The sequence below is a fragment of the Asterias rubens genome, chromosome 21 (genome assembly GCF_902459465.1).
Source record: "Asterias rubens chromosome 21, eAstRub1.3, whole genome shotgun sequence".
NCBI classification, from domain to species: Eukaryota; Metazoa; Echinodermata; class Asteroidea; order Forcipulatida; family Asteriidae; genus Asterias; species Asterias rubens.
In genome coordinates this window covers 3,839,564-3,911,652 of record NC_047082.1, presented here as the reverse complement: position 1 = coordinate 3,911,652, position 72,089 = coordinate 3,839,564, and the positions used below count along the sequence as shown (strand labels likewise).

General features: G+C 38.8%; 3 protein-coding genes across 3 annotated transcripts; all 3 read right to left on the bottom strand.

The window, feature by feature from the left end:
• Window positions 1-13,996: 13,996 nt before the first annotated feature.
• LOC117304318 (steroid 17-alpha-hydroxylase/17,20 lyase-like) lies at window positions 13,997-23,127 on the bottom strand. Its single transcript, XM_033788697.1, has 5 exons — window positions 22,045-23,127; window positions 17,797-18,084; window positions 16,250-16,416; window positions 15,249-15,352; window positions 13,997-14,320 (listed from the first exon to the last, which is right to left on the bottom strand). The coding sequence occupies exons 1-5, from the start codon at window positions 22,723-22,725 to the stop codon at window positions 14,079-14,081; spliced, it is 1,482 nt and encodes a 493-aa protein (XP_033644588.1). The 5' UTR covers window positions 22,726-23,127; the 3' UTR covers window positions 13,997-14,078.
• A 21,108-nt stretch (window positions 23,128-44,235) lies between these two features.
• Window positions 44,236-52,339, bottom strand: LOC117304594 (MAM and LDL-receptor class A domain-containing protein 1-like). The gene is made up of 8 exons (XM_033789130.1): window positions 52,196-52,339; window positions 52,023-52,125; window positions 48,866-49,012; window positions 47,849-48,105; window positions 47,430-47,526; window positions 46,067-46,150; window positions 45,300-45,390; window positions 44,236-44,720 (listed from the first exon to the last, which is right to left on the bottom strand). The coding sequence occupies exons 2-8, from the start codon at window positions 52,096-52,098 to the stop codon at window positions 44,432-44,434; spliced, it is 1,041 nt and encodes a 346-aa protein (XP_033645021.1). The 5' UTR covers window positions 52,099-52,125; window positions 52,196-52,339; the 3' UTR covers window positions 44,236-44,431.
• Window positions 52,340-56,402: 4,063 nt separating this feature from the next.
• On the bottom strand, window positions 56,403-66,081 carry LOC117304557 (N-acetyltransferase ESCO2-like). Its single transcript, XM_033789083.1, has 10 exons — window positions 65,924-66,081; window positions 64,604-64,737; window positions 62,748-63,634; window positions 61,868-62,055; window positions 60,895-61,026; window positions 59,964-60,053; window positions 59,297-59,377; window positions 58,537-58,602; window positions 57,833-58,026; window positions 56,403-56,683 (listed from the first exon to the last, which is right to left on the bottom strand). The coding sequence occupies exons 2-10, from the start codon at window positions 64,735-64,737 to the stop codon at window positions 56,554-56,556; spliced, it is 1,902 nt and encodes a 633-aa protein (XP_033644974.1). The 5' UTR covers window positions 65,924-66,081; the 3' UTR covers window positions 56,403-56,553.
• Between the last annotated feature and the right edge of the window lie 6,008 nt (window positions 66,082-72,089).

The window sequence follows — 72,089 nt, the reverse complement described above, 5'->3', positions numbered from 1 at the left end:
CACCCCCTCAACTCCGCGAGGCGTCGTTTCCCTGCTGTCAATCGTGGCCGCAAATCCCTCTTCAGTTACCGGTGTGTTGTCAGCCTGTACAAAAAGACTGAATGAACACGTTCACGATCGCCAACTTAGTTGTAGTCACACTGTGAACTAGCTCTGACAATGTAGCGGTGTAGCCCACAAAGTTTGACGGCTCAAAAGTAGTTGGCGACAGGTAAAAGGAAAACTGCCCGTAACCGCCCTGGGGCATTCGGCTGGTATTCACCGGCAGCCAATCATGCGAGCAACGCCGTCAAAACCTTCCAAACATGAGCATTGTTCTCTGAAATATATGGTAGAATTGATCTATTATTCCCCGGCTGGATTCTGAAAATTTTACTTCAAAAGTGTTTGCTTTCTTTGTTAAACGATGAAACAGTTTTGCTGGTTTGAAACAAAGCCATCACGCTAGCGATTGTAAGTTGGTTTTTTTGATAGATGCACTTGCACTTTTTCTTTCATGGTTGGGCTTAGAGCGAGGTTTGCCTTGAAATATTGCGCGTGTATAGGGTCATGCTTTATCAGAGTTGAACTCTTTGTACCACATAAAGCTTGCACTATTGCTAGGCTGTATGGCCCAGGGTCTCAGCGCTACAAGTTGATACATCGAAATCAAATATCTTTATATCAAATATCTAAAGAAATATCTTTGAAAATATTCTTACCTTTTTTCTTCTTGAATGATTTATTTATTATGTTTGCAAGGACAAAAAGAACTCAAAGTAAAACTTTTTAGACTAAAATAACCCAAACGTGTTCGTCTTTTGTTTAAACAAATTGTTCTACTCTAAAAACTAGCGAGTTGAGGTATCGCGTAGGCCCAAACTCAATGAATATCAATTTTATGTAGAATTTATGATGTTTTAACAAATGAAATCTTTTCTAATTACGAAATGAAAATATAGTTTTAATTTACAATTAATTGTAAATAAAAAAATATTAATAGGGAAACTTCTAGACGAACCAGGGACAAATGTGAGGATTGCAGAAGGTGGCGCTTTTGGGAACAGCGAGGATCCTGATAAAAAAAACTTCTCGAGATCTAAAGCTACGGGGCGTAGCCCGACACTGGAGTTACCGGGGCAATGGTATCTTTCTTTTGCATGTTGTGATAAGATGATATCAGTAATAAGTAAACTTAAACTTAAAAAAAAAAACAAAAAAAAAAAAATCAATATTTTGGAAGAACATTCACAACTCATGAAACCATTTTACTTTTACGATGAAAAATACCTGAAAATACCAAAAGCGCCCTCATCGTATACAGACAACAGCTTATGAATATGCAACAGTTAAACGCAGTCTGGTCGGTATATTTATTTAGAGTAATTTAGGATAACTATAGTTTTTAATGTCAGACTTATACTTCAAATCCCTGTGATTGTTTTTTAATCATTGGCTAATAAACTATTCTACGTATAATTGTATGCATTTGATAGGGACACATTTCAAAGTTTAGCCATAATTTGGAATTGGTGACGTCACCTCACGTACCTGGGAATCCAGCCTTAATATCGGGCATTGGTCTTTACTAAGAACTATTACTAAAAAAATTGTGTTGGGAATGTATACCCTGTGTTGTCCATCCACACCTTTCAATCAATCATTCTTACCAAAAAAGTCTTATCTCGCTGTTCCAGATTCAACCCCATAAAATGGAGTGCCACAATAGTTCCTTAACAATCAGCCACAAGTTACCTGATCAAATAAATCACAGCAAAAGGGCAAGTCACAATACCCAGGGTTTAGCCTTGCAACGGCCAACAAAAGTGAGACAATAGGATGCAACCCTGAAGCAACAAGCTCACTTTTCTATGTCAGCCACAAAGGGCTGTAATATCTGAATGATTAGTGGTGAGCTGGCAGTGGTACCCGGTCGTCGGTGTGCTTGAGTGTGTAGGGACCAGCCCCTGCGGCACGTGCAATCCTAGATTGCTAGACTACCCTTTACCATAGAATGACGACGACGTATGGGGGTGATTTGAACTCTCAGAAAGTACATTGGTCGATGACCTAAGTGCGAAACCGACTGCCAAAACCCTCCCTGCGTTTTGAGATTTTAAATTGATGATGTAAACCAGTGCTGCTCTGTGTTCAACCTCTCTTGTTTATACAAACAGTTAGTCATTTTTTTTCTTCCATTTCAATATTTGTAGATGGGCCTGGAACTCATAGTAAGAACTTGTGAAGTTGAGCGAAAAGAATTTCCATGGGAAATAGTTGCGAACTGATTTCACTTTTTAAAGACACTGGACACTATTGGTAATAGTCAAAGACCAGTCTTCTCACTTGGTGTATCTCAACATATGCATACAATAACAAACCTGTGAAAATGTGAGCTCGATTGGTCGTCGGAGTTGCGAGTTAAGTAACTATGAAAGAAAAAGATACCCTTGGCACACGAAGTTGTGTGCTTGCAGATGCTTGATTTCGAGACCTCAAATTCTAAAACTGAGGTCTCAAAATCAAATTCGTGGAAAATTACTTCTTTCTCGAAAACTACGTCACTTCAGAGGGAGCCGTTTCTCACAATGTTTTATGCTATCAATCTCTCCCCATTACTCGTTACCAAGTGAGGTTTTATGCTAATAATTGTTTTGAGTAATTACCAATAGTGTCCACTGCCTTTAAATAACTATCTTAGCGTCACCTATAGACTTACAGCCAATGCAACCCAACCCTTGACGACACAGTATGTGAGTTTCAAGCTATTTACAACAACCACGAATCCTTTGTGAAAAAGTTGCGATTTCATTTAATAATTTAAATATGAATTTAGTATTAACACAAACGGTCCTTAACGTACGAGCAATGCGACCCAATACTTACCGACACATATATAGTTTCAAGCTCTTTTCAACAACCATGGAGGTAGAAGTAGACCCTTATTTTGATTTAAACCCAAAAGGTATAAAGTGCCGTGCTCATTGTTTATGACGAGCCTTTGTTACAGTTCTGACAATTTAAGTAAAAAGACTAATGTGCAGCCAGAGGGGCCTGTCCAGTTAGGCGGTGGGTTACTGTACTTCCAAAGTGTCCCTCATCAAACCAATTCCAGGTTTATAACAAGAGGACACAACTTCGGCATTGGGGAGAGTTCTTTCTCTTGCAGCTTATCATGTTGGCATTGATAAACGATTAGAAATGCCAGCAATAGACACAGTGTTGGTTCAACTGAACACCCTGGGGAGGGGACGAGGGACACAACGGGGGAACGACCGACCCATACAGGACATTTAGATATCTGTATACACCCAAAAGGTGACTGTACTTTCTCTACAGGCGCCACTTCAAAACAACAACCTGGCCTATTTGTATGGTTTGTTCGCAATGCCTTTCCCTTGTGAAGTGTATCTTTGAAAGACATGCAGGGCCGGATCCAGTAACAGATCTTGTCCTCTTAAAGGCAGTGGACACTATTGGTAATTACTCAAATTAATTATAAGCATAAAACCTTTCTTGGTGACGAGTAATGGGGAGAGGTTGATGGTATAAAACATTGTTAGAAACGGCTCCCTCTGAAGTAACATAGTTTTCGAGAAAGAAGTAATTTTCCACGAATTTGATTTCGAGACCTCAGATTTAGAATTTGAGGTCCTGAAATCAAGCATCTGAAAGTACACAACTTCGTGTGACAAGGGTTTTTTTTTCTTTCATAGTCATCTCACAACTTCAACAACCAATTGAGCTAAACTTTTCACAGACTTGTTAATTTTATGCATATGTTGAGATACACCTATAGTGAGAAGACTGGTCTTGGACAATTACCAATAGTGTCCAGTGTCTTTAACTTTGATTAATCATAATATGACAGTTGATCTGTACTAAAAAGAGCTACCATACCATGCAAAACCCATGGGCTTTCCTGACTTTTACGACCGCATTATTTGCCAGAAAATATTTGAGATAACTGCGATTAATAACATATCTGTCATTTCTGAGACCTCTGGCCCACTCTTTTAACGAAGCCACAAGGGTCCATTGCTACATATAGACAACATGGTGGCTATTTGATGTCAAGAAGAACTGAGGGCAAACCGTTTTATTTGTAGTCTACCTCCGTCATGCAGGGCCCAATTTCATAGAGCTGCTAAGCACCAAAATTTGCTTAGCATGAAATTTCTTCCTTCATAAAACAGGATTATCGACTAAATTTCCATTTGTTGCATATTGCTTGTTACTAGTATTCAGCTGTTGTTTGCTTATCCTGAAAATCACGTGGAAATTTCGCTGGTTATCCTGTTTTTATCAAGGAAGAAATTTTATGCTTAGCAATTTTGTGTGCTTAGCAGCTCTATGAAATTGGGCACAGGTCTCAATTTTATGGCTCTGCTTACCGCCGAGTTCTGCGCTAGTCTTGTAAGCGTAGAATGACTATAGTAACGACGCGCAGAAGCCGAAGTTCGCCTCTAACCCGTGAAATACGCTTGCCGTAATATAAGTACAGAATTCCCTGCTTCCGTAAGCGCCGATTATGTGCTTACGGTTAGCAGAGCCATGCAAGTGGGCACTGATGTCTATGTTTGATTCTTCACTAATAATATGACGAAAATGTAAATAAAGAAATAAAATGTACATGCCTAGCATGTCTTTTTTGTACAAATAATCATTCAAGGGAGTGCAAATACAGTTAAAGACAGTGGACACTATTGGTAATAATCAAAGACTAGCCTTCACAGTTGGTGTATCTCAACACACGCATAAAATAACCTACCTGTGAAAATTTGAGCTCAATTGGTCATCGAACTTGCGAGATAATAATGAAAGAGAAAAAAAAAACTTGTCACACAAAGTTGTGTGCGTTTAGATGGTTGATTTCGAGACCTCAAGTTCTAAATCTGAGGTCTCGAAATCAAATTCATGGAAAATTACTTCTTTCTCGAAAACTATGGCACTTCAGAGGGAGCCGTTTCTCACAATGTTTAACACCATCAACCTCTCCCCATCACTCGTCACCAAGAACGATTTTATGCTAATAATTATTTTGAGTAATTACCAACAGTGTCCACTGCCTTTAAACAATCCAGACAATGCACATACAACCATTAATTAAAAAATAAATATTGGCCTGACGTTTCGAACCTAGCAGAAGAAAGACTATCCATTGGTCGAAACGTCAGGCTGTTAACTATATTTTGCACTTTTATACCATAGGTTATTTTGGTTGATAAGTAGTTTACAACAGCTAATTCTATTTTCCCACAAACATTTAGCCCAGTAATAAAATAATGAGCGCTAACCCATAAGCAGGAATTGCTTTTTACCTGTCATGTTTAAATTATTTATCAAGCAGATATTTCCTGTAATGTAAAGATAACGCACTCTTTTGAAGCTCGTTATTTTGTTTTGGTCATTTCGTTTCTTTACAAAATGACCCTGTAATTAGCCTATTATTGCTGTTCGAGTTCCAAGAATAATATGCACGTCAAACAGCCGTAGAGTGGCACACACCAAAAAATATGAAACCTTAAAAATCAGATTAAGATTTCATCGAGATCAGCCGCATGTTTATGAAAATTCTAATGAGGGGTCAAAGGTAGCGATAAACAAAAAAAAAAAGCCGTTGGTTTTGTAAGATATGGACAATTGAACTAAGGCCCGTGTAGATAATCTGGGGCTAGTCTGTACCCGACAAAAAGTACAGTCACCCGTATAGACGGCTTGGGATTGGGGCGCAGCAGTTTACTGAACTCGGAGCTATTTGGGCTAATGGACTATTATTCTATCAGTATCGCAGCAGTGCTGGTCTGCCACAGGCTGTGTAGGGGCCAATGGATGCAGTTATCGAGCGGTTGCTGGCCCCAGTTTCACTCAGGCTTTGAGATCTTTTGTATAGATCAAGTTTTGTTGACCATGACATGAATCCATACTCACTTATGAATGAAGATTGTCATTTCACCTGTAGAAATTTTAGCTTTATATTACAAGTTTTTGAAAAATCACAGAGCAATAATTTTCAGGAGAGTCATGTACATCCGTTATACGTGTTAAAATATCTTTCGTCTCACCGTATATAGAGCAAGGAACTCACTACGAGAGGAACATTATTTTTCGAGAAGTTGTTTTACCCATTTCTTAAAAACTACATCACCTCAGCAAGTTATGTTGCATTGTTAGCTTTCTACCTCCTATTAAACCGAGTATAAGTTTATTGTAAACCTGTGGACGTTTGTGTTTTGTGTCGTACAAAAAGTACACAAACGTCCCACCTATACGTATCATGTTTTCTCGTACCAGATTTTGTTTGTGTTAAACTCGCTCATTTTGGTAAGCTCCATCGAACCTCAAACTCAAATGCTTTCTCAAGAATCGCAAAATTTAAAAACTACATCACCAAAAACTGAGAAACACAAATCTGACGGATCTCACGTACTACCATGGTAGACCATGGTGACTGTACAGATACACGATGACGTCATCAGTGTGTACGTGATTCATGTTACGTGTTTACCCTGTTTCCTTTAGTTAAAGGCCAACTTTATACAGCTATTGATGATAAACTGTTCCCCAACACCCAATCGGCTTATTCTTAATCCTCAATTAAAATCATATTAAACCCTGTGGACACAATCGGCCCTCTGTTGGCGAGGTATGTGCAACTTACGAATACCTGCCCAAACTTAGACTGGTCCCCTGTGGACAGGTATTGGCTTTACATGTAGACACATGTACGTCGAATTTAACTGCGAATCTCCAGAACCATGAAAGCCATGTGAAATGATGGAGGTCAAAGGTGATTATGTACGTGGGCTCACAGCAGGGCCAAATTTCATGGCTCTGCTTATCGTAAGCACATAATCGGCGCTTACGGAACCAGGGAATTCTGTGCTTACGGCAAGCGTATTTCACGGGTTAGCGGCGAATTTGGGCTTCTGCGCGTGCGTACTTCACGTTACTAGGCATACTACGCTTATAAGGCTAGCGCAAAAATTCAGCGCTTGCACGTAAGCGGAGAATCGCGATCGTAAGCGCAGAATTCGGCGGTAAGCAGAGCCATGAAATTGGGCCCTGATCTCTGGCGTAATTCACGAGCCTCAAAGTGTGACGTCAGATGTTCAAGCTAGCCCAAACTCTGTTTTTGTCAGCAAACTTACTAAACATCCACACAAATCAAGCCTGTTGTCCGTTAACCCCAAAACATTCTTAGAAATAGTGCACCTCTTTATTTATACTAAAAAGCTCGTAAACTAGGCATGTTAGAATCGTCCAGATAATATGGCGCACGTAAATGAGATTCCAAGGTAAAACTCTCCAAATGCCATAGATTGTTTTGAAGGATGCCAGTGGTAGGCCTTGGAGTATCGTTTGTGACAAAATGAAGGGAAATAATTTGAAGTGATTGATGTATACCAGGTTTTGTCATCAAGAGAATAGACGAGTATGAATGGTATGCACAGCTTTCTACCATTAATTGAGACTACATCAAAACGCAATACAACAACTCTAATGGCAGTGAAGTTGAACTGTTCCCTATTTCATATTTTTATTTTTAAATCTTCTTGTTTTTAATTTACATGACGACGGGTTTTTATACACATGAGGCAGTTGCGAAATGGTAAAAACTAAAAAGATAAATAATTTAATAATGGTGTGTGTGTTTTTGAAATGGTTGAAATATGTCTACAAGACTTCAAATCACAGAAACCTCTTGTTCTGCTTATTGCACAATAAAGTAGCGCCTGGTCAATGACGCCCTACTAGCAATGATATCAATCATACGAACACTGTGTTCCTATAGCACGTTCACCCCAATATAGTATTTGAGATTGATCTACATAGTACAGCATGATTATATGGGGTCACTCACCGCTTACAGCCGCCCTAGGGTCCAAGGGCCGCTACCACACGAGTCCCTTCAATAACTTCAAGAAATATAAACCAAAAAAGCTTAACCAGAGCACAAAATACTCCTCCGATAGTACCGTGCGCAACCATGAAAACAAAATCTGAATAAGGAATTGGGGCATAAGATAAAAGAGAGAGTAAACCCGAAGGTAGATTGGTAGTCAAGCGAACCAGTTACCTACGGGAGCCTGCTTGAATATCTATACCGATAGGTCAACGGCAATTCTGAATAGGTCGGCTACCGTCTTAGGCGAAGTAGCGAAGGGTTACGTGCGGGCATCTGGATGCGACAGCTTTTCCTGAACTCAGGTCTGCATTTGTGTTGTTTGCGTCTAACTTTTTTCTTGTTGACAAATCTAAAGCATACACCAATATCTGATGCGATAGTTTTTCCCGGACTCGGTTTGCATTTTTCGTTTGCCTCTCAATTTTTGCACATTTTAAAACAAAAACTCAAGCTTATATCCACATCTTTAAATTAAGTTACTAGAATCTGATGCGATAGGTTTTTTTTCTGAACTAAGTTTGCATTTGTCGTTTGTGTCTAACCTAATTCTTGCACCTTTTAAAACAAGATCTCGGGCGCATATCTACATCTTAAAATTACTATCCAATATCTGATGCAAATTTTTTCGTGGAATTGGTTTGCGTTTGTCGTCTGCTTCTCAATTCTTAGCCACATCTTAAAGGTAGTGGACACTATTGGTAATAATACTCAAAATAATTATTAGCATAAAACCTTACTTGGTAACGTAATGGGGAGAGGTTGATAGTATAAAACATTGTGAGAAACGGCTCCCTCTGAAGTGACATAGTTTTCGAGAAAGAAGTATTTTTCCACGAATTTGATTTCGAGACCTCAAGTTTAGAAATTGAGGTCTCGAAATCAACCATCTAAAAGCACACAACTTCGTGTAACAAGGGTGCTTTTTCTTTCATTATTATCTCGCAACTTCGACGACCAATGAGCTCAAATTGTTACAGGTTTGTTACTTTATGCATGAGATACACCAACTGTGAAGGCTAGTCTTTGACAATTACCAATAGTGTCCACTGCCTTTAACAAAATCTCAAGCGTATATGCACATCTTAAAGTTACCAATATCTGATGCGATAGTTTTTCCCGGACTCGGTTTGCATTTGTCGTTTGCGTCTCAATTCTCGCACCTTTTTAAACAAAATCCCAAGGGTACATATATCCACATCTGAAAGTTACTTTCTATACCACCTCCCTATGCATCAAAGTTCGAATATCAAAATTAGATGCATGGTTGGATTTGCTTTGAACAGGTCCTTTCGAATGTCAGTGAAAAGACAGGTTGTAGTTGCTGATCTTTGTTTTTCAAATTCAAATGCATGTCATTAGGGACCATTGCCTACAAGATCTGCTTCTAAAATGGATCCATCTGCAGTGTCATATTTATTTTCATCTTGATATATCTTTCCTGTAAGGCTGTATTATTTCAACTGATCGATATTGAGTGATGTCTTTTACTTTTTCATGCTGTGAAAATAAACGAGCTTTGAAACTTGAACAGTGATATCGTTAAAGGCAGTGGACACTCAAAATAATTATCAGCATAAAACCTCACTTGGTGACGAGTAATGGGGAGAGGTTGATGGTATAAAACATTGTGAGAAACAGCTCCCTCTGAAGTGACGTAGTTTTCGAGAAAGAAGTAATTTTCCACGAATTAGATTTTGAGACCTCAGATTTAGAATCTGAGGTCTCGAAATCAAGCATCTGAAAGCACACAACGTCGTGTAACAAGGGTGTCTCGCAACTTCGACGACCGATTGAGCTCAAATTTCCACAGGTTTGTTATGCTGAGATACAACTGTGAAGACTAGTCTTTGACAATTACCAACAGTGTCCATCGTCTTTAACTTCATTTAAAAAATATATATGTTTTATACTGCTATTCATACGAATTTTGTATGCCTAATTTTAACATGGTTATAAAATGTAGCAAAGTTTGATAATATTTTGCAAGAGAATATGAACATTATAGGAAAATATGGTGACAAGTCCTTTCACACGAGTATATATTTTGTGAAATTTTACAACTACTACAATTTGGCGTTGAAATTATTGCATTTAGTGCAGGCCAGGAATTTAATCTTTGAAAGGGTAAGGCCATTATTCTTTCATTTCGCGAAGGGCACTGCCATTGTAAAAAATGTTAAAGTCACCTGGAAGTGGTATTTTTTCAAAATAAAGCTTTTGTCACTAATATATGTGTTTTGATGAGTGGAATGTGAATAAACAGTTAACTAAGGTTTTAAAAAATCAGTTCTTATGTTATTTACAAATTTAAGAGTAGACCCCGACCCGAGAGGGCGCTGTTCGTGACGTCAATCGAGTCAGACTTTGCCTGTAATGCGTAGAGTAAACACAATTGCAAAGTCAAGTACGGACCAAGTCGTGAGTTTGTACGTTTAAAAAAAAAAAAATGCCGACCAGGTGTATTGCTGCTGAATGCAGAAAAACACTCTTTGAAATGTACCAACTCACGACTTGGACGTACATGTACTTTGCACGTGTGTTTACTATACGCATTGCAGGCAAAGTCTGCCTCGATTGACGTCACAAAAGGGGAAGGCGGAGTCAGCCCCCCAAACAACTTTATATATTCTTTAAACATATAAATCGTGACAAACAATTACTAAACAAATTGTTTTATTGTTCGTAAGCATATACTCTTATGTTTGAAAGAAAAAAAAATCTATTTCCAGGTGACTTTAAAGTCTATGGGAATATGTTGAAAGGGCACCAAGGCATAGACCAGTGGCAACGGTTGGCCATGACCGCCATGGCATCGGTGTAATTACAATCAGATGACAACAATCATATCAGAGATATTCATTCATAAAATACAAATCTTTATTGACACTTTTTTTTATATTTACATGATTAATTTGGGTTGAAAATTAAGGCTGAATACCATCTGCCAATATTGAAATTAATTCTTTTTTAACAATTCCTTTTGACAAATCTTATAAATTTGTAAATATACAACAGCAGCAAAGAAAGCCTGTTGGCTTGAATGCAGTCGCTGGTGTGTCGAATGAATATAATTGAGAAAAAAACAATGGACATTATCCATTCCAACTACATTATTTTCACGAATTAAAATCGTCCTTTTGTTTTTACAATAAAAACATTTCGCTGAATACGTTTTGTTTCAAAATATGAACATACAGTTTAACATTTTTGTTATCAAATCATTGGAAAAAGTAGGTTGAAATCTTACTGATTGTAAAAATATAATAGATTGAGACTAGATGGGGTCGAAGATATTAAAATATCTGATGCTTTGGTCATAATTTACTGGTATAGCCTTTAAGGCACTGGACACTTTTCGGTAATTACTCAAAATATAAGCATAAAACTTTACTTGGCAACGAGCAATTGAGAGCTGTTGGTAGTATAACACATTGTGAGAAACGACTCCCTCTGAAGTAACGCAGTTTATGAGAAAGAGCTACAATACAAGTGTTTGAAAACTGATAAAAGACTTCAGGCCTGAAGCCTTTTATTAGGCATCTGAAAGCACACACATTGTGCAACAATTGTGTTTTTTCTTTCATTATTTTGTGGCAACTTAGATGACGACTTAAAATGTTGTTATGGTATGAATATGTTGGGATACCAAGTGAGAATACTGGTCTTTGACAGTTACCGAAGGTGTCCAGTGCCTTTAAAGCACCACTTCGCTATCAAATTCTTATAACTTGAAGGATCATTTTAAAATACTCCTATTATGGTTAAGTGACTTACAAATTCTAAAGCTTACAATCTCACTTCACTGTGGCCATATTAGGGAAGACTGGAAAGCCTATCTGTCGTCATGTACAATTGGATCTTGTTTATGCGCAAAAATATCTACAAATCAGAAGACATTGATTACGTTTAACAGTAATCTTGCATATGCGGTTTATGTAAAAGTTAAAGAAACTATTTATATGAACATTTGAATACTGCAGATATGTTTTACTTTTGTGAGTATTGCTATGGCATGAGCGCCCTCCAGGTAAAATGACGAGTTTGCCCAAATTTGTTGCAAAGCTTGAAACAAACAAATTTGCTAAGCATATAGAAAAACTTAGCTTAGCATTCTGAGTAAAAGACCAATTGTGGTTTACACCTGCCCGCAATTTTTGTCCGATACACCAACAAGTCCACTGTCGTAGTGCTTTTTAGTGGGAAACTGTTCTCAAAACCCTTAATCGATTCCAAAACTGGAATCCTTAAAAAATAAAAACCAGGACATTTGTTGGAGGATGTGAATTCTACACCACAGGAAACCCTGCTTGTGTCTGGACTCCAGACTCCAAGTAAATGTAATGTGGTTTATACCGGTGCTGTTTTTGTATGGTCTCCTGACTACTAGTGAATGTTTGCTTTTTAACTCACAACTTCCAACCTCGCGAAGAGACTTTCCGCTTAGCGCAGACCTGTTTATTCTCAGCAAATATGTATGTTTCGCTGCTCTGCAATTTTGGGGCGAGGTATACTAACCACATTGGTCTAACAAATAATTGAAAAATTAAAAAGCCATAGACGAGTGTAAAACCAATCAAGGATTGACTACATTACTGCTCACCCCTTCTTCACTCTCCCTATCTAGTCTTTAGTCAAGGCCTTCGTAGCTTTGGACAGCTTCGTATAGAGCCGTCATCCCAAGCGATTGGAAAGGGAGACTACGCACGCGAGTCGAGTGGCAAAGCTGCCCCACTCGGTGGTCTCCCGTTCCATCAGTTTCTAATTTGGGATAGCAGCTCTGTAAGGTGAAAGCTACCAAAGCCACAAACGCCTCGGCGAAAGGCTCCCACTATCAATCAAATACACATTATTGGGGTCATGTTTTCAGGAAAGACGTGGGTTGTTCCTTCAGCAAATACGAAATTTAAAAATATCCATACATGCATACGGCACGAATAGCCCAGCCTCGCATAAATGAACAAAGTCGAGTTGCATCAGCCCTGCTAATGAACCCTTGAAACATTTTATACTGTATAGAATATTTATTCTAGTTAAGTATTGTTTAAAGGCAGTGGACACTATCGGTAATTACTCAAAATAATTATTAGCATAAAACCTTAGTTGGTAACGAGTAATGGGGAGAGGTTGTTAGTATAAAACATTGTGAGAAACGGCTCCCTCTGAAGTGATTTAGTTTTCGAGAAAGAAGTAATTTTCAACGAATTTGATTTCGAGACCTCAGAATTAGATTTTGAGATCTCGAAATCAAGCATCTGAAAGCACACAACTACTTCGTGTGACAATGGTGTTTTTTCTTTCATAGTTATCTCGCAAGTTCGACGACCAATAATTGACCAATCAAGCTCAAATTTCCACAGGTTTGTTATTTTATGCATATGTTGAGATACACCAAGTGAGAAGACTGATGTTTGGCAATAACCAATAGTGTCTAGTGTCTTTAATGTCCAATCTCCAAATATTATTATCATTTTCAATATTTTATACAAAGTTATTCATAAAGATTTATTTTTAAATTAAATTTATTAACATCTCTAAAATAAAGCAGTATTCTTGTACATGGTTACTCGTCTCATCCATTTGTACACAGATATTCTTTTTACATTCAGTACACAGTATTCCCAAACTAATTAAATTGTTATCGGCAATCAAATCATTTCCCTTGAGTTATAAAGAGTGCCATATAGTTTGCAGCATTCTTGCCTTGTATTAAAGGGACATGTTGCCATGGACCTGGCGAGTTGGTCCATTAAAAGTGTTTTCCGAACTAACACGGCACTCCAACTTGAGAAGTAAATTGTTTAATTCTACAAAAAATGGCCGACCGTGTTAGTTCGCAAAGTCAAATAAAAACCACGCAATTTCGAGGCATAATTGAGTGTATCATTAAATTCTACTAAAACATCTTTCTTACCTGGGCCCAATTTCATACAACTGCTCAATTGCTTAACAAGTCTCTGCTAAGCAGAAATGAGCAGGATACCAATTACAAATGGTACATATCACATGGTAGTTCTGGCTGGTAACCTTAATCTGATAAGCATAAATTTGTTGTGCTTAGCATGTTTTGTGTGTGCTTAAGCAGCTCTATGAAATTGTGCCCATATGCATTTCATAACAAACGGTTTCAAACGCTTTTCATAGACCAACTCGCCCGGTCCATGGTAGCGTGTCCCTTTAAGACCAATATATCTCATCGCTTAACAACCTGGAGGCGAAAGAATCGTGGAGATCGCATCATGTCCGGCAAAGGTTCGAAATCGGGCGGGCTCTCCCCAGAGGGGGTCTTTAGATGAAATCGCTGCACTATGCCCCCAAGGAACATGAACAGCTCCATTTTTGCTAGATTCTCACCCAGGCAAACCCGACGCCCAACTGAGAATGGCATGAAACTCTTGGGTGTGAAGACCTTGCCGTCATTGTCCAAGAAGCGATCTATAAAAAATAGAAACAGAAGATGTCATTTAATCAATGTGTTTGTAAACAGTAAGTCAATTTATTTATAGCGTGTTAACCATGGTGGATGGTGGACACTATTTGTAATTATTCAAAATAATTATCATCATAAAACCTTTCTTGATTACGAGTAATGAGGAGAGGTTGATAGTATAAAACAATGTCAGAAACGCCTCTCTCGGAAGTAATGTTTTCGAGAAAGAAGTAATTTTTCACGAATTTTATTTCGAGACCTCAGATTTGGAATTTGAGGTCTACGTGTGACAGGGGTGTTTTTTTTCTTTCATTAATATCTCGCAACTTCGACGACCGATTGAGATCAAATTTTCACAGGTTTGTTATGTTATGCATATGTTGAGATACACCAAGTGAGAAGACTGGTCTTTGACAATACACCAATAGTGTCCAGTGTCTTTAAGTATTGCTTTTCTCAAGTCAGGCCGCCTGGTTCGTGACAGAGAAAACTTGAGTTTGTTGACGTATTATCATTTAATAATAAGAAGAAGAAGAAATGCTTATATATAGCGCAATTCAGTACTGCAAGTACTCTCAATGCGCTTTACAAAACAAATAAACAAATTTATACAAGAGAAAGCAACAATTTAACTAAACAATACAATGTTACAAACAAGATTTAGTGAATAAGTGAGTTTTGAGATGGGATTTGAAGAGGTCCGGGTTTATCTGGGAACGGAGAGTAGCAGGAAGAGAGTTCCAAAGTGTGGGTGCGCTGAAAGCAAAGGTTCTTTTACCGTACGTTTTTGTTCTGTATGGGGGGGAACTTGTAGGAGAAGCTGTGAAGAGGATCTAAGTGACCTTGTCGGGGTGTATGGAGTTATCAGTTCAGAAATATTGTAATGAGGGGAGAGACCATGGACAGCTTTGAACATTTGATTAGAATACCAACCTGGTTGGAAACTGTAGGGGTTTTTCCAGTGCTTTGGATCATGGTGAACCCACCACAGATTACAGAAGACTGTTGTGTCCTTAGGGATATCAAGGCCTTGCACTCTGAAAGAAAATTTAAAAACATAGTCGGTTAAAATTTGGTACTTTTTGTACGACACAAAACAAAAACGTCCACTTACATTACACGATTTAAACACAATGATAGTAGAAAGCTTCCCTTGAAATATTACTTGCTGAGGTGCTGTAGTTTTTGAGATACGAGTAAAACAATTTCACAAAAATGATTTTCGACGAAAATTACTTTACCATGAACAACGGATGAACGACTATTTTGAAAATATTGCAAAGTGATTTTCACTCTTGTCCTCTTAAAACTTGACGACTGATATAGCTGAAACTTCGACAGGTAGATAATATTATTACATACATCGTCATTCACAGTGAGTATGGATTCATGTCATGGTCAAAGACATCGTCTACAAAGGGTATCAAAACCCGTTAATATAGGTTTTCTCGGTCAAATTCGGCAAATGAGCAGTCAATTTCATTTTCATGCGTTCGAATTAAAACTGTTTTGCCTCTCCAGTTGTTACTGCGTTTCAAATGCAGAATTCGGCAGTTCAATTTCGTTTTGAGTCGAGTCCAAACTCTGTTCAATTTAGCGTATCGTCATTCTTTTTCGTGACACACACGCCTCAAGAAGCGTCTGTGAATTTGAATGCTGCTTTGATGAATTGTTAAATTGAATTATTATTTTGTTAAATCGAATACGTAAAAGTACATTTTTGACTAGTCTTAAAACGAAATCGAATGACCCTTTTTATAGTAGCATTCAATTTCGTACCAAATAGAATAAGCTGGTGGTTAAATTGGCTGCTCATTTTCCGAAATTGACTGAGAAAACCTATATATATCTCTTCGGGAAATTAAACTTCCTTCAAATGTTGCAATTGTAAAAACTATTTCGTAAACAAATTGATTTTTTTTTATATAACTTACTTGGTGTCGCATATAGCCCTTCTTGGCCCATTGAGTGATGAGAATGAGCTACGTCTTAATGTTTCCATAACTGTAGCTTCAAGATAAGGGAGGCTTTGCCGATCGCTCCATAGTGGTAGTCGATTGCCAATCGCTGCACTTAATTCTTCTTGAATTTTCGTTTGCACCTGCAATTTAAAAGTGTTAAACATGTTATTACAGATCTTTCTAAGGTTTGTGTTAGGGATTACACTCTACTAATGTAAAAGAGTGAAAAAGCACTCTTTGAAGAGCCATATGACGGACAACTCTTTTTCGAGTGGTCTTCCACTCTTTTAGATTGAAGTTTGCGTCTTTTTGAGTGATTTTTCACTCTGTCCTGGAGTGAAACCGCTCTAAAAGAGTGAACAAAACCACCACTCTTTTTGAAGATCCATATGAGGGACAGCTCGAAATGTAAAGAGTGGTGTTTTTCACTCTTTTACGTTTAGAGAGCAGTGATCAGTATGTTTTGTTTGTAAGGCCAGTTCCAAGAGAAGATAGTGAAAATGATAAACACCTTTGTTGCGCAAATTTGTGCGCTTTTAGTTGCCTAAAAAGGGGCTTCGGGTCTGAAGTATCTTTCTCAACTACGCTTGATTTCGAAACCTCAAAATCTAATTCTGAGGTCTCGAAATCAAATTCGTGAAAACTTCCTTCTTTCTCGAAAACTACGTTACTTCAGAGGGAGCCGTTTCACACAATGTATTATACTATCAACCTCTCCCCATTACTCGTTACCAAGTAAGGTTTTGTGCTGATAATTATTTTGAGTAATCACCAATAGTGTCCACTGCCTTTAATGATTTGAGGTCTCGAAATCAAGCATCTGAAAGCACACAATTTCGTGTGACAAGGGTGTTTTGTTCTTCCATTTTAATCTCGCAACTTCGACGACCGATTGAGCTCAAATTTTCACAAGTTTGTTATTTTATGCATATGTTGAGAAACACCAACTGTGAAGGCTAGTCTTTGACAATTACCAATAGTGTCCAGTGTCTTTTAAATATTGAGGAAACATTGAATAGATTCCGGGTGGTCTCCTGCTTGTCTCCTTTTCACCAAATGAATTTTACTCGGTATTGTAGTTTAAAGCAAGGTCTCGCGATTTGTGCTAGGGATTACCCGCAAGGATGATCTCTTTACATCCAAATAGTAAGTCACAAATTAATACTAGTTGTTCACCTTGACGTGTCAATTTAGTATTTGCAGAGGCTGGAAGCTTTTCAAGTAGTTTGTCTGTCAATTGAAATCATTTTGGAATGTAGGTCTGGGAGCGAGGGCCAGCAGGGACCATTAGTGTAGTCGTTTAGGAGAGAAATGGTGTGGTAATGGCCAATGGAATACCACAGGATAGTTTTAAGTATGGTTTCAATTTATCATCGCTTACATCGTATAAATACCTTAATGGCATTCAGTGACCGAAAAGGAAGCAAAAATTCCCCCCAGGTATTTTGACAGCACTGTTTTTATAATCAAATATTTTGATTTATGAGTTTGGGTTATTGATTTATTTTGTGTTTTTTTACCTGTGGGTTATTCAGGAGGAAGATCAGCGCCCACTTTAGCGTCTTATACGTGGACTCATAACCACCAGTGAAAAGCTCCCACATTGCCATGACAACGTGGTCATCTGTCAAGATGATGTCACTACCCGCATTCTTGCTTTCCAACATGGCCGCCACAAATGCGTCAGTAAGGTCCCGGATGTTGTCGGGGTCGAAGGTGCTGAGGTGATCTTCGTATTTCTTCTGAAGGATGGAATCTCGCATGTCAACGATTTCCTGCACCATACGAAGCTTCTTGCTTGGGAATATCTGAAGAAGAGGAAACAAAATTCAAATTTATTGGTAATTACCCCCAAATAATCAATTGTTAGCATAAAAACTGACTTGGTAAATAACAACGGAGAGCTGTTGGTAGTAAAACACATTGTGAGAAACGGTTCCCTTGAAGTAACGTAGTTTTTTAAAAAGAGGTAATTTCTCACTAAAATATTTGATTTTGAAAAAGAGTTGGCAAAACAATTAGGCGGCCATCTTAGGCGTTGTAATTTTCGGGCACCGGAATGCAAGCATGCATTTTCGTGTGCTTAAATACGGTTACCAGCGCTATACAAAATGAAAAATGCACAGTAAGCACAAAATCAGCCTTAAAGCAGCTCTATGAAATAGTGCCCTGTGTCCAATTTCATAAAGCCAGTAAGCACAAACACTTGCTTAGCAAAAAAATATTGCTTAATAGAAACAGGTTACCAGCCAAATTTACACTAAGTTTACATAGTTGTGGCTGGTGCCCACTCAATTTTAGCTAAGCAAAACAAAATTGCAAAACAGTATTTTCAGCTTTATGAAATTGGGTCCTGGCTGGAATAATTCAACACGCCCGTAACTATCACTCACCACTCACACCCTCCCCCTAACCCACAGCCATGTTTAAAGCTTAGCCCCACTTGCACTTTGAAGCCCCCCCCCTCCCCAATCACCTACAAACTACAGCCTGTGTTTTCGCTTCTTACTTGCCAGCATGTATCAAATCTCCGAGACGTAAATAGGACGGGGTTAATCCTAAATAGCCCTTGTTCATTTCTTTACTGTTGCAAATCACAATGTCGGCTGAATGGACAGTGTGTCAGTGAACTTGATCAAGAAAAATTATAAATAAACGCATTCATTTAAATAAATATGCTTTCCCCTCAAGCAATTTTGTACGCACAATTTCAACAATATTAAAGTCATTGTTGCGATGTGACCAGGGGCTATCTTCGTGCTGCTAACTGTCTCAAACAACCTTCCAAAGTTCTTTGTAATTAACTTATTTTATCCGAATAAGTTCGAAAAGGCTTTGAACAGGTCATGCTCAATCATATTTTTCCATTTTTTGTTAGATTAAAATTGTCATTATTATAGTCCGAAACAGTAGGATTTTAAACATACAACATTTTCTTTCGCCATTTTCTCTTCCAAATTGGAAAAACAAGCTCTAAATTTTTCGAATCCATTCTAGTTTGTCTAGGCTAATATTTTACAATTGATAAATTCCACTTATTTGTTAGCAATAGTCTATTGCCCCTGTCAGGTTGTCTATTGTTTTTAGAAATATGAAATATTATCGGCGCGTTCGCAGACAAAATAATTTCCAATCGGTTTTCATTTCGAATCAATTGAACCAAAACTAGGCTGGACGGGAAATCCGTGCAACATTGAAATCAGTATTCCGTTGTTAAGTGTTATGTTGGTACAGTATAATATTGATGTACTGGAAGTGTTGTCACAAGCTTCATTTCCCACGGTATTTGAGTGACACCCAATGTCCTTGATAACATCTCTATACCATCCACCACTTGAACAAACCTAATTCAATTCGTGCCACCGTTTGTACAATACTCAAGCCCCCATAGAAACCTCAATTCTTCAACTTGTGAATGACGTCTTACACTATAAAAAAAGGTCTCGAACCAATCACTGCGTACTTGGCCGGTAAAAATGCATTTACAAAGCTATCAGAGTAGTTAGCTATCACTGGTGTACAAGTTGACCTACACAATCATCTGCAAACTGGCTTTTCATACGTCAAGTGTGCGACCGGATTTTGAAGAGATTTTTAGTGTTACTGTCAATATTGTACACCCAAAGTCGTGGCTGAAGTTCAAGAGGGCAACGCAGTGTATTACAGTTGTACAGAACCCATCGAGTGCCTTGTACTTTTAGCGATTATGTACTTTTCATAACTTAAAGCATATTATCATAAAGTGGTCTTTTATGATGTTGGGGCTTGGACCAACATGCCACCATGTCAGTCAGCGATAAAGGGGCGGAGGTTCCTCCCTTATCAATTAGTGTTCATATCATAAGAATCAGCAGAAAACAGTACACAGGTGAAATAGTTAAAATCTTAGGCTGTAAACATTTAAACCAATCACCAGTATTCTCACTCGGTGTATCCCAACATATGCATGCATTAAATAACAAATCTGTGAAAATTTGGACTCAATTGGTCATCGAAGTTGCAAGAGATTAATGAAAGAAAAACACAATTGTTGCACAAAATGTGTGCTTTCAGGATGCATAACGAAAGGCTTCAGGCTTTAAGTATTTTATTTGAATGAGAAGTTACATCTTTCTCAAAAACTACGTTACTTCAGAGGGATCTGTTTCTCACGATGTTTTACTACCAACAACTTTCAAATGCTCGTTAACAAGTAAACGTTTCTGCCAACAACTATTTTGAATAATTACAAATAGTGCCTTTAAAGCCGCGTGTACTAATAAAAACGCATTGCGAAGAAAAAACACCTCAATTTACAATCAAATCACGGTCAACTTGTTATTTTGAGCGAGCTCTATTTTTATTACTTTTTGTCTGATCTTTCTCTCCATATCATAATATATTTTATAAATTTCATACGGAAAAATAATGAATACCACATATTTTTTCAACTCAATATTTTCCTTGTAAATTCCAAACCTTCCCTTAAAGGGAAGGATACACGTTTGGTAATTACTCGAAACAAATATTAACTTAGACACTGACTTGGTAACGAGCATTGGAGAGCTGTTGATAGTGTAAAACATTGTGGGAAACAACTCCCTCTGAAGTAACGTAGTTTTTGAGAAAGAGGTAACTTCTCACTAAAATAATTCAAGACTTATCGCTAGAAGTCTTTTATTCCTATCTGAAAGCACACAAATTCGTCCAACAAGGGTGTTTTTCTTTCATCATTTTCTCGCAACTTCGATGACCAATTGAGCCCAAATTTGCAAGGATTGTTGTTATGCTTATGTTGGGATACACCAAGTGAGAAGACTGGTCTTTGACAATTCCCAAACGTGTACCTTCCCTTTAAAAAAGGAGTGAGTCAGTCTGTTTTAAACTAGGCCTATTGCAAAGGTGCGAAAGTATTAGGTACCAATGCACTTTTGATATTGTCATAACTCTCGTGTATGATATATTATCCCATACAAAACAGTACAGAGTTAAGGTACGTTTGCTATTGTATCAATTCCATTGTTACTATTGATATTTTTGTCATTCAATACATCGTTTTCACACACTGCTCAACAATCGCCAGCTGTCATGCATGCAACGTGCCTGTGACATATCACAGTGTATGAAACACCCAGGGTCTTCTATAAATGTTGTTCTTTAAAATCCTCCAGATGAAAAAGCTTTTATCCGAGTTTTCAAATGAATTCCTGAGCTTAATATTTATGGCATGTTGGACAGCTACGCAATATTAATGTGTACAAAGAAGTTTTGCTTGTAGCAATATATTGCAATATACGAATGTGTGGTTACTGCACGAGTTGAAACGTTGGTAAATAAAAGACACTATTGGTATTTTGTCAAAGACCAGTCTTCTCACTTGGTGTGTCTCAACATATGCATAAAATAACAAACCTGTGAAAATTTTAGCTCAATTGGTCGTCGAAGTTGCAAGATAACAACGAAAGGAAAAACACCCTTGTCACACGAAGTTGTGTGCTTTCAGATGCTTGATTTCGGGACCTCAAAATCTAATTCTGAGGTCTCGAAATCGAATTACGTTACTTCAGAGGGAGCCGTTTCTCACAATGTTTTATACTATCAACAGCTCTCCGTTGCTCATTACAAGTAAGTTTGTATGCTAGCAAATGTTTCGAGTAATTACCAATAGTGTCCAGTGTCTTTAGTGATAAAGCCTCCACTCTACGAAAAAGTTCGTTAATTTCATTAGCATGTGTTCAATAAAAATAAACGGAAATAAATCAATTGAAAATATTGAGTTTGATATTTACCTTGAGTGCTGGTATGATGTCTATAGGATCTCCAGGTTCTAGAACGGCAGTGAACTTTCTGTTACTCTCCAAGATTTCTTTATACTCTGTGTCTGTGATTTCGTAGCGCTGTCCAAAAGTCATATCACAAATTACATTCATGACTGCTAAGTTCAGCTCATCACTGATATCACAGTACATGCCATCTTTCTTGGACAGCATACAGGTGAGTCTTTCTACTTCTTGCACGATCTTAGCCGAGGTAGGTTTGCAGTTGTGTCCTTTGATGTTATGCCGGATGGCTAGGGCCGCTGTGCGGCGATGTACACGCCATGCCGGACTGTAGTCACTGAACGCAATGCCACAGTTATTACGAGTCATCAGATTGATTGAATACACGTACGGGCGTCCGGAGAAATCTTCCGACTGGTTCTGAAATGCTTCTTTTATAACATCTACGTCTGAGAGGATGACAAACCGACCCATAGGCAAGCTGAGCGAGAAGACGCTCCCATACTTGTCAGCAAGATCTTTCAGAACCTTGTAAATTGGTCGGTTGGTCATGAAGACATTGAAGTTACCGAGTAGGGGGATGGCGCGTGGACCAGGGGGTAGTCGGAGGTGCCTCGTAGCCCTCCATCCTAGAAACTTTAGGATGGAAACGAGAGCTACCAGAAACACCACTAGATCTACTAATACCATGTTTGACAAGCTAGTTTCAGTTCTACTGCGAACACTTCAACAAATAGAGCGTGTGTTTTTTAAGGTATCACACAGTTCAGCCGGTTTGACAATGCATGAGATGAATTAAAACTTGGTCACTTGCAAAAGTTAAGTCTGCACAGCATTTCAGCTCGGTTTGTTTATCGGTCTACAAGACGTCCTTTCTGCTTAATCCAAATTGTTCCGTCGGTTTTTATACAGAACGCGTTCCTCTCAAAATGTAGGTGATGTGAAACATTGGAATCCAGCCTCTATACTGTTATCATCATCGACTATCTTCACTGTCTTCGCTCCTGATTGGTTCATGAGTAAGGTATTGGAACAATTGCTTATGCAAACTATGCTGAGAGACAGCCAATCACATCGCAGTGTTGCGCACCTGAGGTGGGTCAGTGCGCCAGACCATTCTGTGTTGTAATGCTGATTGAGCACATCAGGTCGGTCGTGTGTGTACACATCCCAGGCATGTGTACTATAATTACGACACTGATAGCAGGTATGTACATGGTACGTGGCCTTCATCCTTTCATAAACCATAAACCGTGCAAACACCAAATAAAGTACACTCACCCCTGACTGTACTATTAGGCACCATTCGGGCACCATATAGCTGTTCGGTCATTGAGATAACGCCATGAAAGTACCAATGGCACCCCGTCAGGCCATAGGAGTGTTCGTACTTTTTTACCTTTCTTTCCAGTCTTTCTTCGGTTCGTCGTTTCAAGCACCGACCTGAAACCTCCAAACGACCACTTGTCGAGCTCATTGTCTACTTTAACAGTACTCGATATACAGGGAGGTTTTTGCAACCAAAAACTTTAAGTCATCGTAAAAACTTGTGATGGACTAAGAGTGTAGCGCACACTGATTTCAAGATGGGTATTTTTGTACAACACAAAGCACAAACGTCCACAGATTTACATTGGACTTCGGTTTATAGATAATAATGGTAGAAAGCTTCCCTCAAAATACTATTTGCAGAGGTGCTGTCGCTTTCGACAAATTGAAACAAAACCACAAACATAATTGTCTTTACACAACTCTCCTTATAAAAACATTGCTCTGTGGGATTTTCACTTTTTTTTCTCTCAAAAAACTGGACGACTAATGAAGCTTAATTTCCTACAGTTAAATTACACAAGTCATTCACAGGGAGTAAAGAGGAAAGTTCAAAGGAAACAATTCAATCGAAGAACAAAGGGGGACACTTGGATATTATAATGTTTTTTTTAATGTCTTTAAATGTATTTCTGTACATGACCAACAAAACAACGGTAAAACACCAATATCGAGAAGAGAATAAATAAACTAATAAATGCGACAGTCTTCAGCAATTTAAGAGATGAGTGAAAAACAATTATCGTGCGATGTACTTGTAAGCGTTAATCAACTGAAAAGTATTGGCGGGCGGTGGGGCCGGGTTAGGGGGGGGGGGGGGAGCCGTTGAGGTAGTCCTTTTAAAAATTTGAAACATCACTGCGCACTCAGTTGTGGTATGTGACAATGGTACAATTCAGTGCCCAAATGCCTATAACTTAAGGTGATTTCCTAGATTTCGCTTCTCGACCACTCTGTGACTACAACAGAGTTCACTTATTAAGGTGTTTCCTATTTTTTTTTTTCGATTGGAGAATTACTCCCTTGAAAGTAGAGCCTTGTAAAAATCTACAGTTCGAAACAGGAAATCTCGAAGGTTCCTGGCAACCACGCGTCAAGGGGCTATTGCCCGCCAACTACAATCACAACCAGACCCTCGGTCCAACGACTTTAAAGTACTCTTACTTTTCACTAATCACTTGACCTACAACGAGAAGGAAGTTCAAATTGACTCGTACTTTTGGAACCTCCTCACACTCTTCAAAAATATGCCTCAGGATTAGATATGTTGAGTACAGGCCAAACATAGTTAAAGGCACTGGACGCTATTGGTAATTGTCAAAATAATCCAGTCTTCTCACTTGGTGTATCTCCACATTATGCATAAAATAACAAACCTGTGAAAATTTGAGCTCGATTGGTCGTCGATGTTGCGAGATAACTATGAAAGAAAAAAAAACACCCGTGTCACACATAGTTGTGTGCATTCAGATGCTTGATTTCGAGACCTCAAATTCTAAACTTGAGGTCTCGAAATCAAATTTGTGGAAAATTACTTTTTTCTCGAAAACTATACGTCACTTCAGAGGGAGCTGTTTCTCACAATGTTTTATATTATCAACCTCTCCCCATTACTCGTTACCAAGTAAGGTTTTATGATAATAATTAATTTGAGTAATTACCAATAGTGTCCACTGCCTTTAAAGGCACTGGAAACTATTGTTAGCATAAAAACTTACTTGCTAACGAGTAATGAAGAGCTGTTGATGGTATAAAACATTTTGAAACGGCTCCCTCAGAAGTAACATATCTTTTTAGAAAGAGGTAATTTCTCACTCAAATAATAAGACATTTCAGCTGAATCAAGGTTGCTTTTACTCCATTGCTTCGGTTACTTTACGTCTGATTTAGATAACAGACTCTACTGTTTGAATATACTATACAGTCAAAAGACTTGAAGTTAAAACCAAACAAGGCCACAAATCTATCAGATGTAACAAATCAAACTGAAGGTCTTCGAGAAAGGCGAATGTGTTCCCAACTCCTTGAGGTTGGCATCTGGTTAACATCGAACCAAATTGTTTGTGTCAGTCATCTCTTTTGATAGACACTCCACAGTAGTAGCACCAACGAGAGAAAAAAAGAAAACTTTAAAGGCACTGGACACTATTGGTAATTGTCAAAGACTAGCCTTCACAGTTGGTGTATCTCAACATATGCATAAAATAACAAACCTGTGAAAATTTGAGCTCAACTGGTCATCAAACTTGCGAGATAATAATGAAAGAAAAAAACACCCTTATCACACGAAGTTGTGTGCGTTTAGATGGTTGATTTCGAGACCTCAAGTTCTAAATCTGAGGTCTCGAAATCAAATTCATGGAAAATTACTTCTTTCTCGAAAGCTATGGCACTTCAGAGGGAGCGGTTTCTCACAATGTTTTATACCATCAACCTCTCCCCATTACTCGTCACCAAGAAAGGCGTTATGCTAATAAATATTTTGAGTAATTACCAATAGTGTCCACTGCCTTTAACCTCACTCACATGAAGTGTTGTTCTTCGAAGTGTAACTCAAACCGGCGAACACGTACGAGCAATAATTGTAGAACAAAAACAAATTTGTCATTAATGCTAGAAAGCAAGATGTCCAATGAATTTTAGACAACTTGAATGATTGAGACCAGCATCCGATGCCACGAAACGCTAGGATTAATCTTTATCTCGAGCTCGTCCTGACTTATTTAGGATGGGTTCAATGCGGCTAAAAACGCCTGGTATACGGAACTTAACTCGTCTCAAGTCATAAGATTCATCCTAAGTTAAGAAGAGTTTTGTGAGGAACTCTCCATGGTGAAAACGACGGAAGAGCCCAAATTCCATAAAGCTGTTTTAGAAGCAGACAAAAATACTTGATAAATTTGTTTTTTTAGCAAAACTTGACGCGGCACCAGCCACAACAATGCACACGTAATGTAATTTGGACTGGTAACCCGTTTCTGCTAAGCATTACTATTCTGTGCTGAGCAAGTTTTTTGTGCTTACAGGCTTTATACAATTGGGCACAGGAAGTACATGTACAAAAGGGTGGAAGCCAATGCATTTAACACTAAGGCGTAACAATGCATGCTTTGGGCTGGCAACCTGTATCTGCTAAGTAATGCATATTCTGCGCTTAGCAAGTTATTGGTGCTTACAGAAATTTGGCACAGGAAGTACACAAGGGTATAAGCCAAATGTATTTGACATTTAGGCTTATATTCAAGACTCAAATACTGGAAATCATTTAAACAACGGAAACCGTACGTGCATATTATAGGTGGGCTTAAACTGCGCCTACAAACGGCAACTTGGGGAAGGACGGAGTTGTACACAAGGGGGCGGTATGACGCAAAGGGTTGCAATATTTTGACAGGTCGGGGGCCTAGATTAAATCAAAGTCTGTAACGGTTCATACAGGTCAAATCTTAGCTTGGTTAAAGGTACTGAACACTATTGGTAATTACTCAAAATAGTTTACATAACAAACTTACTTAACGAGCAATAGAGAGCGGTTGATAATATAAAACATTGCTCACTCAAATATAACAAGACTTCCGGCCTGAAGCCCTTTTCATAGGCTTTGGAAAGCCGCACACAAATATGTGCAACAAGAGTGTTTTTTGTGTAATTTTTCTCATATTATATTATACCCCATATCATACCCATTATTAATAATATACCCCCATATTATACCCATTATTATACCCCATTTGCTCATTATTTTGTATTTCTCTTTACTTCTTGAATACTGGTTTTCTCATACATCCTAAGGTACATGAGTAGCAGTTAATCCGAAAACACCTTGTCTTTTGTTAGTAAGGGGCCAATAACATCTGTAAAAGTACAAGAAGGTGAAAGTGAACGGACATGACACACTGACTGGTACACTGGGCTAACAGACGCTTCAACCCTCACGGGGAGTCCAGGAGGAAACAACTTCATGGGCGTGCACAAGTAGGCTTGAACCTAAATTACACAACTATTCCGAACCCCTTCCCGAAAATAGTACAAGCAACCACCATGGGTGTTATTAAAAGAAGAAAAATAACCCGGTCCTTGGGACTGCGGATGGGTGGAGCTTACAGCTTCACTTACAAAACAGAAACAAACATGGTACAAAATACATAAATAAACAACGTCAACAAATGAACGAGGTCGAACGCTGCAGGCATTCAAATGGTCCAAAACCCATCCACTATAAATCTCTTTGTTACTGAACTATACACGGGTAACACGATCGATTAACTCAAGTACATATCCATAACATTGGTTCACCGAACAGTAGCCACATGAAACTTAGCTGGCAGAAACAAGAGGGGGTTCTTGCCCCTTCAAGGACCCCTCAGGCAAGACCGAAAATTTATATCTTCAAAGACACATGGGTGGATTTCAAAAAGAGTTAGGACTCGAGTTAGGACCAATTACTCGCCCTAACTTCGGACTATCCATGCAATTTGTATATCTCCTAGGACTATAGTCCTAAGTTAGGACTAGTCCTACCTCTTTGTGAAATCGACCCCTGGACACTAGTGGTAATTGTCAAAGACCAGTCTTCTCACTTGGTGTATCTCAACATATGCATAAAATAACAAACCTGTGAATATTTGAGCTCAATCAGTCGTCGGAGTTGCAAGATAATAATGACAGAAAACACACCAATGTCACACGAAGTTGTGCGTTTTCGGGGATGCTTGATTTCGAGACCTCAAATTCTAAATCTGGGGTCTCGAAATCAAATTCGATGAAAATTACTTCTTTCTCGAAAACTACTTCACTTCAGAGGGAGCCGTTTCTCACAATGAAGTAAGGTTTTATGCTCATAATTATTTTGAGTAATTACCAAAAGTGTCCACTGCCTTTAACAGATAACCAACAACGAGTACAAAACAGGGCCAAGTTTTACAGAGCTGCTTTGATAAGCAGAACAAGCAGCTAAGCGCAACAACATATTGTTACCAGCCAAACTATCCATGTCACGTGTGTGCAATTTGTGACTGATATCCAGCTCATTTCTGCTAAGCACGAAGTTTTCAGGCAGTATTTTCTGCTTAAGCAGCTCTATGAAATTGGGCCGAGAACTTGCGTACACTTGATTTAGGATCAGGACCAATGTCATTACTCTGCACCGTAAGCAAAAAATCGGCGATGAAGGAAGCAGGGAATTCCATTGCCATCCCACTCATCCCATAACATTCCACTGCCACCAATTGCATCCCATAACATCCCACTTCCCATCCCACTCATCCCACTACGACCCATAACATCCCATTACAATATCCCATTTCATAACTTCCCATGATATCCCCTCACATCCCACTCATCCCATTATATACCTCCACCATCCCAATTACATCCCACTGATCCAATTTTATCCTTACACCATCCCATAACATCCCACATCCCATCCCACTCATCCCACTACGACCCATAACATCTCATTACAAGATCCCATTTCATAACTTCCCATGATATCCCATCACATCCCACCGACACCTAATTTACATCCCATTACATCCCATTGGCATCATATTTACATCCTATTTACATCCTATCACATCCCATTGGCATCCCGTCAGATTGACTTCCCATCCCACGAATCCTGCAACATACCATTGAGTGTCCACCCAACTCATCCCATTACATTCCAATGACTTCCTATCCCACCCTCCTCCCATTTCACTTCATCCATCCCATTACACACCATTGACATCCTATTGACATCCTATCACACCCCATTGCCATCCCGTCAGATTGACTTCCCATCCCACGAATCCTGCCACATACCATTGAGTGTCCACCCAACTCATCCCATTACATTCCAATGACTTCCTATTCCATCCTCCTCCCATTTCACTTCATCCATCCCATTACACACCATTGACATCCTATTAACATCCTATCACACCCCATTGCCATCCCGTCAGATCGACTTCCCATCCCACGAATCCTGCCACATACCATTGAGTGTCCACCCAACTCATCCCATTACATTCCAGTGACTTCCCATCCCACCCTCCTCCCATTTCACTTCATCCATCCCATTACACACCATTGGCATCCTATTGACAACCTATTGACATCCTATCACACCCCATTGCCATCCCGTCAGATTGACTTCCCATCCCACGAATCCTGCCACATACCATTGAGTGTCCACCCAACTCATCCCATTACATTCCAGTGACTTCCCATCCCACCCTCCTCCCATTTCACTTCATCCATCCCATTACACACCATTGGCATCCTATCGACATCCTATTGACATCCTATCACACCCCATTGTCATCCCGTCAGATTGACTTCCCATCCCACGAATCCTGCCACATACCATTGAGTGTCCACCCAACTCATCCCATTACATTCCAATGACTTCCTATCCCATCCTCCTCCCATTTCACTTCATCCATCCCATTACACACCATTGACATCCTATTGACATCCTATCACACCCCATTGCCATCCCGTCAGATCGACTTCCCATCCCACGAATCCTGCCACATACCATTGAATGTCCACCCAACTCATCCCATTACATTCCAGTGACTTCCTATCCCACCCTCCTCCCATTTCACTTCATCCATCCCATTACACACCATTGACATCCTATTGACACGCTATTGACATCCTATCACACCCCATTGCCATCCCGTCAGATTGACTTCCCATCCCACGAATCCTGCCACATACCATTGAGTGTCCACCCAACTCATCCCATTACATTATATTAACCTCCCATCCTATAATGAGTAGGGTAGATGGCCCTAAGCATTCGATCCAAACCGGACCTTCTTCAGAGGCATAAACAAGTACAAACAAACACATATCCATTTATAGAAAAAAGGGGGAAAGGGATTAAGGGAAGGATCCAGAAAAAAAGCGGGAAATTATAGCCAATCAAAGTTTACATTTGAGAAACATAATTGGTGACTATGAACCAATAGGAGTGAAGTGGTGAGATCAAATGAGGTTCAGTAAGGAACTTCCCATCCTATACATAGATATACTCCTCCCATACGCCTCTCTTAATATTTATGCATGACGTCATAATTCTTACCCAAAATGAGGCTATGGGGCCTCGTTTTGGATTAGCTTTGTGACGTACCTCATGCATAAATAGGAAAGGCGTATTGACTTCCAATTCCACTTTTTATAACATAGAATATTGGGTTTGTGTCAGCCTTCGGTTGGAGTTAAATTATGGAGAATGGATAAGAAAGTGCAGACTCGTGGATAGAATGTTGAGTTGTGACGAATCTACACTTTAGAGTGTAGTTGATTCGTAAGATTACTCATGCATTGTTATCAGCTGTGTTATGTTGCACATCATGGTATCACTCAATGGGAGACTTTCTGGGACGATAGAGGGCAGCAGACTTACCGGGTAAATCCATTGTTCTCAGAATTATGCGCATGTTCAGAACTACGTAAACAATGGAAATTTACCCGGTATGTCTGCTGCCGCCTAGCGTTGGAAAGTCTCCTATTTAGGAAAGACAGCCATTTTAAAGTTAAACTATTCACTTTAATTGAAACGAACGAATCTACAGTTGAACAGTTTCGTAATTTACGCTTTCATCAATAGAATGACGTCACAGAAATAATTTATTTTGTGTATAGTGTTCTGTTGCAGGTAACAACAGAGTTGTACGAATTCCTCTTGTTGTTCAGCAATTATTTTTTCAAACTGTTGATGTCGTTGTCCAAGTAACTTTGAAAAGCACGTGCTTATAAGTGTTTGTCCCCATTTTGGCGTGACACACATAAAACCGATCGTGATGATCTTTTGTTGGCCTCAGTATGATATTTAACACCACACTATTTTCAAAACAAGTTGTTAATAACGTTTAGCAAATACTTGATGCCTCATCCACGTTAGAACCTCTGCGGTGTGTTGATTCCTTACTCCAGCCTTGGTGGCCAAGTAAAAATACCAGTTGATCGTCCCCGCCCGCATCCTTTTTTTGGGGCCGCATCTTTTTTTTTTACTATTTACTATTTTTCATTTTTTTTTTTTATCCATCTTTTCAAAAGGACTGGTCTAGAAGCTTTTCCCGAATCTAACTTGATGCTCTCGAACACTTGTAACCGTCTGTTTCATAAAACAATATTAGTGAATGCCTAACAGCAAATCTTGTTAGTGTTATCCGACCCTGCTAGTGTTGGTGTTAACACAGGTCCTCATGCAACTAATAATAGGTATAAATAAGTTTGCGGATGATTCAAACTGAAGAATTGGTGGAATGTTTGATTAGAAATACTTAGCAGCCATCTTGAAAAAAAAAAGTAAATAGTAAATAGTAAGGCCATCATCCTCTTTTTTTGAAAAATCCGGACGATCAACTGGTATTTTTTGTTAGTTGGCCTTTAGATCAGTACTTGAATGGGTTGTTGTGTATTAACACCCAGTGCTTATAAGTTGATTGTAAACAATTTAAACACACAATCGATATCCTAGTTCTGAACAGCTGTGTTCACCACGCAACAATACACTGTGCACGCTAAAATTATATTTTCAAAGAAACTTTGTTTTCTTAATATTTTGTTGACAACGGTTTTTTGTGCGACAGTTAAATATTTGTCGGGCTAAATCAAACAATAATATGCATTTTGGTGTGCACATCAAACCTGAATCCACGTCCGGATGTGAACAGAAGAAGGGATATATCTTAAGGCTAGAGTCAGACAGGTTTTTCTATCACTGGTTCTTTTGAAGTTCATGGTCGCTTAGAAAGTTCTTTTGGAATATTTCTAGACGAGAGTACGATGGACCTCAGTTTAGCAATAGGAAAGTCAATAGCAGGGCGCCAATGCGGCTGGGACGCGCCGTGCTTAACAATACAGCCTCGCCACCCTGGTTACAAACGCCTCTTATATTATAGTACACAGCCACATCCCAAAACCAGCAGTATCCTCAATAACAGAATCACACTCAAAATTATCATCAAATGATCTGTGAAAATGAACTTTGTATAGCACGCTTAATTATAGATTTTTTTAACAAGAACTTTGTGCACTATTGTTCCATTGTTATAAAGCTTTGGCAGTAGACAACGTTGTATTATATCATCATTGTTTCTGGATGGATGAGCCATGTTTAACAAACCACTTGTAATCGAAGGTTACGCTAAACACTCCTGAAGCAGCTTGTGCTTTTGTCATTTTTTTGTTATTACGGCAGATGTAAACGATTTTGTTAAACTCCAATAAACAAGACCAGTATAGTACAGGCGAACCAAACCTACCTCCTGCGTTGCTCGACCGTTTGTACTTTTTAAAAACTTGAAACATGGACATCTGAGTGTCAAATGCACTCTTTGGGGAAAACAGCATAACAAAGGCTTCTTTACCAAAAACTTCTCTTTTCACTACAAATCAAAACTTCAATCACTTCAAAACCTTTGCCTGATCGAAAATGTCAACTTGCCAAAATCAAAGAAATAAACAAACAACACGCAACAAAACAAACGGAAGACAATCACTCAGAAACAAACCACCGAAATTTAAAACAACTTTGTTAACAGTACATTTCACTTTAGACACTTACCCATTCAAAATTGATTCTTAAAGTTTCCTTTGGTATCTCCGATTGCACAGAGAAAAGTAGTCTATTGTGAAATGGTAACATCATCAGAATAACATTTTTGCATCATAATCATAATGCCTTGTTAATGACACAACTAAAAACTTCACCCAACACCAACGTTTGTGATCGTTCGCAATTAATAAATTACGTTGCTATTAATTGGAATTGATGTGGATTTGTTTGGAATTTCCCCGTTTATCAGCCAAATTTAAAGACACCGTGTTGGCAATTACTCAAAATAATTGTCGGCATAAAAACTTACTTGCAACTTACTTGCTACGAGCAATGGAGAGCCCGTGATAGTCTTAAACATTGTGAAAAACGGCTCCCTCTGAAGTAACGTATAGCTTCTTTGAAAGAGGTAATTTCTCACACAAGTAAGCTGAAGCCATGCATTTGAAAGCAAACAAAGCTATGCACAAAACGGTGATTTTCTTTCATTATTCTCTTGTTATACCTCGATGACCAATTGAGCATAAACTTTCACAGGTTTGTCATTTTCTTTTGCATATGTTGAGATACACCAAGTGAGGACACTGGTCTTCGACAATTACAAAAGGTGTCAACCATTTCTTTTATCAACATTAATGCAATGATTGATAATATTTATATTGTTGTTCTGTATGTGACGACCTTGGGCGTCCCAGATCTGTGCTTTTCATAGAACAATCAATTCAAATAAATTTGGCGCCCTGCCCAATGGAGTAACATAACGCAAACAGGATGACTTAAAGACAGTGGACACTACTGGTAATTGTCAAAGACCAGTCTTCTCACTTGGTGTATGTCAACATATGCATGAAACAACAAACCTGTGAAAATTTGAGCTCAATTGATCGTCGAAGTTGTGAGATAATAATGACAGAAAAAACACCCTTGTCACACGAAGTTGTGTGCGTTTAGAAGGTTGATTTCGAGACCTCAAGTTCTAAACTTGAGGTCTCGAAATCAAATTCGTGGAAAATTACTTCTTTCTCGAAAACTACTCCACTTCAGAGGGAGTCGTTTCTCACAATGTGTATGCTACCAACCTCTTCCCATTACTTGTTACCAAGTAAGGTTTTATGGTAATAATTATTTTGAGTAATTACCAATAGTGTCCACTGCCTTTAAAAGTTAACTTCGCTAACTGTCAACGACCAGTATTCTAACTCGATGTATCTCAACATAATATGCATACATTAATGAAAACTTGACCTCATTGAGGTCATCGAAATTGCAAGAAAATAATGACCGATAACACCTTTGTTGCATAACGTGTGTGATTTTCAGTGGGGTTATAAGCCTCTAGGGTAATGTTTAAACACTGTAACGTTCGGAGGGCCTTGGTGAGAGGCAATAGTGCATAGAGACAAAGATAGATGAGGTATACAGCAATGTGATAATGAACTGTGATGAGCGGCTACATGACAAAGAGGCATAGATAGGTGAGGTCTACAGCAGTGTGCTGAGGAACTGTGATGAGAGGCAAAAGAGCAAAGAGGCATAAAGAGGTGAGGTCTACAGTAGTGTGCTGAGGAACTGTGATGAGAGGCATCTAGGTACGAGGTTCGAAGCAGAGGGCCAAGGGCATTATGAGGGGAAGCCCTCAGCAGAGGCATGAAGTTCTGCGAGGTAAAAAATAGTTTGCAGGACAGGGCCTTGTCTGTGATTCTGTGGCTGATAGAGGAGACTTTGTTCTGAGGGGGGGGGGGGGGCTTGTTACGGACCTGGTCATTATGGATGACGAGTTTTCAAACATGGGAGGAGAAATCCCTATTCTCAAAGTGGCAACAGAAATAATAGCTACATCGCCCTATGGGCCCATCATATAAACATAACAAAATGTTTAGTAGTTATTTTTTACGAAACTCTAGTGACAGTGTTAATCATGGGTTCTTTATTTGAATCGGGTCAAATGTACGTCACCTTTGACCTGATATTCCTGCGTGCGAGTCCTGTGTATTTTTATACCATGGCTCAATTTCATAGAGCTGCTTAAGCAGCAAATATTTCTTAACAATTTCTGCTTAGCAGAAATTAGTAGAATACCAGTCACAAATACACGTGACACGGTATTATGCTGGTACCTCAGTCTGTAAGCTAAACTGCGTCACTTGTGCGGTGCTTAAAGGGAAGGTACACGTTTGGTAATTGTCAAGGACCTGTTTTCTCACTTGGTGTATCCCAACGTAAGCATTAATAACAAGCTTGTGAAAATTTGGGCTCAATTGGTCATCGAAGTTGTGAGAAAATGATGAAAAAAACAACACCCTTGTTGGACCGTGTGTGCTTTCAGATAGGAATAAAAGACTTCTAGCTAGAAGTCTTTTTTAGTTAGAAATACCTCTTTCTCAAACACTACGTTACTTCTGAGGGAGTCGTTTCCTACAACGTTTTATACTATCAACAGCTCTGCAATGCTCATTACCAAGTAAGTTTTTAAGTTAATATTTGTTGTGAGTTATTACCAAATGTGTACCTTGCCTTTAAGCAGCTCTATTAAACTTCGGCAAAGTTCTTACAGTAGGCCCTATAGCTTTTTCATGTAAGGACACTGTCAAAACTGAGACATATATCAGATCTCCAACCCCATCCAATACCTTGTGTTGTTTCCTAAACTGTTTTATTGGTACAGGACTAGAGTTCAACTGATATAAGTAAACATTTCTCATGATGTTATTGTATACGACCAATTGATTGAGGAAAAGGGCACAATGTCATGGTATCATGCCGTGGTTTATGATGGCTAATAAGTGTAAATTGCCGGGCATGTCTCAGTTAATTTCCTTCAAGTTTATCCTACCACGTGCCTACAAAACCCTGTGCCTGGCTCGTCTGCACTTACCTGACGGCGCAGTGCAGGCTATACCGTCAGTTTCAAAAGTACAGTGAACTCAAGTTGCACTTTTCGGGGACCATGAAAGTCCCTTTTTATAAGCGGGCGGTTATCTGTACGCCAACATGAAGCAAAACAGCCTGGTTGCGATAGTACAGTTTGTTTTCTGTCGTATTCCCGATAGTGCTTCAGTTTTTTCTTCTTTAGTTCGTCACGCTACAGTACAGGGTCAGTGTACTTTAACAGCTTTGAACAATACCTAGAATTGTTTTGGGTGGATGTCCCAAGCTGTGTTTATTTTAGTTTTACATATAAGTACATTGATTGACACAGATTCAACATTCAAAGTGCATTCTTGACAACATTTTGTTTTCATATTCTAAACAAAATTATACTATCGCATTCTGATGTTGTTTGTGTAAAAAGAACTATTCTTAATAGATGGAAATTTGCATCGGGGATAAAGAATAATAATTGTTTAAGTAATATGCCTGTGATTTGTTTTCCTCCACAAAGGTCGGGACAGTACTCGGTAAACAGTGCTAAAACAATCGGTTTATATGGGAGATTTAAACCAAAACTAAATATAATTCTTCTTAAAAAAGTTTTGTTGTACACACCGTTAACAAAACTATCAAATTCCTCATACATGAAAGCGTTACTTTAAAGTCTTTCTGTCTATGGAAACTAATTTTAAAAACAAAACAAAATAACTTCACACACTTCGAAATTAAATTTGTCATCAACACGTAACATAAGCTAAGAAATTTAGTTCAATATAACTTCAGCATTGACAGAAACAATAGTCCATTGAATAATAAGTTTGAGGGTTTTAAAGGGACACGTTGCCATGGATCGGGCGAGTTGGTTATTTAACATTTGATACCGTTTGTTAAATGCATATAACTCACAATCCAAGTTAACGTGTCCCATCAATATTCATAATTCCCCTTCCCAAGAAAGAAAGAAACAAAACAAAAAGAAACCTCCACCCAAAAGTTCACCGGTGTGTGCGCCATAAATTACCCTTTTGAATGGGAGGGTAACACTATTGTCCGGCAGCATTTAAAGGCAGTGGACACTATTGGTAATTTCTCAAAATAATTATTACCACAAAACCTTTCTTGGTGAAAAGTAATGGGGAGAGGTTGATGGTATAAAACATTGTGAGGAACAGCTCCCTCTGAAGTGACGTAGTTTTTGAGAAAGAAGTAATTTCCCAAGTTTACAATTTGAGGTCTCGAAATCAAGCATCAGAAAGCACACAACTTCGTGTGACAAGGGTGTTTCTTCTTTCATTATTATCCCGCAACTTTGATGACTGATTGAGCTAAAATTTTCACAGGTTAGTTATTTTATGCATATGTTGAGATACACTAACTGTGAAGGCCAGTCTTTGACAATTACCAATAGTGTCCACTGCCTTTAAGTTAAACAAGAGACAGTATTACAGTCTTTTTGATTCGCAGTGCCCTATTAGTTCTACACCGCCTCACCTGTGTGTTGATCGGCGCCGTGTGTTGTACTGATAGTCCAGCCCGCCACACGTTGAGAACTCGCGGCGGGGGCACCCCCAAAAAGTACAACCTTGGGGTCATACATATTATCATGTGTACTTTTCTAGCACTGAAAAACAAACCCGAATTATTACGACATTTTGAAGTGTTTTTCTGGTCATGTAAATTGGTATCATCTGTCAACAGACACCAACCCGTTTCATTGTCGGATTAAATTTATATTTACAAAATATGTCTACAGCCAAAAAGAGTAAATAAAAACAAAAAACAGAACACGAACCATCCCCCCCCCCCCCACAAAAAAAAAAGTTGCTGTCATCACACTTTGTGGGTTGCAAACTGAAGGGTGTTTCCTTTGGCAAACCTATGAGTAGCCCACTGTTTCCTTGAAAATGTCACTTTAAATAAAAGCAGAAGGTTTCGGTCTGCAACGGACACTTTGGCAGAGCAACGTCTTACAAGTACTTATGTTTTAACAGTTAATCATTATCCAAGTTGCAACGGAATTACCACAAATATCTTAAAGGCACTGTACACAACTGGTATAAAACTACTGAAAATAATTTTTAACGTAAAAACTTACTTGGGGACGAGCAATGAAGAGCTGTTGATAGTATAAAGAAATGTGAGAAGGCGGCTCCCTCTGAAGTAACAAATCGGTGAAAATTTTTGACTCAAAGTTTGTCCTCGAATATGAAGAGAATAATGAACGAAAGAACACTCTTGTTGTACAACTTTTGATTTGAATATGAGAAATTAACTCTTTAAATTAACTCTTTCTCAAAAACCAGGTTACTTCAGAGGGAGCCGTTTCTCACATTATTTATACTATCAACAGCTCTCTCCATTGCTCGTTACCGAAGTCGTTTATGCTAACAACTATTTTGAGTAATTACCGATAGTGTCCGCTGCCTTTAAGTAAGGTACTTTTTGTGTTTGTTCATTGGCTCACTCGGACTTCCTGTCAACTGTCGGAATTCGTGTTAACTTTTGAGGCACCTTTGTGTCATGACCGGAAGTGTAAAATAATACAATGGACGTGAATGAATGGGCTCGTCAATCATGGAGGTAGAAAGTCAAATGAAGGTGACGCCATTCATGTACTAATTTGAATAAGCTTGAATTACAAGAAACACATTAAACAATTGTTCTTATTATTAAAACGATTATTGTTATTGTTCTAAAGAGTCTAACTTAGGTGTTGTTCCACTATGGTGATGAAAACAAATCCTTAGTTCAATTGACGAAACGAAATCTGGGCTGAACAATTGATCTGGAACTAAACAGTCGTCTGCCTGGTGGCGCCTAGCGCCTTTTCAACGAAAAACCAATGTTGACATACGTCTCAATAGGGAGGTATTTTTACGGTATTCAGAAACACGATTTAACCCACGGCTGTTTTATGATTGACATTAACTGAATTCTCCAGAACTTAAGGGATTCCTACAAAATGAATGCGTAAGCAGGACAGTATAAATCAAAATATGCTAGTTTTAAGAACACATTCAAGTTTGAAGCTTTAAGAAGCTTATCTTCGTCTGACAGTGCGAAAAATATTTTTTTGGCATTTTATGTATTATTTAAATCAAATAAAAGTCTTTAATAATGGAGGTGAGGACAGTCCAAGAACAATTATGAGTTTATACATAAAGTGACATATTTGAATAAGTCCAGACAGTGTAAAGTCCTCAGTTAATGTAAAACAGAATGTTACGGCTGCATGTTAACAACTTTCGGCTGTCACCGAAACTAACTCGAATTGACAAAAAAAAGGCCCTTTTAAGCTTTAAGTCAAACTTGAACCTTATTCAGACTCCAGATTCTGATCAAAGCTAACAGCGGAACTGAACAGGCAACAGGAAATTTAGTCTCCCCTAAGTTCACTGTACAAGTTGACCAGCCCAAGATGCGCCAGTAAGATCTGTCACTGTGAGCACTTCAATTTTGTATGATTTTTTTTATCGACATGAACTGGCCGTATAGAAAAAAGTGCAAGCAGTATATATGGGTGATTTTGGGGAACAGTGCAGTGACATGGCGAGGGACTGTAGACAAGGAACAAAACCCAAGCTGAAAAACCGACAAATCTCAGTAGGACACCTCCAACGAAAGAATTATGAGTTGTGAAACAGAATGACGCAACAGAAATACACCGAACTGCGCATTCACTATCTAACAATGAAGACAAAGAAGTTGTCAAAAATGTGGTAATAACAAATTCCTACGCAATTTCTTTTGTGCGTGGAAGTTCAGATTCTGCGATGATTAACAGAAAGAACAGTTTTCAATTTAACAAATATTAACGTCATATATACCCTACCCTGTTTTTGCTCGTCTTTTTTTAACTCAACTGGCCAGTCGATTAAAGGCACTGGACACCTTCGGTTATTGCCAAAGACCAGCATTCTCATTTGGTGTATCCCAACATATTCATAAAATAACAAGTCTGTGAAAAATTTTGTTCAATTGGTCGTCGAAGCTGCAAGAGAAAAAACACCATTTTTGCACCAATTTGCATAATTGATTTCTACCATTGATCAACTGACTTTGCGATTTGGTTTGAAAATGATTACTGACAGCGTTTTGTCTTGCCCCCTTCAACTAATAATAGCTCTTGTACAACGCATTTTACAGTATTAAATATCAATACGCTTAACATTAGTGCCCTCGGCCGATTTCATTACCCTTTAAGAAGGCACTGGACACTATTGGTAATTACTCAAAATAATTATTTGCATAAAACCTTACTTGGTAACGAGTAATGGGGAGAGGTTGATGGTATAAAAAATTGTGAGAAACGGCTCCCTCTGAAGTTTATGTTATGCATATGTTGAGATACAGCAAGTGAGAAGACTGGTCTTAGACAATTACCAATAGTGTCCACAGCCTTTAAGACTGTCATAGGACGCTTTAGAGGTTATTAAAAACTTAAAGGCTGTGGACACTATTGGTAATTGTCAAAGACCAGTCTTCTCACTTGGTTTATCTCAATTTATGCACAAAATAACAAACCTGTGAAAATTTGAGCTCAATTGGTCGTTGAAGTTGCGAGATAACAATGAAAGAAAAAACACCCTTGTCACACAAAGTTGTGTGCATTTCGAGACCTCAAATTCTAAACTTGGGGTCTCGAAATCAAATTCGTGGAAAATTACTTCTTTCTCGAATACTATGTCACCTCAGAGAGAGCCGTTTCTCACAATGTTTTACACCACCAACCTCTCCCCATTACTCGTCACCAAGTCACCAAGTAACTTATGCTAATAATTATTTTGAGTAATTACCAATAGTGTCCACTGCCTTTAAGGCTAGTCCTAAGTTGGGACGAGTAACTGGTGATACAGACTAGTCTTAACTTTGTGAAATCCATCACTCAGGTCGTTGGGCCAATAATATTCCTTTTCTTCCTCCAATCTTAACTCGGGAAGTTTATTTCTATTCTATTTCTTCCGCATGTGGACAAAATTAAAAACAAACACAATAATCACAGCTTCAAACATTTGGTTTTGGTGAACGTTTGGTGTGGTCGCTAGTCTACCCTGCTAAGAAAGTCACCATGGTCGAGTGGTTAGACTGCATGACTGCACAAGGTTGTGGGTTCGAATGCCCAGCTAACCACTGATTTCACAATGACTAGAATAAATAGTGTCGCCTAGTTACTGAATCACAATTTCTTGATTTGTGCAATTCATAATCATAGACGTTAAACCAATGTTTGTATGAGAGAGATTGGTTGTTGCCAGCTTGGTGTTTATATCCCCTTGTGGGAGTTTGCAGAGTTCCCTTGATGGGAAGATCATCTAAACATACAAACAATATAAAATTATACGTATCTAACCAAACCACTACCCCCCCCCCCCTTGTTGATTGACAACCCCTCTTGGACATGTGGCTTGGTCCAGCTTAGGATATCGTGACATATGAGCTGACCAATGTGTACGATGTGGTTAAGACAATGCAATTGTTAAAATAAACCATTACCCCCTTGTTGAGTGACAACCCCTCTTGGACATGTGGCTTGGTCCAGCTTAGGGTATCTGAACATTTGAGCTGACCAATGTGTACGATGTGGTTTAGACAATGCAATTATTAAAATAAACCACTGGCCCCTCTTGTTGATTGACAACCCCTCTTGGACATGTGGCTTGGTCCAGCTTAGGGTATCATGACAATATATGAGCTGACCAATGTGTGCAATGTTGTTTAGACAATGCAATTCTTAAAATAAACCACTGCACCCTTGTTGAGTGACAACCCCTCTTGGACATGTGGCTTGGTCCAGCTTAGGGTATCATGACATATGAGCTGACCAATGTGTACGATGTGGTTTAGACAATGCAATTATTAAAATAAACCACTGCCCCTCTTGTTGATTGACAACCCCTCCTGGACATGTGGCTTGGTCCAGCTTAGGGTATCATGACAATATATGAGCTGACCAATGTGTACGATGTGGTTTAGACAATGCAATTATTAAAATATGTCAGCAAGTGCTGACAGCAGATTTTTAAAGCAAGCTGCTCTCTGTGAGGTTTGGGCCTCACTCATCATTCAACGGGAAAAGAGTTGCACTTTCTTGCGGTGTACTGTACCAAACTTTTGGTCACTTAGAATGACGGACATGTCAGTTATGTTGGTGATTGAACGATCACCTTGTTAAAAAATACTCCCAAAGTGATAGCACTGATTGATAGCGATATAATCACAGCACATTTAAAGACCAAACAACATGCCCCCCCCCCCCCCACCACCTTCCTTCTTCATTTAACACATCATGTGTTAATTAGTACCTTACCGTATTGCTAAATTTTTACATTCATTTTGATTTGGAAACAAAAAGGAAACTCGCGGCCAAAAGACACCCCACAACATAAGGCTTCCGGAAACACGAGCGCCTTTATCTTAAGATGCTAATTTCAACAATTAACCGACATCATTATTGATAAGTTCAAGATCAGTTGATGCTTCTGCTGCAACGGAATGTTATTCTAATCAGCCATAAGCGAATTAGATTCAAATGGCTGGTAAACTTGCGTGCACCTCAGTGTGAATTTTCGATAGACTATCAGCGTTGATTATATTTGTCAGATAAAGTTGTCTTTTTAGACATAAGAAACCAGACACCATACACAATTCTCAATTTAAACATGTTGCACGAGGATGAGGGGTGTGGTCTATTCCACTTGCGCACTTTTGCTAACAATTCGAGTGGAACTAGTTCACTAGTTGTGCACTAGGTGTGCGAGTGTTAGCAACCGTGCGAACGCACTTCAGAGGTGTTGAAAGGGGTGAATGGGTGAAGACGGGGGAGGGATGGATGGGGTGGGGATGGGGTGGGGGTAGGCAGGCGGGGAGGGGGTGGGGGTAGGCGGGCAGGGAGGGGGTGGGGGTAGGCGGGCAGGGAGGGGGAGTGGACTGGTGGAGGGGGAGTGGACTGGTGGGGAGGGGGTGGACGGTTCCAGGTGGGGATGGGGGTAGGGAAGAGGTTTAGTGGGGTGGAGCATGGGGTTATCGATGATGGATGAGGAAGGGCAGGTGTTGGGGGTGCACACGAAAGTGGCATCACCTACTTGGCAAGAAAAACATGGTTGCACCATGGAGGAATAATTTTGCACTAAATACCTTTTCTTTTTTTTTCTTTTTTTTTAATAAAAAATATAAAGCAAAACAGTTTACATTCGGAAAAACGACTACAAAAAGCCCCTAATTTTTTTTTGTTTAAACACCCCAACAAACAAATAGACAAACAACAAGTATAAAACCAACACAAACAACAGGACAACCTGGAAACAAGATATACATGAGCAAAAAGACAAGACACAGACACACAACTAAAACAGAGATGCAGACCTGAGGCCTCTTGAGGGCAGGCTTCACCTTCAGTATCATTCTTTTAACAAATCAAAGACTTATCGCTTAAAATAATCTGAAATAACAATTTGTTTATATTTTTTATATAAAGACTCTTATATAACACTCCTATACTATTACTCTTATACTATGTGTAAAACTCGTCTAAACTTAGCTTGATAAGAGCACCAGACTCGAGCTCTTGTGTTCCTGATCAGCAAGCCCCAGTCCTGACACTTGTGTCCTTAAGCTAGACACTTTACCATGTTTGTTTTATCCTTAGCATGGGATATCAAACTGTTGGTCATGTGTGTTGTGTAATTCTCGTAAAAGAACCCAGTGCACTTATTGGAAAGAGAAAGGGTTCGCCCAGGTGTTTCTTGTTGGATTGGCTGCATATTGCACCACAGCACTTTGTATACCATTACAGCAGAGCATGACAACAAAGCACAACGGTGCAGCACGATGGCACAGCACGACTGCGCAGCACTACGCACAGCATGACGGCACAGCACAACAGTGCAGCACGACGGCGCAGCACAACAGTGCACTATGATGGAGCAGCATGACGGCGCAGCACAACGGTGCAGCACGACAGCGCTACACGACGGCAGAGCACAACGGTGCAGCACACTGGCGCAGCACTACGGTGCAGTACGATGGTGTAGCACGCCGGCGCAGCACAATGCACAGCAGGACGGCGCAGCAAGACGGATGTAGCACAACAGTTCAGCACGACGGTGCAGTACGTTGGCGCAAATTGTTTTAAAGACACTGGACACTATTGGTAATTGTCAAAGACCAGTCTTCTCACTTGGTGTATTTCAACATATGCATTTGGGCTCAATTGGTTGTCGAAGTTGCGAGATAATAATGAAGGAAAAAACACCCTTGCCACACAAAGTTGTGTGCTTTCAGATGGTTAATTTCGAGACCTCAAATTCTAAATCTGACGTCTCGAAATCAAATTCGTGGAAAATTACTTCTTTCTCATAAACTACCTTTCTTCAGAGGGAGCCGTTCCTCACAATGTTTTATACTATCAACAGCTCCCCATTACTCGTTACAAAGTAAGGTTTTATGCTAATAATTATTTTGAGTAATTACCAATAGTGTCCACTGCCTTTAAAGACAGCAATGGGAGACTTTTAGGCGGTCCTTTTCACAGTATATTTTGTGCTCAGACCTTTGCGCACGCACGCTGTGAGCCGCAAAAAAAAGGACCGGTTTTTCTGCTGCCGTCAGCGTCTCAAAAGTCTCCTATTGGCTGCCTCATTTTTAACAATCGATAGATTCATAAACATCTTCATCCTCAGCATCATTACTCATGTACTGCCCCGGTCTTTCTTTAAGTAATGTTGCCTTCGGTTGTAGATACATATCACTATATCTTACTGGATTCTTGGGCTTTGATGCTCCATCTGCTGCATTCATTCCACGATACTCAAGATGGTTTTCATTTTGTTCGTCTAATTCTTTGACAGAGTCAGAGGGCGTACGGGGGGTGTGTTTAGAGGTTGTCTGGTCGGATGGTGGATGGCTTCTCAGGACTTCAGGAGATTGTTTCCTACAAAGGATAAATAAACGTGATAGTAGTTAGAAAACGTACAAAATGGACGTGAAACTTCATATCGCAATCGCATTCGCAGGAAAATGAAAAAGGGCTTAAAGGAACACGTTGCCTTGGATTGGTCGAGTTTGTCTTTGAAAAGCGTTTTGTGACCGTTTATTGTAAAATGCATATGGTTAGAAAGATGATGTAAAAGTAGAATACAATGATCCACACAAATATGCCTCGAAATTGAGTGGTTTTCTTTTTACCTCGTCTAATATCACGGTCGGCCATTTATGGAAGTCAAAATTTTGACTCCCATAAATGGTCGCCCCTGATAGTTTGCAACGTAAAAAGAAAACCGTGCAATTTTGAGAAATACTTGTGTGGATCATTATATTGTACTTTTAAAACATCTTTCTAACCATATTCATTTCATAACAAACGGTTTCAAAAGCTTTTTATAGACCAACTCGTCCGATCCAAGGCAACGTGTTCCTTTAACTGAAGGGGTAACAAATGTTAGTGGTGTATTTGACAGTTGATTAATAGCATACCAGGCGAATATAAAGCTCTTAAATTGATCCTACCTACCTCAGCTTACAGATGTGGACAACAGCTAGTATCAGAAATAGTGCTAAGCAACCAGCCACAGCGATTGAAACAACTGCAACCAGCATCCACTCTGTGAATACAAAGTCATTTGTACAAATTAAAAGGGATATGTTCCAATCACTGTGACGTCACTCTATTGATAGAAGTGTCAAGGGACAAAACAACGCTTTCATCAAATTATCAATGAACCATATACCGAATACCGAATTCAAGCTCTGGTGATTCTGTTCAGCGGAGTGTGGGTTCGAATCCAGGTCGTGACACTGTGTCCCTGAGCAAGCCACTTCACTATAACTGCTTCTCTCCACCCAGGAGTAAATGGTACCTGTGAGGGCAGAGTTGGTTCTTGTGGTTGGATTAGCCTTGATTGCGCTCATATTGGGTGGCACAGGCTGTATACCCCACCAGGGAGCTGAGATGGTTTAAGGAATGATTTAAGGCCCAGTGACCAGGGGTAATAATGTGGAAGCGCTTTAAGACATGGTGTATAGACGAAGTGACCTATGTTTACATTCAAACCGCCCTCTGTTTCGCCGGGCAAAAAGACGCATAGTCATGGTAAGATTGCATACACTTTCTAGCTGGCTACCAAAACACAAGGGTTTTGCCCGGCCGTATTCGCGCAAATCATGCTTAGGTTTTCGAGTGACGTCAGAGGTCACATCGTCTATAAAGCGCTATATTTTAATACCGACTATTATTATTATTATTATTATTATTATTATTATTATTATTATTATTATTACCTTTAGATTCAATTATTGTACCCGTAGGTCTCACCACGGCAGATTTGGGTATAGATATCGGTGCCAATGTTGATGTAGGTATGGCTGTATGAATGACATCACAATGAGAAAAAGAAATAATATTAGCATGGTGCCGGTGTCCCCAGGGAATTCTGTCCGTCTGAGATGATTCAGTCCCAAGCGTGGGCTTGAGGAGGATTATTTAAAGGCAGTGGACACTATTGGTTATTACTCAAAATAATTATTAGCATAAAACCTTACTCGGTAACGAGTAGTGGGGAGAGGTTGATAGTATAAAACATTGTGAGAAACGGCTCCCTCTGAAGTGACACAGTTTTCCAGAGTTCAATTTTGAGACCTCGGAATTAGATTTTGAGGTCTCAAAATAAAGCATCTGAAAACACACAACATTAATATCTCGCAACATTCAGACGACCAATTGAGCTCAAAATTTTCACAGGTTTGTCGTTGTATGCATATGTTTAGATACAAGTGAGAAGACTGGTCTTTGACAATCACCAATAGTGTCCAGTGTTTTTAAAAGAGGGCGCGATAAAAACAAGTTTGTACACAGTTTACCAAATGGAGGGGGGGGGGGGACACACTCAAATCTCCTTCCAAACCGAGACTATACTCAATAACGAAATATTATCTATCAAATTTTATAAACCAAAACAGAAACTGCATGGGTAACTTTTAAATGATTTGGGATTGACAAAAGAACAAATTTACCAACGACCTCCGGATTAACGCCGGGGCATTACCAACTGAGCTATGGTGGCAGTCTCCCTACTTTGTCAATATCTTTGTTCGGGGGTGCCAATCAGAAGCCACAACCATTAGCAGTCGCCTAGCCAGGGATCACACCCAAATTGCGCTACAACCTATGAAGCGACAGCCAGGCGAACTGGATGCGACTTTTTATCACCACAATATTATTTTGATAATTTACTTAATTGATTATACAATTGGGATTCCATAGCAATGTTGGAAGGAGAACAAATCATTTCATGGATCTCGTTACCGTAAGCAAAGAATCGGTGCTTACGGAAGCAGGGAATTCCGCGCTTACGTCAAGCGTATTTCAGGGGTTAGCAAGGAATTTTTGCTTCTGCGCGTGCGTACTCCACGTTACTAGGCATTCTGCGCTTACACAGCTAGCGCAGAAATTCGGTGCTTGCACAGTAAGCGCCGAATTGAGATCGTAAGCGCAGAATTCGGCGGTAACCAAAACCATGAAATTGGGCCCAGATCCCTTTGTAATCTAAAAAGATTAAAAAAATCATTTAATAATGATACAAACAGGGAATTAAAGAAAGATGGTGGCAAACTGCACGAAAAGAACAAATTGGAATTTGTATACCTTCTTGCACTTCCATGACTTCCCCGTAAAATCCAATTGATATATCATCAATACCAATGTCACTGTGAAATCCACCAAGTACACCTACAAATTCAACCTGTGATTAACCAAACGTCAATGTTATCACCCCATTCTATTAACAATACATGAAAGAGGTAGTAAAAGAGTGGCGACAAGTTCTTAAACGGCAGGGTCGTGGCCAAGGCAGAGGGCCTTTATTGCACAGCCACGACCCTGTATTAGGTTTTAAACTAATGTTTTTTAGTCAGTTACTTATAGATGATAGTGAATAGTAGGACAACTTTAAGTTCAAAGGTTTTTGTGCAATTTACAATAAATAACCCAACAGCAGTCATTCTCTTTGAGGATGGCAGAAAAAGGTTGCACAAAAAAGTAGTGTTTTTAATTTACTGACGTACCTGAAATGAAGTCCTTGGACACGTTGTGTTGAGTTGCTTTCTGATCCAGGAAGGTCCCTGGTTACCAGACCTAAACCATACTAACTCTGTACAGACAAAGACTAGCAAGAAACCAAGCCGGTCCAGCTCCTGGTTATCATACATGTGGTAGGCAAAATCGACTTGAACAATTGTGTTTATGGGTACAGGTAAAGAGACCGACGCAAGTCTAGCTGATGACCCCATTCGGCCTCCAGACGGTGTATATAAATACCAACCTGTGTTAAAAAAAAATATAAAAAAGTTAAATCAACATTTAACACTTGTTAATAATCAGTGATATGATGAGATATGTTATGTGATACAAACATATTGCACAGATTGTTCATATAGACCGTTCCATATTAGCTCTCACACGCAAGTGCTATATGCTGCCCAGTGGCTGCGCGCCAATGCTGGGTTGCGTTTTGTACATGAAATATATGGACAAATCGTGTTTTTTAACTCTACATGTGAATAAGGTGTCTTTCTCAACGATTTACACGGTTTCCTACAGGACGGCATGACATGTAATGTACAATGTATGTACGTATGTTTAGAACACTGACCATAAATAAAAATACTAAATGGAAATTTAATTCAGAAAACTGAGCAGACAATAGGTGAGTTAGACGCGGAAACTACACGATATAGTCTCTAGAATGTGTTACATAGGCAAGGTTTTTTCGACAGAATTATAGTTACAACTGTTTAGTTTCAAATTATTTCATACATTCAACATTATTTTGTCATACTGGCCGTCCTGTCTGGGAAAGTATATAAATTAATGAGGAAGACACTTAATATGCATACAAAGTTAGAAAGACGTACAAAACATTGTGCTGCCGCGTCACGACCCAGCAATGGCGGCACAGCCAATGCAGCGTGCATTACTTGCGCTTAATGGTATAGTCTATAAGCTTTCAGTTTATGTTCACAAGCTGATTTCTAATTGACAAAAATTTGCAATAATTGAATTTACAACTAAAGTTGACCTACCGAACTGGTTGCCGAGTGTTGCATCAGCAGACGGTGCAAATCTACCCTGTTCCCTGACCCTAAGGTGACCTCTCTCCCAGTCAAAATCATCCTGTTCAACTTGGATCAGCAACGGACAATCAGACTCAAAACTGCAGTCCAAATAGTCTACAATAATACAATAAGAAAGACCATAATTTGGTTAAAGGCAGTGGACACTAGTATTGTTAATTACTCAAAAAAATTATTAGCGTAAAATTAAAACCTTACTAGGTAGCGAGTAATGGTGAGCTGTTGATAGTGGGTGCGTTCGTTTAGCTCCCCTGGGTCGACCCCGGTGCGTGGCGTTTTTTTTAAACCAGGATGAACGTGGGTAATTATCTGCACACACTCGTCCTGGGGGAAAAAAAACGCCACACACCGGGGTCGACCCGGGGAAGCTTAACGAACGCACCCAGTATAAAACATTGTGAGAAACAGCTCCCGCTGAAGTAACATAGTTTTTGAGAAAGAAGTAATTTTCCATGAATTTCATTTTGAGACCTCACAACTAGAGGTCTCAAAATCAAGCATCTGAAAGCACACACTGGACTGTCACACAACTTCTGACAAGGGTGTTTTTTCTTTCATTATTATCTCGCAACTTCGACGACCAATTGAGCTCAAATTTTCACAGGTTTGTTATTTTATGTTGAGACTTTATGTTGAGATACACCAAGTGAGAAGACTGGTCTTTGACAATTCAAATAGTGTGACTGTCCAGTGTCTTTAAGATGAGTAGAATTCAAATTTGTTATGAAATTATGATGATAACCAATAACACAATTTAAACTGTAATATAAAAGAGAAAATTCACACATCACGTTACTTCCGGTTCATCGCTAATGTGGGCGGTATTTCTTGCACTGAAAGCACGCAAAACATTAGCAAAACATGTGACGAATAAATTATCTGTCACGCACTGTGTGTCACGTCACCGTTGCACAGTGTCACTGTCACACCATTTTCACTGTCACACAGTGTCAGTCTGTTTCCAAACTTGGCGCTTTTTGACAAAATGAGACTCACTCATAAATACTTCATAGAAATAAAGCAAGCAAGAACCTTGCTCTTGTCTTACTATGGTCAGATTTGCTGCAGTGTACCGACTACTATTATGACATTGACAAGACCGAATACAATTTAAGTTAAAAAGAGTCATAACAGCCCACTATTATACTATTCACTATACATACTTACCTTAGCAAGAACCTTGCTCTTGTCTTACTATGGTCAGATTTGCTGCAGTGTACCGACTACTATTATGACATTGACAAGACCGAATACAATTTAAGTTAAAAAGAGTCATAACAGCCCACTATTCACTATACTTACCTTAACTTAACTTTGTAATAAGTAAACATTACTTACTTGTCGAGCCGGCCGGCCGTGCACAAAACTTGCATTAATTTTATTTAACGGTGAACATGAAGGGCGCCACCATTCACACTACATTATGCATTTTGCAAAACTTTCATTTTCTTTTATTTAACGGTGATCATGAACATGAAGGGCGCCACTATTCATCACTTTGTGACCAGGGGGCTAATTTCATAGAGCTGAAAATCGCACAGAAAAAAGCTAAGCACAACAAATTAATATGCTTACCAGAATAAGGTTAACAGCCAAACTGCTATGTCACGTGTACAATTTGTGAGTGGACAATTTGGTAAACTAAGGACAATGAGGGCAAATCAGTAATTTGTTGCAATTAAAACATGTCTTTGCATTATACTTAACTTTTTCACATGAAAGATGAAAAAAAAAAATTATTAATTGCACAAACAAATTGTGTGCTTTCACAGATGCCTAAAAACGGCTTGAAGTCTTTCTCACATTCAAATTATGTAAGTGAGAAAATAACCTCTTTCTCAAAAACTACTATGGAGTAGTTTCTCACAATGTATGGTTTTATACTATTGCCTTCATCACCACCACAATAATAGTTTGCATTTGATGGCAAAACTTACTCTTTTTTTTTTAAATAACGGTGAACATGAAGGGCGCCACCATTCATCACTTTATGACCAGGGCCCAACTTAATAGAACTCAATAGCTAAGCACAACAAAATATGCTTACCAGAATAAGGTTAACATCCAAACTGCCATGTCACGTGTACAATTTGTGAGTGGACAATACAGTAAATTAAGGACAATTCAGTAACAAGGGCAAATCAGTAACATCTCTTTGCACTACTTTTTTAATAATGACAGAAGAAAAATCAATGCTTTCAGACGCCTAAAAAGGGCGAGGCCTGAAGTCTTTCTCATATTCAAATATCTCAAAAACTACACTACTTTAGAGGGAGTTTTTTTTGCGCTCGTTACTAAGTTATTTACTTTGCTATACTTTGAGTTAATGCCAAATGTGTCCAGTGCCTTTAAGAAATTGCATAAAGTTTATCAACTAATAAGTTTGTAATCAGTTTATGTGTGCCTCTTTTGCAACTGTTGAAATGGTTTCTCTTGGTGAAGTTTAAAGACCCTAAATATATTCTTTCCCCTGCATCCCAACCCCCCAAAAACAAGTAAAAACACAAAATAACAATAATTATTGCAATAAGAATATAAAGAAAGAAAAAAGTTGTCGAGCCAAATTATAACCAGGTACAAGTTCAGTCTCCTGACGATGACTAGAGAAAGCTATAAGAGATGTTAAATTAGCATCGGGGATAAAGAATATTAATTTTTTTTTTTTACCCACCCGAGTAACACGCCTGTGATATTTGCTCACATGACTCGGGGAAAATGAGTATTCGGTGGTAACACACATGGTGTATGGGTAAAAAAACAAAATTAATAGAGAAAGCTAGTCGAAACGTTGAGACCAATTTAAAAACTCATTCCTCGCTTGTGCAGTTAATAACGATCCTTTAAGCTAAAGTAGTAGTCCCAGCTGAGTTTCTATACCTTCTGCCCAGGTAGAACTTAATAAGCAGGACTTTTCAGAACTGAGAAGTCTCCTGAAAAACCTGATAAATCTACTCCGCAGTAGTAGAATGTACGGCAAGACAGTTCTCTAAAGAACAAACTCTACCAGGCAAGTAGATACATGGTGTTACAAAAACCAAACATATATACAAGTTTCAAATGATAAAAGTTTGTTCACATTTTAGCAGAGTTTACAAGTAGTACTTACTTTTATAAGCTGTAGAAGTCCCTGCAGATATCACTGTCGACAAAACCAACCAAACAGTCGCTCTGAAAACAAACATTTTCCAATAACTGACTACAAATCCCCAGTGTAGATTTATAAATGGAAAAAGGTTTTGTTTAGCTTTAAACCTACAATGATCGTTGTAAAAGCTAGTGGTACTTGTAAGGATGACGATGATATAAGACGGATTATTCTATATCTTGTTGAATGATGAAGCACTTTAAGTAGATACAGAAAGTATTTTGAGTGTTGTGTATTTGTTTACAGGTTGGTAACTGCTCTGCTAAGCACAAACCATGTTTCAATATTTTGTTTCTGTTACAGCGGATTTTGTTGGAACTGAGCCAAGCTATAAAAACAAAAGTTTTCCTGTTGTTTCCTGTGGTTTGTTTCTTTTCCTGTTAAATGAAAAGACAATCCTTTCCGAATTTCCCATTGTTTAAAGGCACTGGACACTATTGGTAATTACTCAAAATAATTGTTAGCATAAAAACTTCCTTGTAACGAGCAATGGAGAGCTGTTGATAGAATAGCACTTCGTGAGAAACAACTCCCTCTGATGTAACATAGTTTTTGAGAAAAAGGTAATTGCTCACTCAAATATTAAAACTTCAGGCCTGGAGCCTTTTATTAGACACCTGAAAGCACACATTTGGCCAACAATGAAGTCTTTTCTTTCATCATTCTCTTGCAACTTCAATGACCAGCTATAAGTCCATATTTTCACAGATTTGTTATTCTATGCATAAATGTGTATGTTGGGATACAACTACAAGTGAGAAAACTGGTCTTTGACAATTACCAAATGTGTCCTGAGCCTTTAATAACATTAAAATAGGCCGTTCCTCTAGTTTCCTGTTACTGAACAAATAAAACAAACCAAGCTTAGATAATACGCTATCATTTCCCAGTTTGTCTGCTTGTGATCACTAAATAGGGTAGTGAAGACAGTTCCGAGTAACTTTCGTTTTCCCGTAAAAGGAGGTTCACAAAATAGTGTTGCAATGCACAAATTTCACATGAAAAGGGAGAAAAAATTATTCCGAGGTCAGCTTTACACGTTGTGACTTTAATAGGATAGTGCAGAAACTTTTTGTTATGCATCATGCCGCCATTTCAATACGAACCTTAAAGCCATTATAGACTTTCGGTACAGACAAAATAAAAAGTTCACAGATTTACAAATAATTTAGAGGGTGTACATAAGGTCATGGTGAAAGACTTCTCTTGAAATATTATTCCATGAAATGCTTTACTTTTTGAGCAAACATCAAAACAATATCAATTTACGGATTTACTTTTAAACACATGTCATGACACGGCAAAACGCGGAAACAAGGGTGGGTTTTCCTGTTATTTTCTCCCGACTCCGATGACCAATTGAGCCTAAATTTTCAGAGGTTTGTTATTTTATATATAAGTTGTGATACACGAAGTGTGGGCCTTGGACAATATTGTTTACCGAAAGTGTCCACTGGCTTTAAGGACACAAAGTTTAAAACCACAAAGTTTTAGTTAAAGTTATCAATAAAAAGTTATTTATTTTACATCAACATGTTGAAACGAGCCTTGATTGTTTTTATAATATGTCATTAACTAGTAAATATGTCACAGCAATTTTTAAAATGGCTGAAAAAGGTTAGTTTAAAAAGTTTTGTATTGACAAGTCATATCTCAAAAATAGGTGATGTTTGAAGCTTTGCATGGTGTGAATAAGAAAAACAAACTATTAATAATAGTAAACTTGCGGGTACAACCATGTGTAAATCTCTATTGAGGGATTGGCTCTCAAAAGAGCTGGTTTGGTCTTGACGTTTCAAAAAGTATACTCTGCTCATTTTCAGGAGAAAAAAAGACAAACAAAGACAAGCGGAGTATACTTTTTGAAAAGTCGAGACCTGACCGTGGTGCACAGTCGAATGAATGCTTTATGATTTTATGCTTCACTTATGATTTTCCCATATAAAGCTAAGTTGCTTTTAACAATTATAAAATGGTTGAAATAACACCCCTCCCCCCTCCAACCCCTCTTCTTAAAACTTAACCTTGCATTACTTATTTAATACAACTGGTGCATATGGTAAGCTTTAGCCAATAAATTGGTGCAATTTACATCGTGGAATGTTTTAAAAAGCCAACAATTTTAGAATTTTAGAAAACTTATCTCAAGATTTTTTCCATATAAAGTAAAAATAATCACCAGTGTTGTACATTTTAGTTTACATTATTTAAGGAATAATCCCAACCATTGTCTGTAAAGACTTATGTATCTCAAGATTTTTGCTGTTACTACAAAAAATCAACAGTTTTGTACATTTTTATTTACATTGTAAGGAATAATCGCAACCATAGTTTGTTTTTTATGCCAGATAAAAGTAGAAAGTCAAATCGGTAGAATGTATGCATATACAATAAAACAATTTTACAAGAATACAATGTACAAGAATATGGCCAATTTACTCAGTTCGATCAAATAAACAGGGCCCGATTTCATAGAGCTGCTAAGCACAAAAATTTGCTTAGCATGAAATTTCTTCCTTGATAAAAACATGATTACCAACAAAATTTCCATTTGATGCATATTGCCCTTTACTGGTATTCAGCTGTTTTTTGCTTACCCTGAAAATCACGTGGAAATTAGGTTGGAAATTCCTGTTTTTATGAAGGCCAAACTTTCATGCTAAGCAAATTTGTGTGCTTAGCAGCTCTATGAAATTGGACCCAGTACTATCCATCTATGTCAATAGCACACACAATCACAGGCCTGGAATTACACATGGTGCCCCTTCGAAAGTTTCCTTATTTGACTAAGAATTTTATCGGAAGAAAGTGCCCTTTGCAACATTAAAATGGCCTTGCCCTTTCAGATGAAATTCCAGGCCTGCAATCACCAACTTAAAGAGAGAAACCGAGTACAGTTACAAATATAAATCAATCTTTGATCACATTGCTTCAAAATCAGTGCACCATTATGGTTGCCGGTGCTGCTTGGACTCGAATTTCACCTAGAACCATTTGCGTGCTGATCAAGCGCATTGACACATACATGGGTTCTTGATTCAAGTTAAGTTTTCAACATCTACATTTCAGTCCCATTCCTGAATTAATCATAACTCTATTGAAAATGGTTAAAAGGGAAAACATAACATTATGGTAACTTTGAACAAAACAAATAACTTTGAATTTAGCAAAAGCTGAAACACCCCCCCCCCAGTCCATAAGCCCTTAATATGTACCCTTACATAACAAAGATTCTTTAACTGCAAAGATTTTACCAAAATGTCTGTACCGTGTGTCTAAAAAAATATATATACACTTTTGAAATGGCTGCCGAATAAAAAATATGTGATTCCGGGGGAAAAGGTTTAGATGTATGGATAGCTTATGGACTCAACTTTCATATGACACCCAAAAAGTCTGAAAATATTTCATGATCAGGTGAGCACTGCTCACTGAAGAATAAGTAGCCGACATCTTGGATTGAATTTTGTACGCTACAAATGACTTACCTCTCACAAATTGGAAGGCTAATTCCTGCGCAGCCTGATTTTCATACTCTCTACAAAAGTGAGCAGTGCTGACCCAATCATGAATTATTTTCGGACTATTTGGTGTCATATGAAAGTCAACTCCATAAGCTATCCATACATATTAACCTTTCCCCCAGATTCACATATTTTTTTATTTGGCAGCCATTTCAAAAGTGTATACATTTTTTTAGACGCCCTGTACATACCCTTATTCTTTAACTGCAAGATTTTACCAAAATGTCTGTAGTACCTATACACCTACCTGCAAGATTTGCCCCTTTTTTCAAAGCCACCAATTTACCATTTCCCCATGTAAACCTGATTTTAAATTCTAAAACAACCAACAAAGCTCTGCTGTGATTTTGTTGTTGTTGACATTTTAACTTTGTCAAAAGTCAACAATAATGTTTGTATTTCCGTGTTCAGCCCTTTGTTACTACTGTAAAAGGCGCTTTATAGATATTATTTATTATTGTTAATACTATATTGTGTTTTTGCATCTGGTTATTGCGAATGCTAGGCAAATTTTAACATGACATGGTTGTTTTTGCGCTGCATATGTTTCGCAGGAGTCGAGCACATCTCAACTGGGCCCAATTTCATAAACATGCTAGGCACAAACATTTTCTAAGCATGAAATTTCTTCCTTGATAAAAACAGAATTACCAACAAAGTTTCCACATGATTATCAGGATAAGCAAACAACAGCTGAATACCAGTAACAAGCAATATGCAACAAATGGACATTTGGTTGGTAATCCTGTTTTTATCGAGGAAGAAATTTCATGCTAAGCAAATTTTTGTGCTTAGCAGCTCTATGAAATTGGGCCCTGATGCAAATTATTTGTTTGGAATTTTGTGACGTCATATTTCGTATCACTTTCACATTCGCAGGAAATATGAACCGAACTTAAGGCCTAAAGATTGACTTACCGGTCTGAAGCTACATAAACATGAGTCAAGATGGAAGAATTGGCCGATATTTAATGATACTTGTAAACCAGGAATTCAGGACTTCCAATGTAAGATGTAGCGAGCATCTTGCCGTCAGGTGTTGGGTCTGAAAACGCTAGGGTTGACTTTGGTAGGGTCGTTCCAAATGTGAAGGAATTCCTGAAGTAATTCAAAAACAAAAAGTAGGTATAATTAACAATCGACTTGCATATGTCTTGACAAGACAAGATAGTCTAACAAAATTATTCATATAACACTCAAGTAGATCCTTATTTTAATAATAACAATAGTGGCTTCTTATAAAGCGTTCAAATCCGTCACTCAGCGACACTCGTGGCGCTCTTACATTATTACCCCTGGTCACTGGGCCATTTATTTCGTTCCTTATAACCATCTCAGCTACCTTGGGAGTATACAGCCTGTGCTGCCAAGTGTGTAGCGCACTAAACTAAATAAATCACAAGAACCATCTCTGCCCTCACAGGTACCCTTTTAACCCTTGGTGAAGGGAAGTGTTACATTTAAGTGCCTTGCTCAAGGACACAAATAGGGAGTTTTTGTTTTGGACGAAGGATAGTTCTGCGACGATAACTGATGTTATTTGGCGCAATCTGCGCATGCGACAGCTTTTAGGATGGTCGTCCTTTAATTTCTACGACAGTACTTGGTATGAATTTGCGTTGTGCTGAAAAAGACAACGGTTTAAGCTTGGGCGCTACCACAATATTATCGAATATCGCGATACTGTTTTGGAAACGATTTTGATATCGGATCGATTTGGTTTTAATCAAAATATCGATATATCTCGATATCGATTAAGTATCGCGATATCGATTAAGTATCGCGATGTATTTCCTAGCCGAGACATCTTGCACCCCATAGGTTTAGAGTAAAACCAGAAGAATAAGTCATTAGAACACATCTCTTACATGTATGCTATGTCTGTCTCTTCTACAACTTTCACTGGGAGTTTGAAGACTGATGATGTCAAATTTAATTAATCAAGATTATATCAAATATCGCGATATATTGCAAACGATATATTGTGAAAAAAAATAAATCGTTATCGCCCAAGCTTACAACAGTTGGCTGCAAACTACTAACCGTTGCAGAACCATCCGTCGTTCAAAACGAAAAATCCCTATTGTCATGACCGGGACTCGAACCCACACTGGAAAGAAACACTAAAAATCTATGGGAAACTACTGAAGGGGAACCAAGGCAAAGACCAGGGGCAATGTAGATTATCCATAGAGTTTTTTGGCGCTAGTAACATGTTATTTTCAAACAAAGACAACGTAGTAGTACCTCACGCAATCCAGCATCCTTGTCGCAATCTGTTTCCTCCGCTCCTGACTAGCGACCCAGATACGACTTATTCCACAAACAGCTGGCTCTGGATCTGTCTGACAACACCACGCTCTCTGCTGCTCAAACTGCTGTTTTTCCTCTTCAGAAACGGCCGCAGTGTCTTTAGGCTTGTCCGCTATCACACGATACCCCTATAAAAGAAATTATCCCAATAAAAATAGCTAAAACAACTGAAAATAGCTTAGAGAAGTGAAACATTTGTTTTGGTTTTACCTATATATACACATCGGTGTATATCGGTGAAAATAGCTCAGAGCTGAAAACAGCTTAGAGAACTGAAAACAGCTTAGAGAACTGAACACAGCTTAGAGAACTTAAAATAGCTAGGAGAACTGAAAAAAGCTCAGAGAACTGAAAATAGCTTAGACTAGAGAACCTTAAATAGTTTAGAGTACCAAAAATAGCTTATTTCAAACAAAATTTCAACCTCTACCCTCACAGGTACCCATTTATACCCCTGGGTGAAGAGAAGCATTATAGCAAAATATCTTGCTCAAGAACACAAGTGTCATGACCGGGATTCGAATCCACACTCAGATGACTTAACCACCAGAACTTGAATTCGATGCTCTTAACCACTCAGCCAAGACACCCTACATACAAAAGTGGGGGGGGGGGGGGTCTAACAAATCTAAACTTACCTTGCTAATCTCCTGGGCAATCAAACAACCTGCCACTTTCTTCTCTCTTGTAATAAATAGAAGAACCTGTGGACATAGTTGGAAATAACACAAGTAGGATTTGAAACTTTGCATGGTGGAAATAAGATATAGAAAAGTTTGCGGTAACACCATGTAATAACTATCTCTAAATGAGTTGGGGTGGTTCTGAAAAGAACCGTTAGTTAACTCGACGTTTCGATCAGTATGCTCTGATCGTCTTCTGGAGAAGTTAATAGATTACTTTGGATGGCAACAAAACCTTAAAAACATTTCAAAATTTTTAAATTTTACATAAACAGAAAATGTATGAATGTGTAGATATTTTGATGTTATTTACATTCAACATTTCAGTTTTTGTAAGCGCTGTGATATAGTTTTCTATGGGGAGCGTTTCTAAACACCTGTTATTATTATTATTATTATTAACTAACCAGTAAGGACCGACTGTACTCTACATTCAACTACCCAGTCAAGCCCGACTCATGCTTCCTGCAAATGCGAATACGCTACAAATTTTGAAGAAAAAAAAAAATTCACATTGACTGTGTTCAACTGTTGTGAATTTCAACTCCTGGGAAACGTTCGCTGCAAAACATTCGCTGCAAAAACAGCCCTGTGATGTAAAAATTTGCTTAGCTTTTGCAGGAAGTATGAACTGGCTTTGGACAAACAACATGGATTTAATGGTGTTTTTTAAAGAACTAATTGAATCTACTAAAGATACAAAAGAAGTCCCTACCTTACATGACGACTTGCAGGCTACTTCGTCTCCTTCAAGGAAACCAAGTTCTTGATCCACGAGTTGTCGAATCTCTTCCACCTGAAATCAAATAAGATGGACAAATTCTTGAGTAAGATGCTTTACTATTGCTTCTCTTCACCCAGGGGTATAAATGGAAAACTGTGAGGGCAGAGATGGTTCTTGTGATTGATTAGCTTAGTGAGCTGTATACATTGTATCTGGCTGCACAGACTGTGTACTCCCAAGGGAGCCGAGATGATTTAAGGGTTTGATATAAATTGGCACAATGACTAGGGGTAACATTGGTGAAGCGTCACAGAGTGACAGACCGGAGCGCTATATAAGAAGCCACTATTATAACTTTTAAAAGCACCTAATGTTATGACCATTCTTCCGTTAATAAGGGAATAAAAGGATAGCAACAAGTTCTTAAACTGCCGTTTAAAACCGGTACAGTTTTCGGATATGCATTTGTGCGGTTCGTATGCATCTTAACGTATCCGAAAACAACCGGTTATAAACAGTTCCAGCTGGTCATTATCAACTGTTTAAACACCCCCATGTGACGCGCTCTCCACCAATAGGAATAGCGAAACTGTCTGGGGTATTTCTGAATATTGTATAATATTATGATAACCCCATTCTCTTTGGTCATAACACTAACCTTCTTGATGTGATACTTTGGGTCGTCATAAAGCACCATAATGATCCGACCGTCATAAAACTCTCGCAGCATTCGCTCATTTTTCCAGCCCTGAAATAAAGCAATAAAGAGTTCTTGGTCAATTGTTCTTGTACACAAATCTTTATGTTTTAGTTTTGAGAGGGAATGGGCCGATAAGCTGAAAAAAGTTGCATATAAGCACTAATGCTAAGCAACGTTAATAAAGTGAAGCAAAAGCTAGAGGAAACACTTTTCATTGAGTTTAAGGCACTGGACACCTTTGTTCATTGTCAAAGACCAGTATTCTCACTTGGTGTATCCCTACATATATGCATACAAAAACAAATCTTTGAAAATACCCTTGTTGCACAAATTTGTTTGCTTTCACGTACCTAATAAAAGGCTTCAGTCCTGAAGTGAGAAAATACCTTTTTTTTCAAAAACTATGTTACTTCAGAGGGAGCCATTTCTCACAATGTTTTATACTATCAACCTCTCCCCATTACTCATTACCAAGTAAGGTTTTATGCCAATTATTATTTTGAGTAATCACCAATAGTGTCCACTGCCTTTAAAGGGTCTATGTAACTTTTGTAGGACAAAAAACACAATGTCCACAGATTTACAGTAAAGTTTGAAGATAATGATAGTAGAAAGCTTCCCTGAAAATATTACGTGCCGAGGTGCTGTAGTTTTTGGGAAATTAGTAAAACAATGTCATGAAAATTATTTTAATCATTTACAAACATATTTTCATGACATTGTTTACTCATTTCTCAAAAACTACAGCACCTCAGTAAGAAATATTTGAAGGGAAGCTTTCCACTATCATTATCTTCAAACCCTATAAGTTTAATGTAAATCTATGGACATTTTGAAAAAGTACCCAAATCCTTTAAGGGACTTGGTCTGGTTGGTATTCAAGACTTACCTGGAACTTGATACAGTTGAGATATTTCCGATGAAATCTATCGTGAACACCTTCATCTTCAGGATGAGCTGCCGTGTACACCATGCCACACATAGCACATGTTACTGCTCCAAAATGCTTCTGGCCCAGGTCCTATACAGAAAGAGAAAACAATACTTGACAATCATGAACATCATGCGGCATGTCGAGGCCTAGTTTAGGAGCACCGGACTCAAACTCTGGCGTTTCTGATCAGCAGAGTGTGGGTTTCGAATCACCAGCCGTGACACCTGTGTCCTTAACCAAGACACTTAACCATGATGCTTTGTCCTTCGGATTAAACGTAAAGTTGATGGTCCTGTGTGTTGTGTAACGCACACAAAAGAACCCAGTGAACTTATCGAAAAAAGAAGGGGTTCGCCCAGGTGTTCCCGGTTTGATTGGCAGCGTGTAAGCCACTTCAGAATGTCAGCTGCGCATGTCTGTACTGCTGACAACAGGTTTTGTCTATCTCCCATAACCTTTTGATAATACCCGGGTATTGTCAAAAGGTTACGGGAGATAGACAAAATCCGTTGTCAGCAGTAGCAGACATGCACCGCTGACAATCCGAAGTGTCTTATTGCGCCACCACACCCAAAACATCATGTGGTGCTGAGGATAAGGTCTCATAATTCAAACATAGTCCCACATACCTTGCAGGATGTGACAGCGCACTATATAAGAAGCCACTATTATTATTATGTCATGACTGGCGGACGAAGGACTCTACTTCTGGAGGAAGATTACCTTGGTAAGAGTACCCTGGCAGATAGGATTACCTTAGGGATACCTCGAGATCTTAAGATTACTCACCAAAGTCAGTTGTTTTAATCCATATTTATCGATCAGCTTCTTCATCTTGGTTGCTTTCTTCTGATAAGGTTACCTTGGAAAGATTACCCTGGCAGGTAGGATTACCTTAGGGATACCTCGAGATCTTAAGATTACTCACCAAAGTCAGTTGTTCTAATCCATCTTTATCAATCAGCTTCTTCATCTTAGTTGCTGCTTTCTTCTGTTGGATCGGAGTTGAGGAAGCAGGGCTCTGTCGACTTGAACTAATCAGCTTCACGTTGGATGGGCTCAATGGGGGCGTTATGGCAGCTGCTAGGGTAGTAACTTGTGCTTTCTTGGGAAGTGCTGTAAATTATCAAAATATTTGGGAAATTGTTTGTGTAAAAGGCAGTGGACACTATTGGTAATTACTCAAAATAATTATTAGCATAAAACCTTACTTGGTAACTTGGAGTGCTTTTGATAGTACAAAACATTGTGAAAACCGGCTCCCTCAGAAGTAACGCAGTTTTCAAGAAAGAAGTATTTTTCCAAGAATTTGATGTCGAGACCTCAGAATTAGATTTTGAGATCTTGAATCAAGCATCTGAATCACACAACCTTGTGTGACAAGGGTGTTTTTTCTTTCACTATTATCTTGTAACTTCGACGGTGGTTTTTTACTGTATCCATATGTTGAGATTGAGAAGTCTGGTCTTAGACAATTACCAATAGTGTCCAGTGTCTTTAAACAAATGCGGCTGTCTAGGCTTTGACACTGAACGGTTGTGCGTATGCGCGCATGCTAATAAATTTCACATTGCGTTCTAATGGTGTGTATTAATTGCGTTGCGCGTAAATTACTGCCACACGTACATGTAGGCTTTGGCGCCACGCCTATGTTTAAACACTTTTTACTCTGTTTATAACAAACGATTAAACATGGCAACCAGATTCCCTCTCGATTATCAGTCTTGATAAATTGACCCCTGGTTACGAATATTGATTAGATCTTTGAACGACCAAAAATAAAAAGTAACTTCAATTGACTTCTATACCTGCTTGTGGGACGGGAGGAGTCAAAGAGTCCGGTGTATCTGGGTCAAACCCTTGAAGGAAGTTAAGTTCACCATCTTGTTCCCGATCCTCTGGAACCTCCTCGTCATCTTCCGCCATCTTCTGAGATAACTTGACAGCTTTCCTCGGAGAGCGTCTAACGTCACCCAGACATTCCTTTTTTGATCTCATCGCCCGGGTCTTTGCAGACTGTGGCGACGGTGCATTTATCAATAACTCATCCTGTGCGTCTAGTCTTTGTGCTGCTCCTTCATCGGATTGGCTTTCGTCTTGTAAGTCAAGTTTCTTAGAAACCGGTCTTGGTGATCGTTTCTCAGTCATCTCTACTGCTGGCTTTATAGATGCATTTTTTTTGCTAGTTTTCCTTCCACTGGCGCCTTTGCTTGGCTTAGAGGTTTTCTTCAGCCCCTGCAGGTAAAGTTTTACAGCTTTTTTCACTCCTTTTCGTGGGCTTTTTCTTGGTGTCCTCTTGCTTGGTGAACGTTTCTTGGGAGACTTCTTTTTTGGAGACTTGTTGATGGTTTTCTTGCTTGGCGATGACTTCTTGTTTGGAGTTGTTTCCACCCTCTTTGGTTGTGTTTTGATTTCTTTCTTGGTTTGAGTCTTTGATTTCAGGGTAGGCTTCTTTCCGGTGGAGCGCCCAGTGCGTTGTGTTGCATGGCCCGCCTTTAGCGGTCCTTGTCGCTTTTTGGTCTTGAGTTGTGTTGTCTTTGTTTCTACAGGCGGTTTAGTAGGCAGAACCTCTCCCAGCTCTGCACGCCTTTGTTGTCTCTCTGCTGGCGTTTGGTAACCTCCTTTGGCCTTGGGACTGTAGAAGGAGGTTGCAGAAAATGTTGGAGAGCATTCTTCATCTGATCTGACTATTTTCCTAAAAAGTAATACAAAGTTATAAATTGTCAGTAAGATCAATTTTAGTGATGGGCAATAAAGGGAATGTTTTTCTAAAGGCCTGGTCCCACTTCAGCGATAACGATAACGACAACGACGCAAAGAGACGCATTCTATTGGTCGAATTGCTCCACGCAGAATATGCACACGCTCATTCAACCAATGGAATGCGTTATCTTTTTATCGTTATCGTCCTCGTTCTCGTTGCAGTGGGACCGGGCCTTTAGTCCACATGGGGGCGAACGGATCAACAAAATTATTTGTATGATGCCAGGTTCCCAAACTGTTCATGTTATGGGACCATGCAAAAAGTTTGATCAGGTTCTTCCTCTGTGACATTTGATACCAGTTTTCATCAGCTGTGTCTGAGATCAATGCACAGTGAACATCATTGTTTGTGTATTCTAGTGAAAATCTGTGCTGAGCGGCAAAGTGTATTTTGCTCAGAGTGCTGGGCACAAAGGCGCGAGTCCTGGGCAGGCACAACCAGCTCTGCCCACCATGGCTATAACTGGCCATGGTTCAACTTCCAGGGGTAGGCTCTAGGAGTGAAATTATCTTGATGGCACACATCCAAGCGGTAACAATGCGTCCAGTCTTCAATTCGAAGGCATTATTATTGCTCTAAGTTCTTTAGAGTCATTAGGAACGTTTGAATTACACAAAAGTGATGTACGTGTCTTTCTGGAACTGGCATTTCACGAAAAGATCATGGCCCAATTTCATGGCTCTGTAAGCAAAGAATCGCGCTTACAGAAGCAGGGAACTCTAGGCTCAAGCATATTTCGTTGGTTAGCAGGGAAATTTGGCTAGTGCGCATGCGTATTCCTGTTACTTTGCAGTCTTGGCTTACACAGCTTGCGCAGAAATTCGGTGAAGAGTGGTGATCATGAACACAAAGTTCGGTGATAAACAGAGCCAGAAAGAAACAACAATACAATTATGTTACCTTGGAGAAGGGGATTGGTCTGACGCCGAGTTTTCAAATGAGTATGGAGAAGTCAATCGTCTCTTCTGAGATGATCCTGTCGTCGGTGACGTCACTTTACGCTTCAGATTTGATCGGGTCCTGATACCTAGCATCTATTTGTTATGAAAAGAAGATGGGCATCAATCAGTGATGTACTGTGTACTAGGCTATTGTTTGGTAAAAGTTTTGAGTGTCGCAGCGGCGTATACACAGTTTCTTTAGCTTGAAGAGAAAGTGCAATGAAGATGCAGAAAACCACATGATTAATGACCATCTGCCTTAAACTTCAGCCGTGAATCCATGATGATGACGATGATGATCCCAATGCACATGCTGCTGCTGTTAAAAAAAACGCCAGCTTACAACCATACATTTGCTAACTGCAAGGTCTAGTGATTTTTCCCCTTTTTCAAAAACTATTAAAACATTTTAAATTTTTCTCAAACATGCGAATCACATCATCATAATTAGAAACACATTATTTGTTATATTTTGATGATTGCTGTTGCTTGACAAAAAAAAAAACATTAAGACATTGGATTGGATCAAGGGGGGGAAGGGATTCAAGTTGATCCAATGTCACAATGTTGTTGTTGTGTTTTTTCTAATCTTGGAAAACCCAAAATATACTAAATTAAAAGTATGACTAATTATTAATTAACTATTTCTATTTAGAATAGAGTCCATCCAACTACTCCTAGTAGAAAAAGTAGAAGTAGAATTACAAGGTTCGTTCCACTAATAGTGAACATAGTGATAGTTCTGAGTAGACAGACATCACATCTTCATACACATGGTAGCAGAGTACAACTACAAAAACTTGATATAAAATAGTATTAATTATTTATTATAATATTAATGATTTAATACTATTTTACTTTTAGTAATTATTAGTTTACTATAAAGTATAACATCATTAGACAATTACAACTAGCTATTTTTAAATGTTTATGAAAATATAAGTTTTAATTTATCAACATTTTCATCAACAGATCAAAAATGCACAATATTACACAGTGCCATCCATGTTGTTGATCAATTAAAACTTATAATAAAAGTGAAAGTTAAAATATATTTATGTCCCTCCACACTAGCTAATCATTCTGAGTTCTATACGTACACTAATCGTAACCTAAAAAAGGTATCAACGTCAACATGTATGTACATGTACATTTTGTATAAGGTTAAGTCGTGTATTATAAATCGACATCCTCCAAAAAACAAACTTTATTTTAGGTTAGTTCCACATTCTTGACATTTTTATTGATTTACCAACCAGGTTTTTTATGTGCTACCTACCGTAAAGATCTGTACCCCTCAGCTGCTGAATCTACAAAGAAACACCACACTGCAGCACACACAAATGTTGCTTTAGGATTAGGAATGACGATCACATTCAGGGGAAACATAACATCAACAAACTCCCACTCGTGTCTTAACGTGGTTTGTCATCGAAGCTCGCGCCATCTCAGCTAAAATTTGGCGCGATTGATTGCGCGATGTATTTTCCACACGTAGTTGGTGATGATAGGTAATTTTCACAACCTCGTTTTCTAGTTTTTAAATGGATTGATCGATCTCATGTTGCACAACAATTTGATTTTAAAAAGAGAACCATGGTTGCGAGGACGCCCAAAGCTATTTTGGTCGTGCAGACGACGGAGTGCATGATAAACAGTTTTATTCAAAGACAAAATTGAAAAACAACACTACACTTATTATTCTATTACTCTCATTAAACATGCCATACACGAAACGTCTAGCAATCACGTCCGGTCCGCCCCCCCCCCGTCTGCCCTCCGCCCCACCCCCCGCCTGCCCACACCCCCCCCCCGTCCGCCCTCTATATCCTGCAATGGATTTAGACTGTATTGCTTGAAATACAAGGTTAAGTGGGTTCGAATCCCTCAAAAGCTGATTTCACAATGACTAGAATAATATAAGTATTTTCGTCTGGGTGGATTTGTGGGCATTGCAAGTCTTTATTATTATTATTATTAACTGATTGAATCATAATTTTCTCAACTCGTTTTTTATTCAATGTTTATGAGAGAGATTGGCTGTTATGTTTCTGGGCCCTTGTGTGGGAGTTTGCAGAGTTCTTGACGGGAAGATCATCTAAACAAACAAACAAAACAAACAACAAACATGATGAGCAGCCAGTCAGAAGTAAGGCCATCCGTATCGCCGGGCCCAATTTCATAAAGCCGTAGTAAGCGCAAACTTTGCTAACAAGCACAGACATTATTGCTTAGCCAGCAAAAAGTTCATGAACTTACATGGTTGTGTGCATAGTGCCTCACCCCTTTCTTGCTTTAAAGCATAGAAATTTCCTATAAACAGTATTTTCTGCTATAAAGCTATACAGGCCCGAGGCCCGAGCAGCCCTATTAAAAGTGGCCTCTTATGAGCTAAAATAGATTATTCGTCGTAAGCACTTATAAAGGCACTGGACACATTGGTAATTACTCAAAATAATTGTTAGCATAAAATCTTACTTGTTAACGATCAATGGAGAGTAGAGCTGTTGGTCGAGTAAAACATAGTAAGAAACGGCTCCCTTCGAACTAACGTAGTTTTTGAGAAAGAAGTAAGATTTCACGAATTTGATTTCTTCCATTATTATCTCGCAACTTCGACGACCAATTGAGTTCAAATTTTCACAGATTTGTTATTTTGTGCATATGTTGAGATACACTAAGTGAGAAGACTCATATAGTCTTTGACATTACCAAAATTAGTGTCCAGTGTTTTTTAACTGAGATGATTGCGACGACATTTTCATCACTTTAAATAAGAAAACCCTGAAAACAAGAAATTCCCTTTTCTTTGTCTCGCAATATAACTGTAGTTATTCGACTCTGGTTAGGGCAGTGGACACTATTGGTAAATGTCAAAGACTAGCCTTCACAGTTGGTGTATCTCAACATATGCATAAAATAACAAACCTGTAAAAATTTGAGCTCAATCGGCTATCGAACTTGCGAGATAAATAATGAAAGAAAAAAACCCTTGTCACACGAAGTTGTGTGCGTTTAGATGGTTGATTTCGAGACCTCAAGTTCTAAATCTGAGGTTTCGAAATCAGATTTGTGGAAAATAACTTCTTTCTCGAAAACTATGGCACTTCAGAGGGAGCCGTTTCTCACAATGTGTTATACCATCAACCTCTCCCCATTACTCTTTACCAAGAAAAGTTTTATGCTAATAATTATTTTGAGTAATAACCAATATTGTCCACTGCCTTTAGGTTGCATACAAATGAGGAGGCGAGAAAGAAGAAAAAGGAGAAAAGAAATACAGTAAATTTGAGCAGAAAGTTAGTCGGAGTGAAGGCCAGGCATTCAGGGTACTTTCAGAAAGAACCCATTAGCTCCCTTCAGGGGTTGGCAACCCCGGCCCCTCTTTATCCTTTCCCGACCGTAACCAAACTCCGAGTGGGGGTCGAGACATGGCACACGGTACCCCATACCATCGCCTGTTGCCAACAGCCACCATGTCCCACTACGGAGAGGATTCGAACCGGTCGTACCAACTCTGGAATGCACAGAACTGAACAAACCAGTGGACCGCAGCATGGCGCTACGATCGCCGTTGGTGAAAGAGAGTTTCAAATTGAGGTACTTCAACACTACATAGTTGGGCAGAGGTTAAAAATTGCAAAAGAATAATAAAAACACCCTTGTCGGGATTCGAACCGGGTACCAACTCTGGAATGCACAGAGTGATCAAACCAGTGGACCGCAGCATTGCGCTACGTTCGCAGTTGGTGAAAGAGGGAGTTTTGAATTGAGGTACTTCAGCATTACATTGTTTGGCAGAGGCCGAGTTTAACAGACATGCAACATTGGGAAAAAAAAGAGGAAATGGCCAATCACACTTTATATGGCACTGTTTTGAAAAGAAAAAGATGAAATCAGCTGATCAGCTGATAAGTTGCATGCGTGCACTGCTCAAAATGGTATTCATGAAATGAGAAAAACATCTTATTTTGAGAAAATATTTCTTGTGTCACTCCCTACTTTTGAGAATAAAACAAAATATATTTCTTTCAAGTGAGTGACACAAGAAATATTTTCTCAAAATAAGATGTTTTCTTATTTCAAGTATCTCATTTTTAGCAGTGTGAGTATTAACAATAAGAAAAATTGTAAAAAGCACTCCCACACGAAGGGATTCGAACCATGGTCTTGCGCGGGCCAACGTTGAACCATTGCTATGTGATTGAACTGACTGATTTGATAATCTCAAGGAACTCATGAAATATAGCCCTTTTCACACTACTGAGAAACGGCTCCCTCTAAAGTGATGTAGTTTTTGAGAAAGAAGTAATTTTCCACGAATTTGATTTTGAGACGTCAGATTTAGAATTTGAGGTCTCGAAATCAAGCATCTAAACGCACACAACTTCATGTGACAAGGGTGATTTTTCTTTCATTAATATCTCGCAATCTCAACGACCAATTGAGTTCAAATTTTCACCGGCCTGTTATTTTATGCATAATGTTGAGATACACAAACTGTGAAGACTAGTCTTTGACAATTACCATATAGTGTTTAGTTTCTTTAATGAACGTCGTCAACGGAACAGCAATAGTTGATTCGAAAATAATGTAAGTGCAACAGAAGTTCTATATAAAACCACCGATCCTCAAATCATGAATGTATGAAAATACCGGTAGGCTTTTACGGGGCAAAAAGTGGGTGATAAAGATCGTCCAAAACCCCATGCAAATTTTGCGACCGCCCTCTGTTCTTTTGGATAAGCAACTAGTTGATTGTGGAAGTGAAGTTTTTTGAGCTCGTTGATGTTTCATAAATATTTCCAGTAAAATTAAAAGATTGGTTTGGATAAGAAGGGCGCGAAAAATGTGTCGATTTCTCTGTTTTGTGCATTACGGAGCGCTTGATTTGTCACCACAAAAACGCCAATAGCTCAGACCTTCAGGCCGGGAGCTGAACCCGGCCCTACACCGGAGGGGGGGGGGAGTGGGGTGGGGGCAAGGGGGTAGGGGGGGGGGGGTGGCCCTCAATTGAAAATGGCCTCAAATGTCAAAAGCGGTGTAAAACTTGAGTAAAAGCCCCCACCTGAGTGTGGCCAACACTCTCCGTATAGGGGGGGGGGGGCTTGAAATTGTGTAACTTTCTCAACTTTTAAAGCACTTCAGACGACTGTGCTTAGGCTATTCATGGAGCTATTGTTACAGATTCGAACTTCAAATCAATAAGACTTTAGGTTTGAATTTTAAATCAGAGTTGATGTTCTCTTCTGATATGAACTTGAATAAATTGATCTTTAAAATATGTTAATAGGGCGACCTCTACGACGAGAAAGAGTGATATAATAAAATCTGCAATTCATTTTTCATAATTTTAAAACAAATTCATGCAGCATAAAACAATGTTTTTAGTAGGGAAAACAAAAGCAGAATATAATTTAAAATGGCCTCATAAGCTGTGTAAAACTTTGGCAGCAAATTTTATTGTAGTGAAAATAATAACAAAACCATGCAGCTTAAAAAACCCATTGCAGTCAAGAATCTCACGAAAATTGCCACTTGAGGTTTAAAGGCAGTGGACACTATTGGTAATTACTCAAAATAATTATCGGCATAAAACCTTTCTTGGTGACGAGTAACGGGGAGAGGTTGATGGAATAAAACATTGAGAAACGGCTCCCGCTGAAGTGCCATAGTTTTCGAGAAAGAAGTAATTTTCCACGAATTTGATTTCGAGACCTCAGATTTATAGAACTTGAAGTCTCGAAATCAACCATCTAAACGCACACAACTTCGAGTGACAAGGGTGTATCTCAACATAAGCATAAAATAACAAGCGTGTGAAAATAGCAAAATTGGTCATCAAATTGCGAGAAAACGATGAGAGAAAAAACACCTTTGTTGGACGAATTTGTGTGCTTTCAGAGAGGTATAAAAGACTTCTAGCTAGAAGTCTTTTATTATTTTAGTGAGAAATTACCTCTTTCTCAAAATCTATGCTACTTCAGAGGGAGCCGTTTCTCACAATGTTTTATACTATCAACAGCTCTCCAATGCTCGTTACCAACTCAGTTTTTAGGTTAATATTTGTTTTGAATAATTACCAAACGTGTAGCTTCCCTATATAAGTGTCCATAGCAACAGTCATACCCGAGCGAACTTTGGCTACAGCAGTCAGCCCTTGTGTCTGGCATAAGTAACACCCAACAACGATTTCATATGCTCATTTATATAACATTTTTGTTTAATCATGGAGCTATAGCTCCATGGTTTAATACATTCTTTAAAAACAGTAATGATACATTCTCATCAAATCTAGTTTTTTAATGCAAATAACTATATTCACCCATCAACACTCAAGCAATCTATGAATTATTATAATTCAATTTGAATATTTGAAGAAAACTTAGCCATCATTGTGTAGCCGGAAGTTTGAGTTGATGCAAAAATTAAAATAGGCGCTACAAAGTGTACATTACAGTATGATCATTGCACTCTATTTAAATGTATATAACTGATGTTTAGTTAAAACCAACAACTAGCTTACATACAAAAAATAACTCAACTGGAACAAGTATAACTCACAAACTCTGTTTGAAATAAACTATTCATCTAAAAATAAAATTTTGGGTGCGTTCGATTAGCTTCCCCGGGTCGACCCCGGTGTGCGGCGTTTTCTTTTTCCAGGACGAATGTGTGCAGATAATTACCCACGTTCGTCCTGGAAACAAAAAATGCCACACACCGGGGTCGACCCAGGGAAGCTAAACGAACGCACCCTAAATATAACACGTATCAATTTGGTGATTGTTTGCTAATGTACTGGGTCCAATCTTATGTCTCATTCTTACTGTAGTCAAAGAATAGACCTCTATCACAGTCCGGCCATCTTGATTTTCTCCCATTCAAATCAATGTATCCAAACTGAGGCTGGAAGAATAATTAGTCTGGTTCTTTTTAGTGCAATGAATATTAGCATCCATTAATGTCGTTGGATACAGGGAACATGACCAAGATGGTGGCAGCATCATAAAGGTCTATCAGCGCTTACAGAAGCAGTGAATTCTGCGCTTACGTCAAGCGTACAACACAGGTTAGCTGAAATTTTGGCTTGTGCGCATGCGTACTCCGACCACGTACAAATCATTCTATGCTTGCACAGCTATAGCCACAATGGGACTGATAACTTGAAGCATGGAGGGTTGAACTAAGTCTTCAGAAACTTAAACCATATTTATCAATAATTTACTTTTTACAAATTTTACTTTTTACTAAATGCACAACTCAAATCTTAATTTGCATTTGGCAACTTTTTATAAATGAAGCTTTACAAATATCAACTAGTTTTCATGCAATGGCCGGAATAGAATTATAATAATATGGACTGTACCATTTCCCAAGAGAGTAGCTTAGTGAAATGGAACAATCCAGAAGGACACAAAGTGTCCCCAAAAAAAAGTGAACCA

Coding starts and splice junctions, on each gene's coding strand:
- LOC117304318 (XM_033788697.1), bottom strand. CDS start 22,725: ATGGTATTAGTAGATCTAGTGGTGTTTCTGGTAGCTCTCGTTTCCATC. Junction 18,085..22,044: donor ACATCATACCAGCACTCAAG/GTAAATATCAAA, acceptor CCTCTTCTTCAG/ATATTCCCAAGCAAGAAGCT. Junction 16,417..17,796: donor TCCTCCTGAATAACCCACAG/GTAAAAAAACAC, acceptor TTTAAATTGCAG/GTGCAAACGAAAATTCAAGA.
- LOC117304594 (XM_033789130.1), bottom strand. CDS start 52,098: ATGTTTGTTTTCAGAGCGACTGTTTGGTTGGTTTTGTCGACAGTGATA. Junction 46,151..47,429: donor AGTCATGGAAGTGCAAGAAG/GTATACAAATTC, acceptor TCATTCATACAG/CCATACCTACATCAACATTG. Junction 45,391..46,066: donor TACAATAATTGAATCTAAAG/GTAATAATAATA, acceptor TTGTATTCACAG/AGTGGATGCTGGTTGCAGTT.
- LOC117304557 (XM_033789083.1), bottom strand. CDS start 64,737: ATGCTAGGTATCAGGACCCGATCAAATCTGAAGCGTAAAGTGACGTCA. Junction 59,378..59,963: donor CAAAGTATCACATCAAGAAG/GTTAGTGTTATG, acceptor ATTTGATTTCAG/GTGGAAGAGATTCGACAACT. Junction 58,027..58,536: donor TTGCCCAGGAGATTAGCAAG/GTAAGTTTAGAT, acceptor TTTCTTTTATAG/GGGTATCGTGTGATAGCGGA.